Source organism: Uloborus diversus, chromosome 5 (assembly GCF_026930045.1).
Source record: "Uloborus diversus isolate 005 chromosome 5, Udiv.v.3.1, whole genome shotgun sequence".
Classification (NCBI taxonomy): Eukaryota; Metazoa; Arthropoda; class Arachnida; order Araneae; family Uloboridae; genus Uloborus; species Uloborus diversus.
The window spans coordinates 118,644,476-118,716,564 of NC_072735.1; the positions used below are offsets into that span (position 1 = coordinate 118,644,476).

At 34.0% G+C, this 72,089-nt stretch overlaps 1 protein-coding gene across 1 annotated transcript; it reads right to left on the bottom strand.

Moving 5' to 3' along the window:
• Positions 1-14,122: 14,122 nt before the first annotated feature.
• On the bottom strand, positions 14,123-58,191 carry LOC129223096 (uncharacterized). The gene is made up of 12 exons (XM_054857663.1): positions 57,843-58,191; positions 48,286-48,616; positions 46,978-47,174; positions 45,093-45,356; positions 41,004-41,180; positions 39,007-39,124; positions 31,532-31,941; positions 28,427-28,757; positions 26,846-27,042; positions 24,996-25,259; positions 17,810-17,986; positions 14,123-14,433 (listed from the first exon to the last, which is right to left on the bottom strand). The coding sequence occupies exons 1-12, from the start codon at positions 58,189-58,191 to the stop codon at positions 14,303-14,305; spliced, it is 2,946 nt and encodes a 981-aa protein (XP_054713638.1). The 3' UTR covers positions 14,123-14,302.
• Between the last annotated feature and the right edge of the window lie 13,898 nt (positions 58,192-72,089).

Consider the following 72,089-nt stretch of genomic DNA (forward strand, 5'->3'; position numbering starts at 1 on the left):
CAAAATGATATTCTGATCACAAGATGGTGTGATGAATTGGATTCTCGTGCACCGAGTTTTTTTTTTTTTTTAATTCCACTTTCTTAATAACTCACTTTTCCTTTTCTAAAAGTTACTTGCAAGTAAAGGAACAAATGTAATTACGTATTGTGAATAATTTATTTTTACTATCAATTGCCATTTCTAGATTGCTTTGCCCAAACACTTTTTTTAGGGAAAATATTATGTTTTATTTGTAAAATATTTCATCGATGTATCTTTTATACTAATAAAACAATAAATCCAGGGCCGGATCAAGGATTCTGAGGCCAATAGGCATTAGAATTGATGGGGCCCCCTAGAGTGGACATGTTTTTATTGTGTACAAACAGGGAAGGAGTCCCCACTTTTTTTTTTGAGGAAAATATAACTTTTTTTTTTTGTATTTTCAACTTTGATATTTCTCCGGGGTCCCTCAGAACCTCGGGGCCCCTAGGCTACTGCCTATATTGCCTATTTAGTAATCCGGCGCTGAATAAATCCAAGAATTTCTAACAATATCCTCAAAACCCAAGGTCTCTATTAAAAACCTAAGCTCCGGCATCACTGACTACAAGTATTTTTATATCCCAATTTAGGGTAAGTAACTCTACTAACGTTGTAATAGGAAAGAAAAACTCTGTACTTACTTTCTAAATTCTACTTAGAAAATAACTAGTAAGTTAAATACTACTAGTTAGAAAGCAAGTCATTTCATTATTGTTAAAGTTCAAATAAGAAGTATTTTTCATTATTGAAATATAAATGTTCCAGTCATTAAAAATTTTGGAAAAATTACTGTAATTTGAAATAATCGCTAGATTTGAAAAAAAAAAGTTAAAAACTGATTGGTAGAATCGTTTAAAAAAACTATTGCTCTAAAAAAACTTCTCCCTTCGTCCCTGCCCAGGGGGAGATTCAGTTCTAAACCCGCACATAATAGTGAGATCGAAGAATAACCAAACTTTTTTCATGACAAAATAAAATAAGCTTGGAAATATGTTATACAGCTGATATTTATTCAAAATTGATCCATTTAACTCAATACAACGTTTTGAACGGTCAGCCAACTTATCCAAAGACCTTTTTTTATTTGGTTTGGGAATGTTATTTAGCTGTTTGAATGACTGAAACATCATCGTAAAAAAGCTCCTTTCATTTCAGCCTTCATTTCGGGATCAGAAAATAGTCACAAGGTGATAGATCAGGCGAATACAGAAAATGATCTAGGACACAAATCGATTTTCTGTTCCCGAAACTGAAAACAGAAATGAAAGGTCATTTTTTACAATGATGTTCTAATCACTCAAGCAGCGTGATTCTACCACTTTCCACAAATTGTAACCACATAGTGTATAGTTATGTTATCTACTCTGAACTCTCCGCAAAAGCAGAAGATTTCTGTTCTACTATCCTATCGGGTTCATATCCCTTTCGATTGGAAGCAAATCATCTGAATCATCATCATCATCAAACAATTGAGACTCACCCAATGTGAGCTGATGTCAAATACTCAACAAGTAAACGCTATTACCCTTCACCGCCATGTCAGACATGAATGCATTATAATTGGCATAGCACTCCAAAAATAAGTACAAACATGAACGTATAGCTAAAAGTATCTATTTAATAGCTATAGTGAATGAATTAATGTTTGAAAATAAGAATGTACACTTATCTACTAATAAGATGTTGTAGAATTTTATAACAAAACAACTGCCAAGTAATTACGTAGAGACACAATAAACCTTCCTTCCCTGACATGAACTATATCCTTACAAAATATTTACAATGATGTTACCTGTATGGGAGTACCAATACCCAGTTTTTAATTCTATTTAGAGATGTTTGGGTGAGTGCGAGTGCCCGCTTAGCGTCATTACCCTACTTTCCCCACCCCAAAATAGTTCTCACGTTTATTCCGATTTGGTTCGGCAACTTTTCAGGCAGGGATTTTAGTGCTAATGCATCAAATGTGGTGAAATAAAAGTAAATGCCCCCCCCCCCCCAAAAAAAAGGATTTTTGGTCATTTAAGGCAATTTTTAACGGCTTTAAAATATCTAGTATGGGCATCTGCGGGCAAAACTCTCAAGAATTTCACACAAATAAGTGATAATGCTTAATAAAACAGTTTGCGCATAAGCATTAAACAATGATGAACTACAAAATAACTAAATACAATTATTTCCCACAGAAAGAATAAAAGAGAAAAAAACGCAAGGGAACACTATATAGCATTGCAAGTCCTTCCAAAAAAAAGCTAGTAATGCTTTTTTCTTTTTTTTTTAAACCTGTTTAAATCTTCTACTGTTATTTTCATTTGAAAGTTTCATGACAAAAAAAAAAGGGGGGGGGGGAGCTGCGTAAAAGAGAGGAAACTTAAGTATAGTACGCATCGCGAGAAAATAAAAGCTTCATGTGTCATTATATTTTCGTTAAGTCGATTTTTATTTACTCATTCGCACGTCCCGTGGCTAAACATAAAAAGGAAATGCTTATTCTTCATTCTCATTTCTTTCCCAAAATTCTAAAAAATAGTATCTGAGTTTTTTGAAATCTGTAATAACCAAGTTGTTTAGACACATTCTGACTAAAAAATGCTCTTTTGTATCACCGAGTTTCTTCAACACGAAGTGCTTCCTTAGTTATGTTCCAGTTGACAAAAAAGTTGAATCCTCCTGAGGATGTTTATTTTGCAAGTAGTGGGAAAATTGCTTCTGGAAATAATAGTTTCTGAGAAAGAATTTCGTTACAGCCACATTCGTTGTTATTTCGCTGGAATATGTGTTTATTCGAAAATAATGATACAGTCACATATTTTTGGCGGCAGATAATTCTGTATCATTATACGATGTTTATTCGGCATTTTACAACTTTTTTTTAATAAGACATGTTTTGAATTCCGAAAAATTGCTAAGTGTAAAAGGAAGAAACACTTTTCAGTGTAAAAAACGAGGGCTACGGAGTCTGAGTTGTGGATTTGGACTAATTTTCAGGTAAAGGAGTCGACTTCGGAGTTGAGAGTCGAAGGTTTGAAATTCTAATAGTCGGAACCGATGTCCATCATTTTCCCTCCAAGTCTGCAACTCTGCTAGTGCTTGCGGAGTCGGAGTCGAAGGCTCTAAAATTCCCGAAGTTGGAGTCGGAGTCGGTCATTTTCCCTCCAACACCGCAGCCTTGTATAAAACATTTACATCTTCGGTCGATTTAATGCATAGGAATTTTTTGTTCATTTCGGACTACAGTATGACAACCAATATAATGTAAAAAAAAAAAAAAAAAGAAAAATTAATTTGAATTTTGACATCTTGAATTCAAATTATGTTTTTCGCAATCACGAGTGTGTGTATGTAGGCGTGTGTGTTTGTGTGTGGGGGGTATGTGTGTTTGTGTGTAGGGGTTCGTGTATGTGTGTGTAGGCATATATGTTTGTGTCTGTGTGCAGGCATGAATGTGTGGGTAGCTGTGTGTGTGTTTTTTTGTTTGTGTGTATGTGTACGTGTCTGTATGTATGCGTGTGTGTATGTGTTTGTGTGTGTATGTATAGGTGTATGTGTTTGTGTGTGTTTGTGTGTGTTTGTGTGTGCGTGCGTGTTTGTGTAGTTGTGTATGTATGCGCGTGTGTGTAGGATATGGATGCAACCTGGAGACGGCTTTCGCCATAGGAGCAGCATCGTGAGGAGCCGGTCGACGGTGATGCTGCAGAGGGTGGCGGTGGGAAAATAAAATCAAAGGACGCCAAAAACAGTCAAATGAAAGCAATAAGCAATCGTGATTGCTCAATAATAATAACAACGTCAAAAAGCACAAATTGCAGATTACTGCAGACAAGTGTTTCGGCGTCACAATGAACGCCTTTTCCAATGCAAAAGAAATAAGCTTATGGATGAAAAGACATAAGCTTATATCGTTTTCATTGAGAAAGGCGTTCCTTGTGATGCTGAAACACGTGCCTGCAGGAATCTGCAATTTGTGCTTTTTGACGTTATTTCTTACTTTACTTTTTATGCACAATGGTATTTGTTTAACTTATTTAATATAACTGTATCAAGAAAGAAAAAAAGTTACTTGCAACGACAACAGTCGGGGCCCACTCAAATTTTGCAGGGTTCCTTGACTGGTCAAAAAGGAATGTACCCCGACTGTTGATCCTTCTATTTTGCTTTTGAATTTATGATTTGTCTTATTTGTGTATCGATTATAAAACTATTTCAATGGAGTAGTTATTCAGTAATACTTAGTAAAATTCTAATACTACTTGGCTTATATTTTTTCTTTTTAGTTTTTTTTTATGCAGTCGAGTTTTTTGTTTTTATTAAATAATTTTTTTTAAAAAACTTTATTTAAGTGACAGCAATTGTCAGCAAAATTTTTGTTGCCTAACATTTCCCAAGTAATCATTTTCAAATAAAAATAATAATATATTTTTACATCGGGATCTCAGTTATAAAATACTACAAGGAATGTATGAACCGCTTGAGAAAGTCGGGAAACTTCTGAGGGAAGTAAATTCAAATAAATGTTGGTTTAGTCCGAAAGCGCAAATCCAAAACATCCGATAAAATATAAATGTTTTTTTTTTTTTAAATCTAAAGACTTTAGCTAAGAAAGTTTGGTTATCACTTAAAAGTTCAAAATAAATTCAGTACATGATTTCTTGATTACAACGCTCAATAATTGTAGGTAATCCTAAAATCTTCTTATTAAGGTAAAATCTAAAACAGATAATAAAAATAAAATTAAAAATTGAGCCAAGAAATGCAGCTATAGTAAAAGCTATTCGTACAAAGCTGTATACCGCCGCATTTTGGGTAAAAATTTCCCCAGACGTACATGTACACGACCTCTCCCCGCAATCTAGTGCAATATTTTCGTTGAAACTTTTAAGATGAAATTTAAGATTTAGGGGGATATTATTGGAGAAATTTTTCAGAATTAAAGTATTTCAATTTTTATGATCTCTGAGATTAAGTTGAGGTGGTGCCCACCAGATGGATGTCACCCGGGAGGGGGGAGGACCGCCCCCTGTCGATAAAAGTTTTTTTGATTAAGCAAAAAGAAAAAAAAAATCCTTAAAGTTACGGCTTTAAAAAATTGAAAGAGCACAGGATTTGATCAACATCTGTTAGTTAAACATTAAATGGAAGAAAATTAATCTTATTATTTTTTCATAGAGATTTTTAAGTAATCTCACTTTAGAAATTGCAACTACTTAATAATTTGATTTTCAAATTGAATTTCTAACGTTAGTTGACATCTTAGGTTTACAATAAAATACATCGCGAAAATTTCATAAAAAGGAATTAATATTTCAATCTCTGGCTAGGGGTTTTCCCCCTTCCCATGAGGAAGGGGGATTTGAGGAAAAAAATAAATAATAAAAAAGCCGGAGTCGGACGTTTCAAAATCCAGGAGTCGAAGTTGGAATCGGAAATTTTCTCTGGACTCCGCAGAACTGGTTATAACCATTAATACTCAGCTCAATTATGTTATTCAGCAACCTTTAAGTTTATTTTTACAAAAAAAAAAAAAAAAAAACACCCGTATTTTTTATTCTGGCAATGAGATATGTATGAAAAATCTTTTACATCTATATGTTTAAAAATGGCTGTGCATGTGTGTTCTTTATACAAGTCCACAGTTTATGTAGTATTTTTTCCAAATTTGACTTAGAAGTCATTTGATGCTCAAAAATTCACATAGGGCGGGACGAGGGGTGAGGGGGGGATTCCTTATACAAATCCATAGTTTAGTCGGATCTTTGACAAATTGGGCACAGAGATTCGTTGATGCACAGGAATTTACATAGGGTTTCTTTCTGCATCTCTATGGGCAAAAAAAAAAAAAAAAAAAAAAACTCTAATGAAAAGGGGCCGAATTAACTCCCAATTTAAGGAGGGTTGAAAACGCCTATTAATGACAATGAATGAGCTTTAGGAATTTTTCAAAAAATGTAGAGGTCTAAATTGAAATTTTGAGTCACAAAATTGCTCTTTTCTACTCGTTGACTGCACTGTCAAAAATGAAACGCTCAATTTTGACGATTTGGCAATCCTCGAGCACTATTTCGTTATTTTCGACGATCCTTTCGTCACCAAATCACGTGATATTTGACAAAACCAGAAATCTCAACTTTTTGACGAAATTATTTCGTCCCGATTTCGTCATATTGCAGTGCATTCTGGGAGTTTTCGTTTCAGTCTTGTACTTGCTCGTTAAATTATCCTAAAGGATTCATAAAAAAGAGGTTAGTATTTATTAAAATTTGTATGTGCAATGTGCTTTTTCTTTTATTTATTGTTACATTTTTGTTTAGTGTTGTGTTTATAGTTGTGTTCAAAACACATTAAAATTGAAAACGAACCGTTCGATTTGGTTTAGAACTCTGTGTTTTTTGAACTAACTTTGAGTCACCTCCACGTTAGGCTTAACTAGCATTGTTTTTTTATTTGCAAAAGGAAATGTTGCTTGATTGACATTATTTTCCAAAAACGTACTTCCTTTATTTCGTTAAAAAAATGTCAAACATGACCACAGAATTTGTACAAATTTAAACTTACAAAAAAGATTCCACCGTAGCTAAAATAACGCAGATGATAAATATAGCGCTTTTATAAAAGGCATAGAACTTTGAAGCTTTTAATTTCACCGTTGAATATATTGCATGGTTATGTGTTTTCATTCTTCTCCATGAATTTTACAAAAATAATTCTGTAAAACAAAGTGTATTTTTTAGTTTAATAGTTCAAATTTTTTTTCACTGTGCGTTTTTATTTTCTTAAACAAATATGTACCCATTCCCCAATAAGTATTGATATTTTTTCTTCTGCCACTCTACATGTAATGTTTTATTCAATGTTATAATTTATACAGTTGCTCCCAAAAGTGTTCGTACACTTATCATTTTCAATGAAATATTGCTCTACCCATTAGTGAAATTAATATTTTGGAATAGGCAAACAATATTACGAAACTACATGAAATATTTTAATAGCAAAATAAAATATGATTTTGAAGAAATTAATAATCAAAAAGTATCAAGAACTTTATAACACAAAAGTGTTTGTAGAAAATATTTTAAAATTGTTTAGCAATCTTTGAATAAAACCGATGAAACTCGAGGAAAAAAAAAGCGCTTGACGCAATAAAAAATAAATGCAAATCGCTTGTATCAGCTTTTGGATCCGAAATGATACCCTCTTTTTTTTATGCTCGTAGACACCCCATGTTGTTTATATAATCTCTTTCCCTACGGCAGATGTTTCTAGCAATAAGTGCTTATGTTCATTATTTGTGGAGCCTTTTTTTTACTTGCATAAAACGTGAAGTAAAGTAAATATCAATTTAATACAAATCATTTTAAGTTAGAGAAGATATTAATTTCCGTAAAGAACTCTATCTTAGTGCTTGATATTTCAGCAGAATATTTTCAATATTTTTTTCAAATTTTCCGCAAATTAAATAAATTAATGAAAATAGAGTTTTAATGTTTAACCTCGATTTAAAAAAAAAATACATATATAGAACCATGTTTGAAAAAATAATGATAAGCATTTTTTGTTGTTTATTTCCACACTTAATAAACTAAATTTATAAGTTTTTCTATGTTAATTTGTATTGCATGATTTTTGATAATTATGAGTTTTTCTATTATACATAGTTTCTACGGCTAAAATTAATGCAGCATTAATTTTATTGCCATATTTCACGTTTCAAGGTATTGTCAACAAAAAATGAGAAATCCGGATCTACATGAAACCAGATTAAGAAGCATTTTATAGATGAACTATCAATCAATCCAAATGTAAATTGCAGTTGTGATTTTTGCTGGATGCAAAGTAAAATATCTGAAATTTTAACCGAACAGCTATACTTTCATTGAAAAATTGAAAGGATAATAATAATAAAAAAAAGAAAATCTATCGATATTTGTAAATTAGTTCTCAAGACACAAACAAAGAAAAGCACTATGTTATTGGGTTTCCCTGTCTTTCGCAACTCTTCTCCCTTGGCGTGTTTTTTATTTACTGCGTGAAAATTACATATTTTAGAAATCAAATATGCTTGGGGAAAAGGTAATACTTCCTTGGTAATACTCCCTCCGTCTCAAACTAGTCGAGCGACGTTTGAATATTTTTGTACCAGTGATTAATTCTGACGCTTTTATGATTTTGTTTGAATATTTTTTAAAGATTTCAAGGTACTATACTATCAATTAATCGAGTGTTGGAGCCCTTGGTTTTTGACTCTAATTTGGTAGTGGTTTAAGGAGGTAAGGCTTGGTAAGTAAATATTACTTATTGATAACATAACACAATAAAATTTCTGAAAAAAGTTAAAATAAATCGTAATCATCAGTTTCAGTACTACCTAATTTGTTAGTATCTTAATAGAACTAATTTGTGGTGGAGGGAGTTTTTCAGAAAACATTCGTCAAGAAAACTACAAATCTAAAAACGAAAATCGGGAGAAAACGGTGTATTTTGGCTGTCGGCTGAAATAAAAAATAAATTTAAAATCACAGATCAACAATTGTCGCACCCTTGTTTTTTTTTTATAGCTCAAAAAAAAAAAAAAAAAAAAAGAATTACGACTTGATATGCAAAGGAATTAACTAGTTTAATGGCTAAGTAATGCTGATTGTCGATAAATTGAAGAAACTCTAATTCCAAAACGCTATTCAAAAATTAATTTCAGATACCAACTTAGAGAAATCATTGTCTGTCTGCCTAAATAAAAATTTTGCCCATCCGCTGTAAAAATAACTCACTCTTGCAATCTGCTTGAAAAAATAGCTGTCACCGTCGAAATAATCATATTTTGAAAAATATGAAAATGAAATCAGATGCTCCTTAAAGTCTTATGAGAATCGTAGTTTTTTAACTAAAGGGGAACAATTTTGAAAGAAATTGTGGAAAAATGCTTTATTTCAGAAATAAGCTGCTGCATTTAATCGTAAAACTTGCATCGAAATAGAAAAAAGATCAATGTGCATGAGGGCATACACCCATGGACTTACACATTTACTTATTATACATATATTTTCTTTTTAAAACTCTTTAGGATGGATCCAACACCATGGAGATAATCAGAACCAAGACAGACGAAGATTTTTTCCATAATTATAACAATATTCAGAGTGTTCATATATTATACATTGATTTCGTGTTACACATGTTTGGAAATAATAATAAAAACTTAGAGGTAAAAAGCAGAGGTATATTTTATAATTATTTATCAAGCATTACACTAAATTTGTTTTACCAAAAGATTTATTTCACATCTGCATTTTTTTAAAATTCATATTTTCAAATACCTTTTGCAATTTTGGCAGAGAATTGTTTTCAAAGTATGAAGTATGAAATGCATGCAATAATGAAGTTCCTGTATTAAACATAAATTTTGCCAAATAAACATTCTACATACAAGCAAAATTAATAAAACAAATAACTGATTGGAAAAAGAAAAAGGTTAGCTTTTCTTAATATATAATCTAATTTCACTTTCTGTGTGTAATTTTAGAACAAAGATATTACTAATTTAAAGTTGTCCATTTTATTCTACTTTTTCTTTGCAATTTGTGGTATAAGTTGGATAAAATCTTTTTTTTTTCTGCAATTTTTTCATGCAATGCAATGAAGAAGAAAATCCCCAGCAAATTTCTCCCGCAGCATATATCGATGTAACTGTGCCATAAAAAGGTGGCACATGACTTATTTTTCAGAACCCAATGTCTGCTGAGGAGAGTAGCACTTTTATATTCCCAGTAGGACAGGGCGATATAGGAATTTCTACATCGTGACGCATCACGATCCTTACATCGCGATGTAGCGATTGCATCGCCATGTAGTCCAAACAGTTTGAAATATTCTTCCCGCTTTAGGGGCAAACCCCCCTTCTTCATTAGGGGGAGTTTTCCGTACAAAAATCCAGGCTTTTGTCAGATCTTTTTTCTAATTTGGCACATAGGTCCTTTAATCACATGGGGGTAGTACTCCATATGAATACTACCCCATGGGAAACTATCCTATGTGGATTTCCAGCATCAAAGACATCTGGGCCGAATCTGGAAAAGATTCGACGAAAACTGGATTTTTATAAGGAAAACTCCCGTGGAGTTTGGCACGCATAGCGGGACGAAAACTACAATATGGGAATTCCCAAGCATCAAAAGACAACTGTACCAAATTTGGAACAGATCAGGACGAAAACTGGGTTCTTATAAGATCCCCCCCCCCCCCCCGACACACACATGGTTTCCCACTCCATAGCGGGACGAAAACGCGAATTCCCGAGCGTCAAAGGACATCTGTGACAATTTTGGAAAAGTCCTGATAAAACTGGTTTTTTATAAGAAAACCCCCATTTTGTGATTGTCTCCCATAGCGGCGCGAAAACTACTTTATGAGAATTCCTGAGCATCAATGAACGAACCTCTATGCCAAATTTTGGAAAGATCCGACAAAAAATGAATTTTTTTTTCAAGGAAAACCCCTATTGGGGTTGCCCCCCCCCCCAATAGAGTGACGAAAGCTAACCTCCGTGAATTCCTTAACATCAAAGAACCTCTATGGCAAATTTTAGAAAAGATCGGACAAAAACTTTTTTTATATAAGGAGAACCCCCGATGCGGGGTTGCTCCCCCCCCCCCCCATCATAGAGGGTAGAAAACTACACATGTGTGAATTTCCGAGCATCAGAGGACCTCTGTTCCAAATTTGGAAAATATATGATAAAAACTGTTTTTTCGTAAGAACCTTCCCCCGTATGGGGGTTGCCCCCCATAGTGAAACGAAAACCACCCTATGAGAATTCCTGAGCATCAAATAACGAAACTGTGCCAAATTCGGAAAGATCCAACAAAAACTGGATTTGTTCTGTAGGAAAACTACCATAGGGGTTGCCCCCCCCCCCAAAAAAAAAGGGACGAAAACTACCCTGCGTGAATCCCCAGGCATCAAAGAACCTCTGTGCCAAATTTTGGAAAAATCCGACAAAAACTAGATTTTTTTCAAGGACCCCCCCCCCTCCCCCTTATAAAGTGATGAAAACTACCCTGCGTGATTCTTGAGCATCTAAAAACCTCTGTGGCAAATTTAAAAAAGATCGGACAAAAACTTTTTTTTAATACGAACAACCCTCAATGCGGGATTGTCTGTCCCCCCCCCCCCCCCACATAGAGAGACATAAACGACCTTGTGTGAATTCCCGAGCCTCCAATAACGAACCTCTGTGCCAAATTTGGAAAATATCCGACAAAAATTAGATTTTTTGAAAGAAAACCCCCATTATGGGGGTTTAATTAGATACCATGTGGAGTTTAATGTGCAATGATTTGTTTTACCTTTTTTAAGAAGTTGTTTGTTTGCATTTTTACATAAATAAAAATTTGCTCGACATATTTTATGTGCCTCTTTTTTCAACAATTACTTGTCTTTTTTTTTGATGGGGGGGGGGGGGACTGCAGGCCCGTTATTTCAATTTTTTCCCAAACATGGCAAAGAGTCTGTACTTAATAAAAATTTTACAGAAAACCAAGCAAAACGACGGCCAGTCATGTGTAAAAAACATGAATGTTCAAAAATCAAGACGGGAAGGGGGGGGGCGTCAATTGATCCCCTGACCCCATAAATGACGGGCCTGTGAAAGTGACCATACGCATTAAAATGGGAAACTACGGTGGTAAGCTTCTGAAGTTACAATTTGATCACACGCACACGAATCTTATAAAATACAGTCGAACCTCGTTATAACGAACTTAAGTGGGCCATTAAAATCGATTAAAAATGTGGTTCGCTTTTTTCCGAAAACCAATAAACAATAAGACAAGGATTGCAAAAAAGTTCATTTCAGCAGTTATTTATTTTAAGCGTGTTCAAATTAACGAGGTTCGACTGTATTCTGAAAAATATAAAAAAAAAAACTAATGTGCTCCAAGATAAAAAAAAAAGGAAATAAATTTTCTTAAAAAATTTACGAAATTAACGTCCTCATATATGACGAAATTAATTTGACGAAACTAATGCTCTCAAAACTACGAAAATGATTGTTAATTTGACGAAACTAGAATGAAGAAATATTTTGTTACATTTGACGAAATTCGCAATCCTCAAACCACTAACAAAAAGCAGTTTTCTTCAATTTGACGAAATGTTCGCTCGGAGCATATCCCTGGAAGTGGGTTTCGTCAAAAACGAAGAAAATTTCGTCCAAATTTGAAAGTCCCATTTTTGAGAGTGTGCTGTTTATTTAAATATTTTTAAAAAACTATTTTAAACTATTAGCCCAAAATTTGGTAATCGGAAACAACTTTGTGTTTTATCAAGATAACGATAAGAAGCACACGTTTGCGTTTGGTGCCTCAAAAAGTGTCCTTAAGCTAAGAAATATCTCCTCAATCGCCAGATTTAAACTTAATGGAACATATTTGGAGATATCTGGTAGCTAGATTACGAAAATACACCATTGAAACGAAAAGCGAACTAGAAACAGCAAGACTCGAAGTGCGGCTGAACACTTACTCAGAAATTGCACAAAAAAAAGAAAGAAAGAACTATGAAATCTATTCCCAGACGTTTAAAATCTGTTGTTGATACTGCATGATATTCTACTTAATAATAACTTTATAAAAAGTTAAATTATTTACTAATTTTTTGACATTTTTTCAAAGTGTACGAAGACTTTTGTGAGGTAAAATTTCCGGCAATTTTTGGTTTTTGATTTTTTAAAAATTATGTTTTAATGTTTTATTAAAAATTTTCATGTAGTTTTATTAAAAATAGATCATAGATCTTATAATAAAATACCTATTTCGAAATATTATTTCTAACTAATGGATAATGACCTATTTCATTGAAAGTCGAACACTTTTGGGAGCCACTGTATATTAAATATTTTATTGAAAATAAAAATAAATCATATTAATTTTGAAAACGTACTAAAAGTGTGGTTTAAATGATTTGCGGTTTTTTTCTTTATTTATTGTTATCCCGATACTTTTCCCGTTCTTTGAACTTGCAATTATCGTAAAATAAAACACGATAGATTACCAATACCCCATATTATCAAATTTAAATATGAAACATGAGATTAGAACAGAAAAAGAACAATATCGAATTTTCGAAGAAACGCTTTAAGCTCATCCAGACATCCAAACTTTCTATTTTATTATTTGTAAAGATTCTTTCTTATGACAATATTACAATAATTATGTTTTTTACAATATAATCAAATTTCAACTTACGATTTTGAGCAACAGTTTAAAAAAAATAAAAATTAAGAAAAAAAGAGTAACTGGCATATCGCTTTTGAAGAATTCGCCTGAAAAATAACAACAAAAATTAATAGAACTATTCTACTGCTACATTTTTTTAAAATCGTTTGCTAAATGTTGCTTGCGTTTGAACATCAGTTTTAAATAATAATTTTGAGTAAGAACGGCTAAAAAATTGATTATGGTCATATTTGCCTATAACTGAAATAGTTACTTCTACTTGACCAGTTATGTGAGCATTAGCTTGAAAGGATCTTAAGTACTTAATGGCAATGAAATACCTATATGATAAAAAAAAGCTAGTGAATGTGTACGTACGAATAATTCTGCAATCTGATAAAAAAAAAGCAATGCCAAGTCCTTAAGAAACCCGTAGAAAACGCAAATGCAAAGAAAATTCACTTGTGGTGACTGAGAAGCATTAAAATAATAAATTACTCTGAAGACTTTTGTGTTGATCTGACTTGGGTGTTTGGAAAAGAAAACGTAGTGGAGTTTTTCTTGAAAGTTGCTACATTGAGAATCCACTAATGGTACTCCTAGAATATCGATTGCATACTTGAGATTAGCAATACGAGATAATCCTGCCGATTACTTGTTAGGTGCCCATAACTAGCAATTTGCCCCAATTACGTTAGTTGAATTCATTACGCATCATTTTGTGTCTGTACAATTCTCAAAACAAGTGAAAGGATTACAGCAGGAATGGACAATGCTTGCCCATAACCAAATGAACATAAAATTCTTCAACATATTTTTCTTTTCTATTTATTAGTTCTTCAATGTATTAACATAAATAAACAAATAAAAGTCATAATTTCGTGCGTTTTTTGTTTGCATTACAAGCGATTTTTTTTTTCTTTTTGTCAAAAAGTAGATGAATTGGAGTTAACATTGGAATTGGCATGAACTTGCATAGACCCTTCAATAGTAAAGATTTTTTTTTATTCTTAAATATATACACCAAAAAAAAAAAAAAAAGAAAGAAAAAGAAAAAAGCAATTCAATAACTATTCTCTCGGCAGCAACTTTAGTGTTCCTTCACGATCGCCTGGTGCTAGCTTGAACGACTGCAGTATTGAAGCAATAAAAATGAAAACTTCCATTTGAGCTAGAGATTCACCCATGCAAGATCGTTTACCTGTAAACAAGAACGTTAAATATAATAAACCATTTGTCTTTGTTTTCATACAAAATGTGAGAAGGCAAAGTTGTGGAAGCACAAAATCTCAAAATGTATGTTGTATGCACGTATTTTGGAGTTGACAAATAACTTTTACTTTTAATGTTTAGATGTTTTAAAAGAGGTTCTTTTACTTCGGCTACTGCTTTCAACTCAAAGCTCAAAACCGTTTGCCATTAAAAAAGGGATTCCTTGTAACTCCAAAACATGGGCATGCGATATATTTCGTTATGTTGTAAGTCACAACATTATTATTTCATGCTCATTTAATGCTGTGAGAATTGAGGAGAGTAGAAAAAATAAATAAAAGGATCTTTAAAAGTTATGTTCTGCACTTTTCGTAGTCATGTTTGCGTACTTTACGGCTCATCTTCCAACAATCAGTCATAGCCCTGATGAATTTTTCACCGACTAAGTCAAGCACATGATACGGTGCTTTCGTCCCTCTTGTTAAAGGATAGACTTATAATGACTTAACACTCATAGCAATGTCTTTTTACCCGACTGCGCGTGCGCGACGCAAAGGAGGGTAATGTGTCTAATGTACGTATATTTGTTCCTATGGTGTCGTTGTAGAGGCTAAAAGCCTTGGCCAATTTTGGTAATTCTTACGTCAATCGATTTGTCTTAACCTTGGGAGTGTCACTAAACACATGACAGTAATCAAAATTCACCATATCAACAACCAGTTGCCATTTTGTCAGTTCGGGATCGTGTCGCACGCTACCTGCGTGCGATACAGCATGCGACAAACGCAGGTAGATTTCGCTGCCTGAATTTTTTGTTTTCTAAGTCTACTAGTTTAGCCATAGTGGCAGAGTAGACTAAACGATTGTTTCTCACACTTGAGGCGGTGGGTTCGACTCCCATTCTCGCTCCGGATGTACTTTCCCCTCTTTCTGATGTAAATTTTTTCATGTGTTATTAATATGTATTAGGTACTGTAATAAAAAATATATCATGCGTACGACGAGAGACAAGACATTCAGATTGCAGTCCTCATCAAAATAAAACTGTGCAATTAGCACCAAAAGAAAGAAAGTCTACTAATTCAATTTTCATCTCTAGCATGTTGCATTTGTTTTTGTCGTGGTTCAGGGAACTGAGTTTCACGACGTGTACTTTCTTGACGGGCTTTTTTAGTTTCGCAAGAAAGATATGACTGATGACGTTTCCTAGCTCGCGTCATCATGAGTAATACAGGCTGTTTATATAGCTGTGCTGTGGTTGACTTAAGTTCGCGCATTTTTGCTGAAGGTCAAGCACATGTAGCTTTAAGCCGAGTTAGGTCCCTAGAGGGACTAATTATCAGTAGTTTAAACCACTGAGAATTACTTAATAAACCTCACGATACAAACTCTCTCAATGAAATGACAAGATTGCGAAATGTACCGTCTTATAATCAAAATAACTAAATCAATGTAAATTAACTAAAAAGTGTAAAATAAAAAATTATTAAATAAAAACAAAAAACCCGATTGCGTAAAAACCAAAAAAAAAAGAAAAAGAAAAATGAATAAGCCCAGTAGCCCATTCAAATTTTACGGGTTTCCTTGATTCAGAAAGGAATGCGCCCTGACTGTTGATCCTTCCATTCTGCCTTTGAATTTATGATTTGTGTTATCTGTGTACGATTATAAAACTATTTCATTAGTGTAGTTATTCAATAGTGCTTAATAACATTCTAAACTACTGAGCTTATACATTTTTCTTTTTAGTTCTTTTGGTTTTTACGCAGTCGGGTTTTTTGTTTTTATTTAATAATTTTTTTGTTCCAAGTGTAACCAAGTGTTTCAATAGCGTAATCAACCAATCACGGTCTTTGCGAAAATGGATTTTGATGGAGTAAAGGACACTCAACCAATAAACGTAAACTAATATATTGTTACAGATTTAGTAAACAGCTATTTTTATGCTTTTTAATGCTTAATTTGTTGTAATCTGCTAAATTTAGCATGTATTGCACGAATCCTCCTCACACAAAACTACATTACTTCTTCGCCGTAGTTAACCTTAGTTCAGTGGGCATTGTTTTTGGTCCCGACGTTGACGAGAAATCACCAAACGCGTTGCTGAATTTGGCGACATTTTAAACTTGCATACAGCCAAATTATTTCAAACCTAACAGATAACTCCAGTAACCTCTAGAATTTACTGTAATATTGCACAATATTGTTCCAAACCTTAATAAATAATAGTTTTGTTTATATCATTTAGTCTAATAATCAGTGGTGTGCTAAATTTGTTTTAGCTATAAGCTTGTTGGCACTCTCAGCTTCAATGAGATGACATCAGCCTCCAACTCAGTTACTGATGTTCCAAACTGATGAGACCATAACAAGGATGAAACTGTAGTCTCTAGATGTCATAACCGGGTTGTCGGTATACTGCATGTCATTTAGTATAGTTTTCGCTTGACTGTGTGTTTAGAACTGTACTGCTCGAGCTATGGTTTTGTTAGTCAATTTTTTATTGTATTCCGAATTGAATGCTTGCGTACTGTCGTGTCTACGGTATTTTATGCGATTTGCTTAACTGCTGCATATATTTTAGGTATCATTAACGGCTTGTAAATATTCGCAAATACATTTTCTGTGTTTTTAAAAGAAGTGAGTCGTATATTTTTCTAGTATACATCAAGTAAAGGCGGACACACTTTAATACATGGAATGACTTACGCCGAAAGTCTACGACAGAAAGGGCACTGTTTTCGTAATCGCAGGAAACCAGCATTACTGGTTACTGTTGTGTTAGAAATAAAAATTTTGTTAATTTTAAGTATATTTTTGCATAGATTCACCAAAATGAAACTAAAGAGGCCCTATGTTTCCTTTTCTTGTTAAATTTGTACTTTTGTTTTTTAAATCTTTGCATCGTTTTGTTTAAGCATTTTTACCCCATGCAGGGCATAATTTGGATTAGAGCTCACGGGAGTTTAGTTCCTGTAAAACTGCTTTTCATTTTAATGTGAATTTTCCATATTTCTCGAAAATCAGGCTATTTAAGTGTATTCTGCTTCACGGGCTTATATTTTTTAATTAATCGGGGCAAATGACACGGCGGGAAGAATGGACAGAGCTGCATTTATGCCGCAATAAAGTTTTAAAATATTTTATATTGTCCAGTGGGTATAGCAGCTTTAGACTCTTGTTGTCACATCAACTACCCAAGCTCAAAATAATTTTTCACATTTTATTTCGGAGTAAAAGCAGCGCTGTCCCACTCCTTCCGACTCTTTCCTAAATTACTTTATTTTTAAGAAATCCACTTGTTTCAAAACGGGCAATCCATTGAAATAATTTTGAGTTATTGATTCTACATGAATTGTTCTTACCCACACCAAATGGATACGGTCCATCCCGTTTAATTCTCTTCCCGTCCGGTGTTACAAACCTCTCGTAGTCAAATTTCTCCGGATTTGGGAATATTTCTGGATCCCTGTTAATACTCCAGAGATTTGCCACGATTGTACTCCGACGAGGAATCCTGTAGTTCAAAATACTTGTCTCTTCTAAAAAATTAACAATTATGTATGCTTTGAAGTTAAAATATATTAATAATTAGAAAAGTACATTTTTCGAAAATTTCTTTTCTTATTTTTTGCCTGTGCGCTTAATAATTCTAAGTTAAAGAAGGCAGCAAATCAGTTCAATTGTCTAAAGCTCAAATAGGAGAAAATATGCGTTGCGTGGAAATATAGTGATAGCAGTAAATTTGAATAGGAGTAAATAAAAGTATTTAAAGAATACATAAAAGTTACTTTAAGCGTCTGCTTTCTTTTTATTGGTATTTTCTCCAACTCACCCTTATTGACAAATTTGTTGCAAATTTAAAACGTAAATAATTAAAATCGCTCACGTCAATAAATTACATGGAACTACACTGGTGGACAATTGCTAATAGTAGGGGAGATAGCGACAGTTTTTAATACATTATTTATATAAGGCCAGAATTTTTTTAAATATTAGATTAGTTTACTTAAAAGAAGAAAACGCGAGTCTACCAAAACGTTATCGTTGCAATAATTAATAAAAAATTTTGCAATATGTTGCAAAAACTTGTGAAATTGTCTTATATATATATAAGGCTGAAACTCGGTAATATTATTGATTACGTATAAACATAACGAAAAATATATGTCTACCGCGTCCGAAGCGTTGCCGTGCCGTGTCTACCACCCACGCAAGGTGCGAAAAAATCAGTCAATTTTGACTTAAATATATAAGCCTAAAATTTTTTTTAGTAACTGTATACAATGTATAAAATATAAAAACAAAAGTCTACCAGTTGTGTTATGTTGCAAAGGCATGATAGACGTCACGGAATGTCGACCTCGTACCTCTATGTACCGTTTATCGGGCCGCTAGCGCTCACTCGAAAAAGTTTGCTTGTCGTCGCGAAATTTCAATAAATAAAGCTGATTTATTTTTTAATAAATAGTTTAAATCCTGTTTTTATTAAAATTTTTAGTCTACCGTGACTAAGAGGTTGCTTAGTCTTTGGTAGACGTTGCTTAAATTATAAAGTAGTTGGAAAAGTATGAATGATTTAAGCATATTAAAAAAAATAATTTTAACATTGAAACGAAATTTAAAAATATTTTATTAAAATTAAAATTATGTACAAAATTATAGTGAAGTTCATTTTTCATTAATAATGTCTTGACCTCTTAAATTATGCTTCTTTTATTTATTTATTTTTTATGATCAAGTACTTATGAAATAAATTTTTTTGCATCGATCTTACATAATAAATAATTAAAAATAATCAAATAAACAGTTCTTTACATATTAATTATTCTTTACTAATAATAAAGCTGAAAGTCTCTCTGTCTGGATGTCCGGAGGATGTCTGGATCTCTGTGGCGCGCATAGTGCCTAGACCGTTCGGCCGATTTTCATGAAATTTGGCACAAAGTTAGTTCGTAGCATGGGAGAGTGCACCTCGAAGCGATGTTTCGAAAATTCTACGTGGGAGGCAGAAGGCTATGCTTCGAATGTAACATCTTTTATTGCTTGCGGTAATTGTTTTCAGTAAACCATTTAAAAACTTTTCAGTTGTCCTCAACTTTCCACCCACAATCAAGAGGTGATAAACTTGTCAGATTTTTAAAATGAAAATTTGTCCAAATTTGCGAAATGCAAGGTGTTCTGAGGAAATGTTCACGAAGTTCAGACTAACATAGGGTTAAGGATGACGGATCAAAACTCTTCACGTTTTCGAGAATTACTTTATCTTTTTTTCAAAATTTTTATACTCTTCTAAAAACGTCATGGTTCATCATTAATTCTTTCCATTTTATTTTGTCTGTACATTCGGCGCACAACTCTTCCAAAATTTCGAGTTGTATTCGAATTTGCGACATGCATTTTACATTGTGCGATGGCTTACTCAAATTTGTTAACGTTCCTGTGTATTCTTCCGACTTTGTAAATAGAACGTAAGGTCGAACTTTTCCTTTTCGGAAAAAGCCGGATTTTGATCGCAACCAGTCATTGCGAGTAAAGCAACCAAGGCGGAACAAACGGTTTCTCCTAAATTCTTGTTAAGTTCAGAGACATTGATACCTCTTAATGATTTTCCAACGCCAACTTCCATCCAGACCTTTATTTAAGAATTCAAAAACTTCATGTTAGCCGATATTATAACTAATACATCAGTACCTGAACATCGTAGGTGGACGTCATATGGAGGCTGCAGCTCTCCAAAAATTAAAGATGGTAAATCATTTTTGTGTCGGATTTTTCGCGGTCTGGGGCACGATTGAGTATGATCGACTATTTTTACAACTTTTCTGTTGATGGTTTCAAATCTATAACACTGTTTGTAGTTAATATACACAAATTTATCTTCAAAATAAATCGCTTTGCTATCTCGTTCCCAGTTTGTTAGTAAATATTCTAGCAAATCTTCTTTAAAAGTAATATTTTTTAATTGATTCAAAAGTCAGAGGGACGTGTTGCAGAGTCTCCTATCTGAATTTTTAGACCTCTGTGAATTCCGCTTAATATATCGTCGCCGCAGAACAACAGTAAGATATCTTAGTGTTATTTCTGGAATTAGATATCTTACTGTTGTTCTGAGGCGACGATATGTTCGTTATCTTTTATGGAAGGAAACGGGGTACGTGTCGAAAACAATTACTACGAATACTGGTGAACATACTTAATAATTTTCTCAATATCATTAGATGATGGAATTTCTTTCATTAAATATAATAAAAAGAATCCATCATAGATGAGATATTTTGGTTGTTCAGAATTGATGTTTTTTAAGCACTTTTATTACACTTGGCCTGATTGTCATGGAGTAATCTGAGGCGTACTTTTGCTTATATTTCAACAACTAGATTACTAAGAGACTTCTGGATTTTACTAAATGATTTGCCTAATCTTAAGGTACAACTTAAGGCTGAAAATTTAAAATTCTGAAGTAACATCATTATTTCTGTTAGGATGGAAAATAGCAAATTTGATGTAATTTCCCCATTAAATGTTTAAATATAAAATCCCTTGTTACAAATTTTGTTGCCTTGCAAATGTAATGTTAATAGTAATCATAATGAAAATTTTGAATCAAGTCCTCTCTGGAGCAAGAATGAAATTTATTCACTGACGTTGCTTTCTTAGGGTTTTTATCCTCATCTATGCATCTATGCCAATAATCGATAATGGGGCTAAGTAAAAAGACGTATTAGGGTCTTTATCCCAAGTTACTTATATGTTGTGAACCATTCTTTTGCGTATACTCAGCAACTAGACCACTTACAGACTTCAGAATTTTATTAAATGATTTGTTTAACCTTAAGGTACAACGTAACGCTAAAAAATCAAATTCTAAAGTAAAATTTTGTTTGAAAACGAAAATGTTTAAAATAACAGATTTTTTAAAAAAAAAATAACAAACACTTTTCATAATGCACTCAAAAGGACAAAATAACTTTTCTGGGTCAGAAAGGACAATTTAAGGGTTCCTGTAGTTTTTAATTCTTTGAAGAAAAATATTTCACAAACGAAGAAAAGTGCGCTCAAGTCATTTTAAACCAAACTTTCCCATTAAGGAAAAAAAAATGCGTATTTCAACACTCAAATTTATGATTGAAAGCTAGATAATGGTAAAACATTCTCTACATGACTAGAACCGCACTTTTCTTCGTTTGTGGTGTCATTTTCTTGGAAATTTTTGAAAACTACAGGAATTCTTAAATTGTCTTTTCTGACCCAGAAAAGTCATTTTGTACTTTTGAGTGCATTATGAAAAGTGCTTATTATTTTTTTAAAAAATCTGTTATTTTCCAGTAAATGCAGTAAGACAGATTTTTCAGTTCTGCAGATGGCTATTATCTGTTGACCCAATTTAACATATGCTAAAGAAATATAAACATCAGCAGCAATGCTATCGCCGCGAAGCACTGGATCAAGTTTGCTCCAAAATGGCGGATGCGTCGGCTCCTCCACTATAGGGGGCTTACTCAGGCCCAGGCCCCAGACCCAAGGTTATTAAAGGCGTGTCCTTCCCTTCTCCTTTCTTCGCAGTAGATGAATAAACAGCTTTACTTCCTCATTTACGAAATGTATTTGAAAAGGTGATGATTCAAAATATTTTTGAAGAAGTTAAAATATATATATATATGAATAAGTAACAAAAGTATGAATATCAATTTAAATATGATAGAAAATTGTAATCGTGAAAAAAAAAATAATAATTGAAAAATTTCCATTTATAAAGAATGAAAAGATAAAATAATCATACTTTTCCAACTACTTTATAATTTAAGCAACGTCTACCAAAGACTAAGCAACCTCTTAGTCACGGTAGACTAAAAATTTTAATAAAAACAGGATTTAAACTATTTATTAAAAAATAAATCAGCTTTATTTATTGAAATTTCGCGACGACAAGCAAACTTTTTCGAGCGAGCGCTAGCGGCCCGATAAACGGTACATAGAGGTACGAGGTCGACATTCCGTGACGTCTATCAAGCCTTTGCAACATAACACAACTGGTAGACTTTTGTTTTTATATTTTATACATTGTAAACAGTTACTAAAAAAAATTTTAGGCTTATATATTTAAGTCAAAATTGACTGATTTTTTCGCACCTTGCGTGGGTGGTAGACACGGCACGGCAACGCTTCGGACGCGGTAGACATATATTTTTCGTTATGTTTATACGTAATCAATAATATTACCGAGTTTCAGCCTTATATATATATATAAGACAATTTCACAAGTTTTTGCAACATATTGCAAAATTTTTTATTAATTATTGCAACGATAACTTTTTGGTAGACTCGCGTTTTCTTCTTTTAAGTAAACTAATCTAATATTTAAAAAAATTCTGGCCTTATATATATTGTCGTAAAATTTCGGTCGCTATCTCCCCTACTATAAGGACAGAATCCAATGGGCTATGTGGCGCGTAAAAAAGTAAGTGTAATTCGATGCCAAGCGAAATAAACTAACGCCAAAACTCTAGAACATTGCAATGACGATAATTTATTGTGTTCTGAAATCCAGAAGGCGTTAAAAAGTGTTTAAAGGACGAAACGATCATTTTGGCCTGAATACGTAAAAGTGAATAAATGTAATTACCGCCCATAGGCGTACTGGCGTAAGATGTCTATGGGATATGGCTACCATGGAGAGCAATGCAAGCTTCAACAAACATTATCCAGCAGCTAATGGGGTAATTTATCCCATTCTTCTGTCAATCACGGATAAGGGTGTTCTTGCTTATTGGAGAGCATTGTCGACCAGCAACTGCTCCCCAAGGCATCCCAAACATTTTCAATATGATTCAGATCTATAGAACGTGCTGACCATTCGATGGGTGGAATATTTTGAATGAGCTAGACACTCCTGGACGGAAATTGTTAATGACATGTGTTACGTTGCCATCTATGAAAACGAATTTATCGCCCACTGCACGTAACACGTGCAGAACACGTAAACAAGATGCAGTAGAACAACATTAATGTATCACTAGGCGTCATAGTCTTGTTTGGAAGCACCCAAGCGACGTACAGTCATTGATCATAATCGTATCCATACCATGACACAACTTGTAGGATACTAGCTCTTTTCTTTTATTTTTGCCGGCTTGTATGCTGTACCACTCTCGTGCCAGGTTAGTTGTCGTCCACAATTAGACGACAGACTGAACCTGCGATCATCTGAGAACAGTACACAAGCGAGGTCGACTTCTCTCCAAATGCGATGCTGAAAACATCATTACAAACGAGCAAAACGCTGACTTATAGAGAATGGGATGTACAAAACAAGATGACGAGCATATAGTCTTACTGCATTCAAACATCTGGCTACAGTTTTTCGGGATATTTACTTGCTAGTAGCAGCAGGAAACTGCTTTGCTACCTCAGTAGCTGTGTTGCGCTGGTTCCTTTTTTTTTTGCTAGCACTAAGTACCAATGTTCTGCTGACGTCGTATTGCGTACACGACCTCCCTCCATGGCATTTGCTACACATTCCATTTATTTGAAATGATTTCCAAACTCTAGAAACAACCCTGTGGCTGACGTCGAACTACCTGCCAACATCTAATTTTTTCTGCCCTGCTTCGATGTTGAAAACCACACTACCACCTATAAAATCATTTAAAGGATGGTGGAAAGGCAATGCTCATCACGCACCCAATCCTTTATATTGCTTATCAGCACTATCACGTGACCAGCAACGTCGTTGAGTCTAAAATTTGCATATCACAACACGTCTTACTATGTCCCGAACTTACACTAATTTCCATATTTCGTTGCTTTCCATTTTGTGGTGGCTAACGCTGCTATTGCCATCCGTCCTTAGCAATTGTCCACTTGTGTGTAACACCTCATAAAATTTTAATTGGCAACTTATGTAGTAATATTGTAAAAAATGCATATATTACTCAATTTATTATATCAAGTAAAGCGGTTTTATACTTGCCAAACAAACGATTTTTTTTAAAATTTTTTGTCGATGTAATGTATTGATTTTAATAAGCTTATTATTTATTTTTCTTTTTTGAAAGCGATTAAAGATTTTTTTTAGTGGGAAAAAATATAAAAGCTCCTTTTTTAAAAAAATGTCACTACTTTTTTTTGTTCGTTTATTTTTAGGCACTTTTTTTTTTTTTTGAATGAACAAGGAATATTTTTTTCTAAAATCAACTTAAAATGTTAAAAAGGCAAGTTTGACATAATTTGCAATAAAGTTGACATAATCAGCTAATTTTTAAAAACATTGATTAGATACTAGAAAGTCGATGTTGATATACGAAAGAGTAAGTTCGTTTAGTTCTGGATGGAACTTCTTGTTAATACTTCCACTGCACATATCTCGTATCAGAACTAAATTTTTATGTCAGATTAACAAGCCAAACTACTAGCTTTTTCATTGGTTATCTTCCGAAGTTCACGCACATACGTACACTTAAATAGTACGTAGTGAAAATGCATATGTTTCAAATACTGCAAAACGTATTAATAATCACAATAAATCAATTAAAAAGATTTTCTACTTGCCGAAATTACTGTACTGTGTCGACACAAAAAATGGCGATGCACATCGGTATGCTTCTTGAAGAACTGCGTCAAAGAAAGGCAAATTTTGGCGATCCATCCATGATGGTAATCTCTCACGACCAACTACATTGTCTAGTTCTTTCTGGGAAACTTCTTGAGCACGTGGGCATTTGCTTAGTTCAAGCATCAAGCTCCAAATGGCACTGCTGATAGACTCGGTTCCCTCCAGGAACAGTGCCATTGCATTTCCGCGTAATTCTTCCACTGAAATAAATTATATTTAATATAAAATCCAGTGATAGTATTTATCATGGCTAAATGTTTGGTTAAAACAGGACACTGAAAAAAAAATCAATGCTTTTTGTAGGTTTGTTCGATAAGCGGTATCCTCCTTCCCTCATGGTAAAGTGAAACGAATGCTAGAGCCCACTATAAACTTATATAATAAATTGACGTGAACTCTGACTTTTACTCTCTATTTTATCCCAGCAATTGACAAAAAAAAGTTTTTTTTTTACGTAGTTCTCAAATAAAAACAAAAAGAGTTACTTATTATTATTTTTTTAAAAACAAGATAGCAGTTTCGTTCCTGTATTCTTTAGTTTGGTACCAAAAAAAGGGCTTATAATGTTGTCTTTCTCATTGCTCTAAATTAGTAATTTGTAGCTTTGCTCATCCTAAATGTGCACAGTAAATAATATGTGTAAACATTGTACGTTTAAAAAAAAAAAACAAATGTAAAAATTTGAAAAGTGAAATCAGAAGTTTTAAGACGACATAACAAAGTTCAATTTTTAAGTACTTATGTTAAATATAGATGCTATATTGTCACTCAAACAAGGACTTTGCTTTCTCAGCTATTGCAGCTAATCTTCAGTGACATTAGGGGAAGGGACGGAGCACAGGGGTTCGGCATTGAGCTTCAAAAATGCAAGTTTGGATGATCTTCGATGACATAATGTATCAGAGGCTCTCCTCCGGGATTGTTTCGGAATTGAAGTCTTAAAAACACAGTCGTAGTCCACCTCTGATAAAAGGAAACGAGGTTGGGATTAGGACATTTCTATCAGTTTTTTTTTATTTAATTAAAGGTCCAAAAACGTAACTTCATTCGATCCTCTATGATATTGGGGCGAAAGGACACCCTTCCTCGGAAATTTTCCGAAGGAAAATTGAAAATTCCTTTTTCGTCTGAAAAAACACATTGTATACCTACTATCTTTGAAAATGCTAACGGTACAGATGGCATTGGAACAATTGGCGTATGATGGAAGTTGGTGCTTAGCACGTTCACACACAAGAAATGTTCTCTCGACACTGCTTTTTAAACGTTTTTCCACAAGTAATGTTTTGCACTTAGGGCACTATGATTGGTACTTCTACTACTCTCCAACCATGTGAACTATGTAAAGTTAGTCCAAGTTTATCTTCTCTCGTTTTAGTCTTAGTCTTTTATAATGATCTTCCTTACAAATGCACTGGCAGTTTTCGTCATTCACCAGCATTCGCTATTTGTGATTTTTTAATCTGACAATCAATTCACGTAAGAAAAAAGTGGGTACTGCCATTCGAAACTTTTGAATTTATCTCGCTGTAATCGTAACCGTGAGCACTGCATAGTTTCAAGTCCTTACAACCTCAAGCGTATACCTTCAAAGAGCCATGTCTGAAATTTTGGTTCGATGCGTTCAGTAGATACGTCACTAGTGTTTCCTAAGTACGAGAAAAAATTTTTTTGCACCACCCTGTACTTTTAGAGATTGATATCATTGTATTTAAGAGCAGTTTGGGGGTCAAATTTGCTGTAGAAATAGTAAATGAATGAAACAAAATATATCAAATATGCTTACTTGAAAACGTGCTTTTGTCCAGTTTCCCATTCTTACGTAGATCATCCATGTGCTTTATGTATTCGTCGACATAATCTTTTCGATTTTGCTCGTCATATTCTTTTACATGCTCATACACAAGTCTGTCGGTAGCATTGTGGACAACATCTCGTCCCTGCTTGACTTTCTTCAGCTCGGGTAGAAACAGAAGTGCAAAACTGTACCAGAAAGAAGATGATCATTGATCTGAAGCGGAAGAAAGACTAAACATGTTACTAAAATGACATTTCAAAGTTTAAATTTGTAGAGGGGAAAGCACAATTTCGAATAAGGATTATTTAAAGAAACAATGTCATTAATGATACTTTCACGTAAGATTCGATGAGCAGCATCAGCTAAGCGTACTACTAACCCTTTGGTCGGACTTATTGAAGTATGAGTACATTTTTTTTTAAATTGTACAACGGTAGTGTTGAACCACAGCTCACAGATTTGTGCATAATTGCGCTGTGTTAATGAAAAAAGACCTCATTTTAAAGTACACTTTTAAGAAAATTAATTGTTGGAGTCTTTTTACTTCCTTTTACAAAAAAGGAAGCATTGTATTCGCGAAAAAAATTTCACTCAAAAATCGCCTTAATTTCTATTTTTCTCACCCCCGAATGAATGATGAGTTTTTCTTTTCGACCCGACCACAGATGGGTATATGTCCTGGAACGTACAGACACCCGAAATATCCATTTTGACGCGACCCCCGAGTTAATTACAATGAATTTTCTCGTGACGTTCGTATGTACGTATGTATGTGCGTATGTATCTCGCATAGCTCAAAAACTGTATGTCCTAGAAAGTTGAAATTTGCTACGTAGATTCCTAATGGGGTCGAGTTGTGCACCTTCCCTTTTGGTTGCATTCGGATGTTCCTAAGGGGGTCTTTTGCCCATTTTTGGGGGGAATCATTGTTAATTTCGATGTAAACTCAAGTGGTGTTATAATTTGTCGGACACTTGGCGACAAATTTGGCGATTTTTTAAAATTTGGTTTCAATTTGGCCACTGTCGGTGATATTTAGAGAGTAACCAATTGAATCACATTAAAATTGCCAATAATGGGGAAATGATATTAAATTGGAATAAAAGGAAGTCATGTGATGCACCCATCACCTCGTTTTTTTTTCACTTTCAAACATTTGTTCAGGCTATATACAATGCAGCAGAAAATTCTATCCTACTAAGACAACCTGGGATTCAATAATCAAGTTCAACATTAGTTTATTTCTATTTTATACATTATAGCAAAAAAAATCGCCGGGCAGGGAACGCTTTTTCTCTCCTGTTCTTTCTTTGTGTGAATGATTGCCTATGCTGTAAACGGGCATGTGTGTACTGTGGAAGTCGCACTTCACACATCAACGAGGGAAAGATCTTATTCGTGTATATGACCTTATTTTGCATACCCACCTTAAATATATATTGATGCCATGGACACTTCACGGCACCCCTCGTATCTTCCTACGGCGCTCAGTTTGAGAACCCCTGCTTTAGTATTTAAACGATCTCAACATTTACTAACAGTTTGTCAACAAATGCAAAATATACTCACTCATATGCCTTTCCAAGCAGGAAATATTTCTTCGTTACAAAAACGTCTACAATCTGCTCTAGACCTTTGACGATTCCTTTAAAAGCCGAGTCTTCCTTCTTGAATTTCTTATTAAACAAAATGTGCGAGATGATAGGGCTAGCGGCAGAAGCAATAGAGTATTTTGCATCGACAGATTTCCCTTCCATTTCTCGTAATTCTTTCAGCAATTCTCGGACTTCTTCTTGAATTCGACTTTCTAACTCTATTTTGCCGAAACCAAAATTTTTTGCGATCTGTAGAAAGAAACGCCTTTGATCTTTCCAGGTCTCTCCTTCCGAAGGGGTGACGCCTGATTACGTTTTAATGAAACTATTTTAATAGTTAATAGTAATAAAAAGTTTGAGTACATTGACATATAAATATAATTTGAAAATTTTCTCCGTTGACGAAGCAGTTTACAACCCACTCTTTACTTTTTTTTCTTTTTGCTGTTCAATATTTGTCTTTTCTATGTTGTTAAATGTTAGTTTATTTTTTATTGTTATTTAAGTGTACACTTACTTTAATGCAAACATGTTCGTGAAACATTTACAAAAAAAAGAACATATTTAGAAATCATTTTCGGCAGTGAGAAACAAACGGATGTAACTGGATATTTTCAAGTTTTGGGTAAAACGTATTTAAATATAACATCCTAGGTAAGCTTTCATTGAAATTTTTTTCTAACTCATGCTGTATAGCAGAAACTACCAGGGCTACTAGTGTCATCTCTAACCCCAAGACAGAAGAGAGGTTCACCTACCATGTGTACTGGTTATCTCCAAATTTTCAATTTCGCTACTTACATCGCTTTGCTTCTCGCTGCCTCATTTAATGTTTTAGCTGCATTTTGCGCTGGTTAAAGTGTATAACATTTTATTTTTCATCTTTCCTAATCATAGATAACTAATATATTATGTTTAATTATAACATTTAATTAATGAAGCAATTCGGTTTTTTGGTTTTTTAAACATCTTTGAAGTTTGTAATTTTTGAGCACTTGTCATTCTATAGAGAATAACTCTAGGCAATTCAAAATCCTTTGGATTTCAATTAATGAAGGACAGTTTTTAACGAACAAACAAAGTAGAAAACACGCACTTAAAAACCTCAAATAATTCTGAACATAAAACCAGATGGTTCAACTTTTCCTTAAACAATCCAAAAAGTGGGAAAATTGCAGTTGTATTGATAATAGAAACTATTTTTTTTTAATTCGATTTTTTTCCTTTGATATTATTTTTGAAAAAGAAAATAAAAGTATTAAATGATGAGATTAATAGTTTGTTTCATATTCTAGTCATAGAACGCATTTATGGGGAAAAACCATAAATTTAGAATTTTATACATAAGAATTTTCAATTTTCATGTTTTTACTGTTTTTCTTAAATTAAAAAAAAAAAAAACAAAGCAACTGACTTACTTTTATGGCAACTTTTATTCATATTATGGTTTTAAATGAACTTATTCGAACAAAACTTTTACTTCTATTCAGGATTTTTTACTTTCGATTTGATACTCTTTTCTGGTTTCACTTATGATAGTTGCCCATTGACACATTGTTCATGACTGGTCCAAGTTGCCTATTGTTTGAATTACATTACTTCTTTTGTAAAATTTATGTGTTATTCTGAATTTAGATCAACTTCGCCAATTGCTCATCTTTACTTTAACATAATAACATTATACCGAGTTCAGTTGTCACTAAAACAAAATAAAAATCATTCGAGTTTATAATGTTGTTTTGCCGTGTATTTAATATTGGTCATTAATTCTGAAAAATAAAGCAACAAACGATCACTAATGGCAACACTAGTGATCATGTTTGGGCTTCAAATTAGCTTATTAGAAAGGCATTTTTCTGTTGTCTAGAGTTTTTTTTACCTTTCAGTTTATGCTTTTCTAGATTTCACGTAGATCAAATAATAAAGTTGCATTTTAGAAAGGTTATTCTAAATCTAAATTTATGATTTATACTGAATTTAGAACTTGTTTTCCAATTATTTATTCTTATTCCAACGGAAACAAGTAAAACTGAGTTATGATTAAAACAAAATAAAAGAACTGGAGTCCATAATTTTAACTACCAGTGTAGTAAGTTTATTTTTATTTATTTATTTCTTTCTTTGTGTTAGTATCGTTTTTTATGTTTGCGATTTCACTACAAAAGTGAAGACGTGGTGACCATACAAAATGTTAGATTTCGTATATTTTAACGAGGTAATGGTGATTCACTGTTCCCTCACTGCAAAACATTAAATCAATAGCTGCCATTCTCAGAAAAAGAAAAATTAACAACATCATTCTGTTGTTAAAATGATCATTAGTTTATAAACTAATGTAAGATTAATAACACCAGTCTGAAAAAAATATCTACCAGTTTAAAAACAGTGCGACAACAATGAAGATATTATACTTAAACTGGCACTCTTGGCTTCCTTAAGAGGTTTTCCATCTCCAGCTCAGTCACTTTCCTATGCCGGGATAATGAGTGCTAATAAGCACGAAACTGTAGTCCTCGGCTGGAAATGAATGAACTGGCGGTGTATTTCATGTATTTCTGCTTTAGTCCTGGCTATTGGGCCCCGGTAATTTACTGAATATAAGATACCTTGCCTTCAATCCTCGAGTTGAACTGAACCATTGCTTCGGTCACTCGTCTGGTCGGCGCTAATTCTATATTAGCTACCAGTTTATTTGGCACTCTTGGCTTCCTTAAGAGGTTTTCCATCTCCAGCTCAATAACTTTCCTATGCCGGGCTGATGAGTGCTAATAAGCACGAAACTGCAGTCGTCAGCTGGAAATGACTGAGCTGGCGGTGTATTTCATGTATAATGACGTAGTTATTTTTCTAACATGATACTAGAAATCAATGTTTTTTCTGTAATTGTTTCACAGTAAGCCGATTTTTCAAAAGTTTTACCAAGCTCGAAATATCCAAACAGAAAATAAATTACTGTTGTCTCACTATACCCATTCTTCCCTTACCTTTCGATATTTTATGCAGTCATAAATACACCTTGTAAATAAAGAATATTAACTATGTTTACGAATATCACAAAATATTTAATACATGAACTCACCATGTCCTCTAGTTTTCCAATGTATTAAATTATTGGGTGAAGGCCGACCAATAAACTCTGCTGATCTGCTAATCAGAACTTCCTTGATGAGTTTTGTTCCATTTAATACAACTACTAAATTTCCTCCGGTTGTTCTAAAACTGAAAATATTTCCGTACTTTTTTGCTAATTCTGAAAAATGTAAGTGCGTTGAGGATGAAATGAATGGATAATAACCGACAATTGGCAAACCCCATGGCCCTGGTGGCAAATTACGGTTTCTTTTTACCAAGTAAAATATTAACCATGTTAAAGTTAAAACACTCGCTCCAATTGCAAGTGCCACGGACGTATAATTTTCCCTATCCATGATTAGAAGGAAAAAAAGAAACACATACATACAGTGACAAGACTTAGACTTTTTGAAAATTCTAATCAGTTGCGTTTTTGTTTTTAGATATTATCTCGATGAAATCTTTTTATCTATAAGAACAAAGAACATCCAGAACATTCATTCCAATCAGTATTTTTGTTATACATACGCAATATTCTAAAATAGGTGTAATTGTATTTAAAATAGTTATGAACAGTAGAAACATTAATTTTTAGTTCATCAGACAAACCTTGGAGATTTTTTATCGAATTGCTGCAGAGACTTTCACTATATTTTTTCTTGTAGTAATATATGTGTGTGTGTGTGTGTGTGTGTTGGAATTTACAGGTTCTCTCAGTCAAACGATTCAGAACTCCTAAGAGGGTTGGTGCATACTGACGACTTTAATTCATATAGCTATTCGGGGTCGCAAATGCTTTCCTAAATCGGGAATGCATACAGAAGCACCATAAAGAAAATGGTCCGAAAAATCTTTTTAATAATGTACGTAGAAATGCAAAGATACATGGGTTCAAGTGTTCTTAAAATTCGAGCCAACCATTTCGTGGAAATAAATACTGCCGTCTCCCTCTGTTATCCAATAAGAAAAGAAAAAAAAAATCTGGAAGAGCTGAGGGAGGTTAGCGAGTGAGAGAAATATTGAGAGTTTTGATTTTATAAACTAGAATGTATATTCAAATTTCCACACATGAACATGGGTAACAAGTAGTAAAAGAACAGTAGTAAAAGTATATGCTCGTTAGAAATGATATCAAATGACAAAAGACCATGCCGAACTGGTGAAAAATCATGAGAAACATTGAATAGTTTAGACATTACTAGAATAGATAGATATACAAATCTTTAAAATGCAAGAATAATTCCTTTTTACCATATTTACAAATTCGTGTGAATATTTTGCCAACAATTGGAAGTAAATGAAGTCGGTTTCCAAAAACTACTTCGGTGTGAACTTCTCCATGTTCTAAACAAATTCTGTACAAAATTTAATATCAGTCAAATGGCCTCCTTTGGCTTACCCCATTTTATTAGAGAAGAAATAAATATATAAGCATGAAACGTAAAATGGATTTGACAGAGAACATTATTGTTAGAATTTTAAATTTGATTCTTAAATAATCTCTTGCTTTCGTATTCTTCGTCACCTTTTTTTACTGGTTTATTTCTTGTCATGATTTCTTGAACAAATCGCTCCAGAACCACGCAAACAAAAATCTGTAGGCATTCATAAATAAGTTTTCTCCGATTTCTCAGTAAGACAGAGTGCAGAGTCCCGTTGAAAATGCAATTTCCATCCCTTTTAAATGAACCAGCAATAGGGTTACGTTTGGAATTCACAACTGAAACAGTGAGTGCGTCCGTTTGTACTAAGATTCTGGAGGAGGGTTTAAAGTTAGCTATATTCAGCATTATTGAGAGACGCGGAAGAAAGATGTATTTTTCATTATAATCACAGATGAAACACATTACGCTGAATTCTCCCGGACGTACCCCGAAATTGGTATGCACAATCCGATTTATCCATAAAGAGTTTTGTTGCCCAATTCACAAGTTTTCATTTAAACAATATTACAGATGCTGGAAGAGTAATTTTATCCCTATTTTCGCCTTCAGGTGCATTTTTACTTGAAACATCTGACATTAACGTTTCAGACAGGACTGGAAGTAACCCTGAATTGAAATTTAGGGGAATATAAAGGGTAAAAAATTGCTACTAAGAAGCCTGTTGCCAAGATAATTTTGCAGTAAGTTCTTGTTTTAGACTCTTTCTATGAAATTGTCAGGAGTTGATATCTTCTACGCGAGACCGATGCAAAGCTCTCCTCACAGCTTGTGGAGGATCTGCTAAATATTGAAGTATTCGTTTTGAACATATCGTCGCCTCAGAGCAACACTAAGACATCTAATGCCAAGAATAACACTAAGATGTCCTACTGTTGCTCTGAGGCGACGATATACCCTTCTTTGTATATGTAATAGGATCACAGTAATGTACAATTCACACCGGCAGCAGATGTATACAGTAGATACTCCTGTATCTACTGCTTTGTTCAGCATGTTCTTAAATATTGCATTTTTCATCTTTTCCTCCCTTTTTAGCCTACTTTCCCAGTAAAAGTCAGAAAAAGAAGAAAAAAGCATGAAAGAATGCTTAATGCATCTTAAAAATATCGCGAAAAACAAAAAAAAAGTCAAAAATAAATAAAATAATTAAATAAATATCGAAAAATTAAAAATTGGAAAGTAGGGTATTGAGATGGGGAAAAATGTCTGTCGGTCTGTCTGTCTGTCTGTCCCCCCCCCCCCCTAATAACTTCTGAATGAATAGTCCGATTGGAACAAACTTTTTTTTTTCGAAAGATCTCGGCGAGGACACCTCATTCCCATCTTTCACTTTTTGATTTGAACTATTTTTTGTTCAATTTTGAACAGTCTAAAAAAAACTTAACATTAACGCCTACGGGGAAATTCAAGGCAATTCCGAACTGTGAGGCGAATTTGCGTCAAACAAACTTCGTAGAAAAAAGCTTTTGATGAAAAACTTGCATACAAAATATCTTTTTGATTTGAACAATTTTTCGTTCAATTTTGAACAGTTCAAACCCCTTAACATTAGCGCCTACGGGGAAACAAAGTCAATGTAGATTCCGTACTTGAAGGCGGATTTACTTCAAACAAATTTTGCTGGAAATAGCTCTTGACGCCAAACTCCAGACTCCGACTCTGAGAATTTAGGGGCACCAGACTCCGACTCCTGTGCCCGACAATTAATCGGACACTGACTCCCCGACTTCGACTCTGACTTCGTAGCTTTGGCAAAAATTTATACACGGAGGACAAATGACTGACTCCGATTCTTGGATATTCGACTCCGACTCCTTTATCTCAAAATGCGATTGACTCTGACTCCGACTCCGCAGCTGTGGTTTTAAATGTGAAGTAATTATTGTTGATATGACTTGTTTTTATTTTCACGCTAAAGTTTTAATTTAGGTGTTCAGTTTTCGACGAATAAACTCGAAGTCATTTATATTTCTACATAAAAATATGCGCAGACGACTTTTTTTTTTTTTTTTTTGACGATGAAAATTATTTCTTTAAGTTGACATTTTTATTGTTTTTTTTATTTATTTTGGTAAGTGCATTAACTCATTTTAAAAATTATTTTTGGCAACAGGGGGAAAAGTAAACGATTTTTTTTTGATATGATGTTTTTATTTTAATCAGCTTATTAATTTTAATTTTAATTTTTTCGTTTTAAAAGTTGTTAAAGAATTTTTTTTAATGGAAAAGGGTATTAGCTGCTTTTTTAAAAGGTGCTGCTATTTTATTTGTTCGTTTTTTTTTTTTTTTTTAGATATGTAAAATATATTTTATTCCTAGAAATCAGCTTAAAATATTTAAAAATAATGTTTGAAATAATTTGCGATTTTAGCTATTTTTGAGAATATTGATCAGATACTAGAAAGTAGTATGGGTATTCGGGAAAGTAGGCTCGTTTAGTTCTAGACGGAACTTCTTGTACTTCATTTTACAAAAATGGAAATATTGTATTCGCGAAAAACTTTTCACTCAAAAATCGGTCTTAATTTCCATTTTGCTCACCCACGAATGAATGTTGAGTTTTTTTTTCGACCCGACCACATGTGGATATATGCCTAGAAACGTACAGACACTCGAAATATCCATTTGGACGATCCCCGAGTTAATTACAACCTATTTTCTCGTGACGTCCGTATGTACGTATGTATGTGCGTATTAGGGTGGGTCGATTTTGACTTTTTTTTTGAAATCGAAAACGCCATTAATTGGAAAATTTGTGTATTGGCATCAAATGCTAGCATAAAAAGTTTTTTGGAAATCAAAATATATTTAGATCCCCCGCCAGCCCCTTAAAATTTGGCCAAATATGTAAAAATGGCATTATTTATTTATTTTTTTAAATAATATGTATAATATTTTTTGACATCTAATGCTCATATAATTTTTTTTTTTTTTTTTGGTAATCAAAATATATTTAGATCCCTCACCAGTCCCTTGAAATTTCACCAAATATCGAAAAATTGACATTTATTTGTTATTTTTTAAATTTCTCACGTTTGATTTTTTTAATCACCCGTAGTGAAAATGATTGCCTAGTAAGATTCTTCACTCATAAGTAATAATAATAATAATATTCAAGCTCCGCTCAACCGGTGAAATTTGGAATATTTTCATAATTTTTAAAATCTTGACGTTTTAAAGCAAAAATTTTATCCAACACTTTTTTTTAATTTAAGCATTTTTTCATTTAAGCATTAAACTTTATTTTTCTATAAGAACACTATAGAATTCTTTAGGATTAATACATAAGTATAAAAGATTAAAGTAGCAGAAATCCGTCTTCGCAGTTTTACAGCAGCTCTTCGCCCTTTTTCTCGAAGTATTAGGGGAAAATGATTAAGAATTCACCTCGGAGGTTTTGTAATAAAGAAGTTTTACCCCTTATACATTGCCTTGTTCTCAATTTTTGGCGTTAATTTTCGGGAAGCCAATGTTGTACGTATAAAGCCATCATAGTGTGTTGCTCCGCAAACAGATAAAGATGCTTCTGTCACCAACCTCACTGCTCTTTCTACCGCTTGTGTATGACATGGTAAATTCCACAACTCACTTTCAATAACGTCACCCGTTTCAGTTACTTTTCCAAGTTCCGCATTGGGTATATGTTTGGTGAGTGGAGGATCTGTAAGGACACAATTTTGCCAATTTATCAATTCTGTATAGTCTTTTGCTTGAAAGTTTAGAGGTGGATTGACAAAATCACGAACAGTTTAATTAGTAAGAGCTCGGGCCTTCAGGATTGTTCTGTAGCCTAATTTCCTTACTGAGGATCGCATGCCGTTGATCATGGCTATCAGCAGGTTTTCTGGATGACCAAAAACACCATTTCTTTGTATAACAGGGTCAACTACTGATTTCAGATCATCGCTAAGATATCTTGAGTAGTGGATAACTTCCCAAAGATGCTGTGCACCGGCTGTGCATGAAGGCTCAGTTTTAATCAAAAACCAAACTTTTGCATACACTTTTATAATGTATTCTACAATAGTCCCTATTTCCAGCGATGACTCTTTTGTACCAACATACAAACGAAATACTCTGTTTGCTGTTGTAAGCCACCTAGCTTGAGATAGCGTTCCTAGTGATTTGGTGGACAGTGATGTTGAACAATTTCCTGAACATATTGTTTGACATATTTGATACAAGTATTTTTGGTCAGTCCAAGTCCGTCTGTATCAACTGTTGACAAATCAAAAGCGATTTTCTTAAAGTTGACAATTGGTAGCTATTACATGTGCCAAGAAGCTTCCCTATAGGACCATTATATGTAAAAGGACCTGTAGTGCTTCCATCAAGGTGCCGTAACAGATAGCGTAAAGGTAGCTCAGTGGCGTGCAATTGACATATAAGCCACTGCAACGGCTTTTTAAATGCAGCTCAAACAGTCTTATTACACCACCTTTCATACCAGTATTGACTGCTGTTCTATCTGATCCTACTACAATTAAATCCACAGTTGATACTTGGGTTGTTTTTAAATAGTCTAATATGCTTGATAGAATTTAATTCGCTGTACCAATTCTTCTGCTCTGAGTTTTTCGTTACGATTTCTATTTGGTTCATATATGCTTGGCTAAGTGCCAAGAACAGGCCGATTTGTCAGAGTGGGGGTGAGTGATATAAATAGTTTCATTATATCACAGAGAAGAAAAATAAATATTCGGAGGAATCACACCATCTGTCTCTTTGACAGTTAAAACTAAGCAGAAGGAGCAAAGAAAAAAGGCAAAACGCGCAATTTCAGATTCCCGGCAGGGGTGGTATGTGTAATATGATATGATAATTATTTTGTTCACAAAAAAAGGGTCTTACTATTTACACCACAAGAGATTAAAAAATATACATAAAAAATGAAAAAAAAAAAGTTTTTAAAAAAATCAATTTTTACATATTTAGCGAAACTTTAGGGACCTGGCAGAAGGTATAAATATATTTTAATTACCAAAAATTTTTTTAACAAACATTAGATGTTAATACACAACTTTTCCCACCACAAGCGATTAAAAATATTATACATAAGATTTTTAAAAAAAAAATTAAAAAATGTCAATTTTTACATATTTGGCCAAACTTTAAGGGGCTGGCGGGAATCTAAATATATTTTGATTTCCGAAAAAATTTTTATGCGAACATTTGATGCCAATACACAACTTTTCCCACCACAGGCGTTTTCGATTTAAAAAAAAAAGTCAAAATCGACCCACCCTAGTGCGTATGTGTGTATGTATCTCGCATAACTCAAAAATGGTATGTCCTAGAAAGTTGAAATTTGGTACGTAGACTCCTAGTGGGGTCTAGTTGTGCACCTTCCCTTTTGGTTGCATTCGGATGTTCTTAAGGGGCTCTATTGCACCTTTTTTGGGGAAAACATTGTTAATTTCGATGTAAACTCAAGTTGTGTTATAAAATGTCGGACACTTGGCGATATATCGCCAGTCTTTTGGTCGTCAAGTTTTTGTCACCAACTTCGCGACAAATTTGGCGATTTTTTAAAAAAATTGGTTTTAATTTGGCCACTGTTGGTGATATTTAGAGAGTAAACAATTGAATCACATTAAAATTGCCAGTAATGGGGAAATGACATTAAATTGGAGTAAAAGGAAGTCATGTGATGCACACACCAGCTCGTTTTTTTTTTTTTTTTTGAAATAATTAAAAGTAAATAACTTATCAATCCTGACGAAATGTGCTTGAGATATCCCTTTTAATCAATCCCTTATTTCAATTCATTTAACTGTGTTTTATTCAAGGAATATCATCAACTTACGTATGAGAAACATTATCTGCTCACTTTTCTACATTTTCACAAGTGATGGAGTAATTTTGACCACCGCAGTATATTTTAAAATTTTAAAACAGTAATAGACACTAAAAAAATCAATTTCTGTATATTTACAATTTTAGTTAAAAAATTAGGGCATCAAAAGCTTCGATAGTAAAGAATTTATTCGTAGAAACATACACCATGACAAAACAATGCAATAATTATTCTCTAGGCAGCAGCTTTAGTGTTCCTTCACGGTCGCCCGGTGCTAGCTTAAATGACTGCAGTATTGAAGCAATAAAAATGAAAACTTCCATTTGAGCAAGAGATTCACCAACGCAAGCTCGTTTACCTAAAAACAAGGATATCAAATGGTATAGTAAACAGTTAACTTTTGTATGCAACAAAATGTGAGAAAACAAAGTTGTAAACTCACAAAATTTCGAAACATACAATTATATTGCTTAAATGAACTTCCTAGTTGAAAATAACTCTTTTTTTTCCCTTCAATTATTAGAAATTTTGGATAGTGGATCTCTACATTCACTCCTCCTTTCAACTAGAAACTCAAACTCCAAAACATGTGTATGCTATATAGTTTGGTATTTTTTAGCTGTTCTTTCATACTCATTAATTAGTGTGTTTACTAATGGGAGCAAAAAAAAAAATCTTACTTTCGAAATTCATTGTTTTGCAATTTTCAAATTGCAGTTAAAAAAAAAAGAAGCATTCCTTTCTATCTATTAATAAATAACGAAACCCAAAGAAATCTTTGTCATAGTTTTTATTGCATAGCTCTAATTTAAACAATTTTTAATAATAATTAATGAAATAAAAAACTTTAATGTACCATGTTTTAAAAATGAACTAACAAGAATGAAATAATTTCGCTGAGCTTTAAGTAGAATTAAATCCCCATAGTTTGAGAATGTCTTATGGATTGTCTGGAAAATTTGTAATTGTGAGTTTTTAATAGCTATCATCATTTGATTGAAAATTTAATTAATTATCTAGACCACACAGTGCAAAAACCTATCATACCTGTAGCATTGCTGCTTTCTCCACTTCTAAGAAAACCCAAAATACGTTGTTGCCGTGCCTCATGCTGTAGGATGGAGTACTGCAATGGCTTTACACCTATTACGATATTGATCTCTACCACACTAAGTGCAAAATTCAATCAGAAGATTGCTGCTTTTTCAACTACTGAGCAAACACAAATACGTTATTGCCGTCCCTCTTTTTCCTATGGATTTACACCAATAGGAACATATTTTCTTTCCAAAAGACTATTTCCATAGCGTAATCAACCAATCATGGTCTTATTGAAAGTAATTTTTAATGATGGAGTAAAAACAGTCAACCAATAAACTTTGGCACCACGAGGGTACTTTAGCTAAAACTTGCAGAATCAATGACTTGCGTAAAAAGTTAGACAAAAATGTCCTCGTTGTCATGATCTGTAGAAACCAGCATAGAATTAAGTTTTGTTGAAAATAGATTTTAAGCTTACTTTTGCATAGCTTCACCGAGGCTCTCCAAATTTTATTTAATTGGTATAACTTTGAGTCGTTTTGGCTATGCATTTTCCACCCACGCTGAGCTTGATTTGGATGAAAGCCCGCGGTAGTTCAGTTTCTACTCCACTATTCATTTTTATGTGAATTTTACATATTAGACGGAAATCAGGCTATTTAAGTATGCGGTGACTTAAAGCAAGTGAGCGATGCGTGTTGAGTCCTTGGTGAAGATCAAGTCTCAGTGGGTTTTGATCTTCGGATCTTTGGTATGCTAACCCAGTACTTTGCCACTGAAATAAAAGGGCCTCAAGGACCGGTGGAAGCTGGTAGACAAATGGTCTCAATGGGTTTGATCCACAGATCTTTGGCATGTTAACCCAGTACTTAAGCACTGAGTCAAAGCGACCTCAAGGACCGGTAAAAGCTCGTGGACATAAGGTCTGGGTGGACTTTTATCCATGGATCTTTGGTGTACTAACCCAGTTCTTTACCACTAAGCCAAAAGGAACCTCGAATACCGGGGGCAAAGTTGTTGGATCATATGCTCTTTGCCACAAATATACTCCGTTTCGCGGGCCTGCATTCTTTTTTGATTTTTCTTCTTCGAACGAACATACATATTTTTTTATTTTCATTAAGATTTTATAGTTTTGAAAACGGATACTCTATTAATTTGTTTTTTAGTTATTGATTCCACAATAATTGTCTTACCTAAACCATATGGATACGGTCCTTCTCGCTTAATTCTCTTCCCGTCTGGTGTTACAAACCTCTCATAGTCAAATTTCTCCGGATTTGGGAATATTTCTGGATCGCTGTTAATACTCCAGAGATTTGCCACGATTGTACTCCGACGAGGAATCCTGTAGTTCAAAATACTTGTCTCTTCTAAATAAATAAATAAATATGAGTAAAAAAATATTGAAATTTCAAAAAGTTCAAATTTTCAAAATTTTTTGTTTTTAATTCTTTTTTTTTTTATTAAGAATTTTTTTTTTTTTTTTTTTTTTTGTAATTTTAAGCATCAGGGACTTTATACATTTTTTTTTTTTTAGTATTTCAAATTCGACCCTCAATAATTATAACTTAAAGAGGGTAGCAAACCAATTCAGTTGGCCAATATTCGAATAAAATAAAATAAGCGCTGTTTGAAAACTCAAGTCATTGCATTAAATTTGGAAAGAATCGAAGTAAAGTGTTTAATAAATTTAAATAAAAGTAACTTCAATATATGTTTTCATTTTATTCACATATAGTTTTGACTCTTCCTTACGACAAATAAGCTAAAAATTCAAAGAAAAATAAGTAAAAATGCTTACCTAAATAAATTACACGAAACTAACTCCTCACAAAGTTTCAATTTGTAATGTATGTAACAATATTGATTAAACAAAATTATCGATTACACAGATACAAAAATTTGTTACAGGGGTTCATCATAAGTTTTACAATAAATTACTTGCTTATTTCTTTAGCAAAGCATTGTTTACTTTAGAAACCTACCATTTAAAATACAGGTCATCGTATTCTACCGTTTTATAAAACCATTTTTCAGTCATTTCTTCAATACCATGCTATGATAATAACATTTTTTATTGTAATTATTTTACTATATGTATAGATTATTATGATTAGTGATTGCAATTAAGGTATACCGGTATACCGAATACCGGTATGTCAAGCGGTTTTGCAATTTCGTAATACCGGTATTTGCTGAGGTAAAATATCGGTATTAGCTGAAAATAACAAATAGTTTTTATTAAAGAGATTTCACTTTAACTTAATAAATATCTGCTTATATTTTAAATGTACATACCTTTTTCCATGATACAGAACCCAAATCAATCTATAGATGCAAAAATTCGACTTCATTAGCACAAACTAATCCATCCACTATAATATTAAAATCTGTTCGCGTCCGTCTGTCTGTTTGTCTGTCTGTCTGAAGATCGATCTTCTCGAGAACCACTGCGAATCGGGAGTCAAACGAGATACCGATCAATTCGAAATTTTCCAAAGAAAACAATAGGACCAATCTCATAATTGTACGACTTTAATTAGCGGAGATATTAATTAAAACGTTAATTAACATAACGCTATTCAGGAATTTTTATTTCTTTCCTGTTGCCATTTTGCATATGGGTGAGCAAATAAAATTCTAATAATTGTGTCAAAAGAGATTTTTTTGGCTGCTGTCCAAATCTTAAAACAACGTTTCCATCTAGAATTTCATTTTTAATTAGTTTAAAATTGGTTGCTCTATTCGGACATTTATCGTCTGTCCTTTCTTATTTTTTCACATTCAACGTTCTTAACTCTTTTCAGCATATGAAAAATGTTTCTTTAGTAATGTTTATTGATTGAAGTGTAAGTTTATCATTCACCGGCCTCATATTTGGGTACATTTAGGATGTGCGACTAATTATGTTTATTTTGTTGGACTTTTTTCCGTCACATGGGTGAGTTTTCGAATTGTAATAAATCTCTTTTTCCTTCCTGTTTCGATTTTTGCAATACAGTTTGTATCGTTAAAAGAACACGTTAAATTAAGATTGTTTGGATTTCTTTAAGTGAAACAGAGTTGAACAAAAAAGATTGTTTTTAAGGATTTTAACTAAAGCTTAATTGGAATCTGATGGCTTGATATTAAATTAATGCTTATTGGTATTTAATAAGTCTTGGTGCTTTAGTTTCACGTAATCAACAAAAAAGTGTGTGTCATTTTATGTAAAAAGCTGATTGTAATTGTGCATAAATATTTCAGATATATTCTATCAGATTTAATTCAGTATAAAGTGAGCACATATTATAGTTGAAATTGCATATATTTTCATCTTTTGTGCTAATTGAAAATACTCATAACTTGTATTATTGATAAATATGATTAACGTTAAAGAGGTTTTTGCCAAAAATATGCTCTACTGGTGTTTTGCAAACCTTGCATTACGCATAATTATTTACTCCTTAGCGCTTTAGAAACTGATGTCAGAATAATACAAAAACATCAGTTGGACATCTCCTTCATTTTTTAAGTAGCCCGTGCAACGCCGGGCACGCAGGCTAGTCCACTATAATATTAAAATCTGTTCGCGTCCGTCTGTCTGTCTGTCTGTCTGTCTGAAGATCGATCTTCTCGAGAATCACTGCGAATCGAGAGTCAAACGAGATACCGATCAATTTGGAATTTTCCAAAGAAAACAATAGGACCAATCTTGTAATTGTCAGACTTTAATTAGCGGAGATATTAATTAAAACGTTAATTAACATAACGCTATTCAGGAATTTTTACTTCTTTCCTGTTGCCATTTTGCATATGCGTGAGCGAGTAAAATTCTACTAATTGTTTTAAAAGAGATTTTTTTGGCTGCTGTCCAAATCTTAAAACAACGTTTCCATTTAGAATTTCATTTTAAATTAGTTTAAAATTGGTTGCCCTATTCGGACAACCTTTTATTTTATCGTCTGTCCTTTTTTTATTTTTTACATTCAACGTTCTTAACTCTTTTCAGCATATGAAAGTTGTTTCTTTAGCTATGTTTATTGATTGTAGTGTAAGTTTATCATTCACCGGCCTCATATTTTGGTACACTTAGGATGTGCGACTAATTATGTTTATTTTGTTGGACTTTTTCCCGTCACATGGGTGAGTTTTCGAATTGTAATAACTCTCTTTTTCCTTCCTGTTTCTATTTTTAAAATACAGTTTATATCGTTAAAAGAACATGCTAAATTAAGATTGTTTGGATTTTTTTGTGAAACTGATTTGAACAAAAAAGATTGTTTTTAAGGATTTTAACCAAAGCTAAATTGGAATCTGATGACTTGGTATTAAATTAATGCTTATTGGTAGTTATTTAGTCTTGGTGCTTTAGTATCACGTTATCAACCAAAAAGTGTGTGTCATTTTATGTAAAAGGCTGATTGTAATTGCACATAAATATTTCAGATATAGTCTATCAGATGTAATTCATTTTAACGTGAGCACAGATTATAGTTGATAATGCATATATTTTCATCTTTTGTGCTAATTGAAAATACTCATAACTTGTATCATTGATAACTATGATTAACGTTAAAGAGATTTTTGCCAAAAATATGCTCTACTGGTGTTTTGCAAACCTTGCATTACGTGTATTTATTTACTCTTTAGCGCTTTAGAAACTGATGTCAGAGTAAAACAAAAACATCAATTGGACATTTCCTTCATTTTTTAAGTAGCCCGTGCAACGCCGGGCACGCAGCTAGTAGAATATTATTAAACAAAAGTAGCGGAAAGATGGTAAAATGTTATTTTCATTACTAGATGGTGAGATGAATCGCATTTTCGTGCACTTTTGCGCCCCATGTTTTTATTTTTTCTATTTCCCTGATCACTCACTTTCCCTGTGGTGAAAGTTAATTTCGAGTGTAATTTTAAATGCATTTGTCCTATGAACAATTGATTCCAACCATCAATTGCAGTAATGTTTTATATTTCTTTTTTAATTATTTTTCTCAACTGTACTAAATGTTGGAAAAAAAATAATTTGGAGATAGCCAATACAAATGATAGGAGAATCTCTCCTCTGCTTTGGGGCAAGAAATAGTACTAGTAGCCGTAGTAGGTTCTGCTGTACAACATGATTTAGAAAAAAAATTTTATGAAAGCCTGCCTAGGATCTGAACTTTAAACGAGATTTACTCGAAACTAACTAGTCTACTTACATCCCTTTGCTTCTCACGGCCTCATACAAGTATGTCAAATATAGCAAAACTTATTAATCACCACGATAAATCACTTAAAAAAGATTTTCTACTTACCAAAATTACTGTACTGTGTCGTGACTAAAAATGGCGACGCACATCGGTATGTTTCTTGAAGAACTGCGTCATAGAAGGGTAAGTTCTGGCGATCCATCCATGATGGCAATCTCTCACGGCCAACCACATTGTCTAGTTCTTTCTGGGAAACTTCTTGAGCATGTGGATGTTTGCTTAGTTCAAGCAACCAGCCCCAAATGGCACTGCTGATAGATTCGGTTCCCTCCAGAAACAGTGCCATTGCGTTTCCGCGTAATTCTTCCACTGAAAAGCATTTTATTTAATTTAAAAACAAATCAACGTCTCTGTGAGGGATACAATTTTGACTATAACGTAACACTACAATGATAATAATAATAATAACAATTATATGTAATAAAACAATTATCTTAATTGGTTTTGTTCGATAAGCGATGTTTTCCTTCCTTGATGGTGAAGCGAAACCGAAGTTAGTATCCACTATAAAGAATGATTTTCTATGAAATTATGTACAGTGTACTTTGACTTTTAAAGGTTACTTTAGACGAATACTTGACAGAAAAATATTTCTATATATTTCTCAAATAAAAATAAAAAGAGATACTTAGGTTTTCATGTAAGATAAAGTTTCGTTCCATTCCTCTTAAATTTGATGGCAAAAAAAGGAGGGACAGCTGTTGATGTCGACGTAATGACATAATGTAGTACATGGGAATTGATTGGGCACCCTATTCTCCAGATTAAAAACCCCGGCGATTAATTTTTGTGGGGATATATCAAAGACAAAGTTTACGCTGGAAACCCCAAGAGCATCGAAGACTTACAAAGACAGTTATTGAAAGCATTGAAACTTCGACCCTTCAGAGAGTGATGCAGAATTTCGCATTTCGTTTGCGTCATATTTTAGTTTGTGTTGGAAGACACTCCGAACATATGTCAAACGAATTCCTATTTACTGTACTCAGCGGCGTCGATGAGGGGATGGCGGGGGGGGTTCCCCCCCCCGGGATTCACCCGTCTGTGGGGTAACACCCGAAGTGGAATTGCAAGTTTTTGAAAAAATAAAACTAAAATGCATTTTTAAGGATACAAATTTGAAAATTTTCCGGGGGGAGGGGAGGACCCTCCTCAGCCTACACGATATCATGGAGTGAATATTATAAGTTCATATCGTCAAAACTTAGACCTGGTTGTGACTTCCTTTTAAAGCAAAATAACTGAAACCCATTCTTTTCCCCTGTGTTAGAGACACGTTTGAAATAATGGGCCATCAATTTCATATACTCCGTTACTTTTTAGAACTCTCAACGGTTTTGCACATATGCGTCTAGGGCAAGTTATGTAAAAAGCGTTCTTTGTTTTCATTTGTCTTTTGTATGTTAACCCACTTAAATTTTCGTACTAACATAAACGTAGTTGTTTCTGAAAATTATATGCATTTCATGTTTTCGTAGAACATATTTTTTTTTCTTTTTTGCGTTTGTGCGGAGGGAAGGGGTGACACCACAAATTACCGTTCCATGTGTCACCTATGCTAGGTACAACACTGCTGTACCTTGTTTTTGAATTTAAATAGAATTTTTTGAATCATTAGTTTTCGAGAAATTAATTTTTAACATCATGGCGTTAATTACTGGTCACCCTATGTGCAAACCGCATCGTTTTATTTTAAAAAGATCAATAATTATAAGGTTTTGAAATGGCTATTATCTTTTGGATCATCCTGTACAATGAAGCTTTAACTTGAGAAATGTTGGACTTACTTCAGAACTCATGATTTGATTGCTAAACAGTAACAATGCTTCCGGAGTTTGATATCACTGCATTTCAGTTCAGTTTCGGGGGCAAAATTTCCCATTGGAATAAACAAAAGAAATAAAATACGAGTTATATAAAATATGCTTACTTGAAAATGTGCTCTTTTCCAGTTTCCCATTCTTACGAAGGTCATCCATGTGTTTTATGTATTCGTCAACATAATCTTTTCGATTTTGCTCGTCATACGCTTTTACATGGTCATTTACAATTTTGTCGGTAGCTTTCTGAACAAAATCTCTTCCCTTCCTGGCTATCTTTAGCTCCGGTAGAAACAGGAGGGCGAAACTGTATCAGAAAATAGATGATCAGAAGAGGACGAAAAACTATATAAATAATATAACATGGACTGTTGAGGAAAATCAAAATTTCGAGTACGATTTTTAAAAAATAACTACAGTAACGATATTTTTATGTGAGATTCAAAGAACATCCATAAGCTTTACGTGGTGCTTGCCTTTTGAATGAAGAAGTTAGATTTTTTTTTTCTGTAAGTAGTGAACAACAGTGTGTTGTCATATCCCACATTTGTGTGTGTGTCAGGTAGAAAACTCAAAATTATTAGCACTACTCAAAAAAATTATATGAAGTTAGGTTTTAACAAAATTGCACCCGATTAAAACGCACGGTCCCACTGGACCATGGACCCGACACCATGTTTATAGGAACTCCAAAATGGTAAATTTCTCTCCCCCCCCCTTTTGTACAGATTATAATATTTAATAATTTCATAATACATAAATGCTTTTTTTCCCTTGAATTTTGATTGTTTCTTTAGCAGTGTGAAAGTTGAGAGGGCGCGGGGGGGGGGGGGGGGGGGCAAAATTCGTTTCAAACTCTGGTGAACTCGGACGACCGATGGAAGATTACGGGAGGTCACTGCACCTCCCACAAATTTTCTGTGTTTGACATATTTCGGACATACAGGTAGTATTGCAATATTGCTTCGTTTTTAATGCCCCTCAATTTTTTTTCGCATTGAATGTAAGACTGTGTGCACTGCGCATGCTTGTATTTTATGGTTCGGCAACACTCGGAGTTCCGGTAAACTGAGAATATTTCCCCACCAAAAAACTTCATTTCGGAATCCCTGTTAATGAGTTCCCCCAAGCACAAGGTCAGCACCCCAAAACATTTTTTCCAAGGACAGAACTGTTTTCTATTAGTACGACTGGTTTTCAAAAACAATATAATTTCCATGTGAAGCTTTCTGTGGGAGGGGGGGAGGGGGGATAAAGAAAGAAGCGCCAATTTGTACTAGGATTACCGTACAAGAATATGTTTGATTGACTTACTGATGCACAACAACACTAACTTTTTTGTAAGAGCACATCATTTAACAGATCCTGAGTGCCACATTAGCCTGATCGAACCCCGAGCAAATGCAAAATATACTTACTCGTATGCAAGTCCAAGAAGGAAGAATTTCTTTGCGACAAAAATGTCTACAATCTGCTCTAGAGCTTTGGCGATTCCTTTAAAAGTCGAGTCTTCCCTCTTGAATTTCTTATTAAACAAAATGTGCGAGATGATAGGGCTAACAGCACAAGTGATGGCGTATTTTGCATCGACAGATTTCCCTTCCGTTTCTCGTAATTCCTTTAGCAAATCTCGGACTTCCTCTTGAATGCGACTTTCTATTTCCATCTTGCCAAAGCCAAAATTTTTTGCAATCTGTAGAAAGAACCGCCGTTGATCTCTCCAAGTTTCTCCTTCCGAAGGAGTGACACCTGGTTGCGATTTAATAAAAAAAAAAAAAAAAGAAGAAGAAATTTAATGATCATTAATGTACACTGAGGTGACAAACCCATGGGATACCAATATGCAAATCTACAGATGGCAGTATTATCGCTTACAAAATGCATACTAGGGGCGTACAACGACATTGTTTTCATTTGTTTTCAAGTGTTTCGTGTGAAAATATTTTTGACATGATTATGATCGCATGACGGCGATTAACAGAGTTAGAAAACTGAATGGTAATTGATGCGCATGGTATCATTCCGTTTCAGAAATTGTTGAGGAATTCAACTATCCGAGATCCTCAGTGTGACAAGAATGCACCGAGAATAAATTGTTTCAACCAAAACCTTCCACTTTGGACAATGCTGTTTTTACATGGCACAAACTGGGTCCTCTGGTCCAACTATATCAAAAGACTTACAATAGGTATTTTCAACTAAGATACTGCTTGCAGCCATTGATTATGGGGCATAATCAAGAAGTCAGTTGGCGTACTTACTCATGCGTCGGCAACGTTCGCACAATTATGGACGTCTATATTGTCGTGGGCAGGTAAAGAGCTATAACTGCAAATTGTTTTCTTTTTTTTTTTTCGAGCAATCACAATTGCTTATTGTTCTCATTTGACAATCCTTTGCGTTGTAGTTCCTTTTTCAGCTATGACCAGGGCTATAGCACCACCGCACACCAGCTTTTCTGGTTCTGAGCACTGTCCCCCGAATTCCGCTTCTCCTGGTCGGTGACGTCCAAGTCCTACAAAATTTATTTCGGCAGATACTGCCGTTTACCTGCCCACGGCAGTATAATGGTAATACGGCTCAGTATTTCTGTTGGGGACTTCCAAAGACGTGTTGAGTCCATCCGACGACGAGTGATGATGTATTTCGGCAGGTTCAAGGAAGTCCAACATTATATTAGAAAGTATCCCATGTTTTTATGTCACCTCAGTGTATTACGCATAATTATATATCATCACCTCAGAGCAACAGTAAGACATCTAATCCCAAAAACAAGAGTAAGATACCCTACTATTGCTCTGAAGCAACGATATGTTACTGATCTTAAAACTTCTTCGATTCACGGAACATGCAGAACTAGTCAAAGTCACTACCGTCCCACTCTCAGAAAAACACAGCTCAAAATAATGCTTATAGTGTCTGATGTTTGAATAAGACACTAAAAATAGGTTATCAAACAGTTAATCACAACATTTTCCAACCAATCAATCGATGTTTCAGGTGTCTGACTGCAGATCAACCGTTACCGTCGTATTTGGACGGTAACGGTTCAACTCAACTGTCGAATATGGCAGAAAAACAAATTTCGCGCGAAACTGCTCTACCGAAAACTCTTTTAGACATACCCTCCAACTGCCATAGAATTTCCGTAGTTGCTACGTAAATTAGTCTAATTAAAATTCAAAATAAATAACTTTAAAATAAGTTCAAAAAATAGACACTGATATTATTTGAAACTAGAAAATCGCCCGTCAATATATGTTGGGTGAAAATTGCTTCTACACCTGAACGACGCAATTACCTGTTTGGTGATATTTTGATAGTTGAAATTTAAATCTTGCTCCAGTGGATTAACCCTAAACTTCAGTAGATAGCGTTCATTGTTGACCACGTTTTCGTTTCTTCATTTCCCTGAAGTGACAGTCTTACCAGTAAAAAAGTTAAGTTACCGGATCGAGTTCAGCCTTGTCACAATAAAGCCTTTCCCTGCATGTAAAACATTACCAAAACATATTATCAAATTATCATGAAATGGGGCGAGTTTCAATGTTAATGACGTCAGGAGCGTTACACCATCAGTGGCTATAACATACATGAAGATGTTACGACGTCCATGTATGTAAAAGGCTCTGTTTAAGATGTTCGTCATGGTTTACACTATGTCAATCATAGTGCGGTACTAGTGATTGCAATACCGGTACACCGGTATACCGAATACCGGTATTTCGAGCAATTTTGCAATTTCGAAATACCGGTATTGCTTAGGTAATACCGATATTTTCGGTATTATCTGAAAATAATAGTTTCAATTAAAGAATGTTCAATTTATCTTATTAAATATCTACTTATATTTTTAAGTGTACATTTCTTTTTCCATGCTACAGATCCAAACCTAATCTAATAATATAAAAATTTGGCTTCAAAAGCACGAACTAATAGAATAAATAACATTAAATCAAAGTAGCGAAAGATTGCAAAATGATATTGTCATTACTATATGGTGAGGATGAATCGCATTTTCGTGCTCTTTTGTGCACCATGTTTTTATCTTTTACAATTCCCTGATCACTCACTTTCCCTATTGTGAAAGTTAATTTCGAGTGTAATTTTGAATGCATTTGTTCTCAATGTCCTATGAGCAATTTATTTGAACCATCAGTTGTAGTGATATTTTATGATTTCTTTTTTAATTATTTATCTCAACCGTACTAAATTTTGAGAAAAACTTTCTTCTTATTAGCATAGCAAATGATAATTTGTTGTCAACAGCATTGATTTGTTGTCTTGTCTCGCTATTTGGCTTTATACTTGGCAATATAATATTTAGAAATTATAAAGTGCCTTGAAAATTTGCATAGAGGTAAGCATAATCGATTGAAACATATTTTCAGATATTTACATAATTATAAATACAAAGAATTTTGAAAAGAAAGCGAAAACGAATAAAAGAAACTAACAAGATCAGATTTAGTCAAGTTGACTGTAGATTTCAAACCAAAGAGTTAATAACAAGCAAACACTCTCTCCTACTCAAGAGAAGATGATGTTAATATTGGAATATTCAGTATATTTAGTATCATCTCTCGGAAAAAATTTACAATTAGCTATAAATTTAAAAAAAATAATAGTAATGCACACAATACAAAAGAATCATACACACAAAACAGGGTTTATCTAAAAATAACACTCAAGAGTCCGAATTACTTGAAGATGAAGGACTTCTAGACAATTAGAGGAGGCACACAACGAACTGTTAACAATGCCATCGACCTGCGTGAATTCAGAAACAGTATTGCCAACTGTAGGAAAGTTGAGCACTAAAATGAGTTTCATGCTTAGAGATAATTCAATAGATGCACTATATTTTTTACTATTATTGATTTTTTATTATGACATTTGCCCCTTCATTTTATATTTGTTTACAATAGACTGGTGTGCAAAAATTAAGGACGAAGTCGAAAAATTAGCATATCAGCTGAACGAAGAGGCAGAGCGGACAGAAAGACCAATCAGGAGATTAAGTAAGGTGATGTACGGTAGCACATGCGCAGATATGCAGGCAGACGTAATGGGGGAGTGTCTGAGTAGTATAAAGCATGTTGTCGGTGTAAGATCAGTATTTCTGGCAAAGAGATTGCACGCCGTATAGCAGTTAAAATCACACCGAGTTGCTGCCTCAGCGAAAAATGGCAAACAATCTGTTAGACGACATCTGGATGCTTTTACCCGAGGTCGAATCATTGGGAAGTTGGAGGAAGGCCGCAGCGTGACAAGTATGGCTGCAGAGTTCGGAATTGCTCACAGCATCGTTTCACGACTTTGGAGACAATTTCAAACTACAGGAACAGCTATCCGGGGGTTCAGTAGTGGCCGTTCACGAGGAACCACACCCGCAGATGACCGGTATATTGTTTTACAGGCTAGAAGAAACAGGCGGCAGACCGTGGGAGAAATTGCTAGACACACGACACCAGGTGACTGAACGACCGATATCGCGTTTTTACCGTGGCCAGAAGACTGCACGGTGGTGGTCTGTTTGCACGACGCCCTATACGGTGTGTACCTCTAACGCCTGCCCATCAGAGAAGGCGTTCTCTGTGGTGCCGGGAACACTGGAATTGGAGAGACAATGAATGGGGACGAGTACTCTTTACAGATGAGAGCAGATTCAGTCTCAGTAGCGATTCTCATCGCATACTCATCTGGAGAGAGCGGGGAAGCCGCAATCATCCCTCGAACATCATTGAAAGGGACAGGTATGGAGGTCGCGGTGTTTTCGTTTGGGGGTGCATCATGCTTGGTAGTCGTACAGACTTTCACATCTTCGACGCAGGTTCAGTCAACGGGACCTGTTATTGTAACGAGATTCTTCTTCCATATGGGCGTCTTTTTAGAGGCGCTATGGGTCCGCAGTTCCTTTTCATGGACGACAATACACTATGTCATCGCACAGTAGCTGCCAAACAGCTCTTAGAGAGTGAGGATATTGAACGTATGGATTGGCCGACACGATCTCCGGATCTCAATCCCATCGAGCATGTAGGTGATTTTCTAGGCAGACGCTTGGCAGCTCGTACCTTACCACCACACTGTAAAAAAAATCCGGAAACGTTTCTGAGTATATCGTGCAGCTGTGGTTCATGAAAGTTTCAAAAACGTTTCTGAGTATTTCGGAATCCTCTTTCCGTAATTTCCAGAAATGTTTCTGAGTATTCTGTGCAGCTGTGGTTCATGAAAGTTTCGAAAACGTTTCCGAGTATTTCGGAATTCTCCAAACAATTTTCAAAAACGTTTCCGAGAATTTCGGAATCCTTTTTCCGTGATTTTTTCTAAAACATAATTCTTTATTATAGTATTGCATACCATATCAGTTTCAATTCTTTCATATCTAAGAGCAATAATACAAGCAATTTTAGAATTATTCGTGGATTTTTTTTTTTTTTTTTTTGGAATTTCTAATGACAAATAGCATGGTTAACAGCATAACATATGCACAGTTATAAATTTTTGAAAAATTATGAAATAATCTAGTAGTTTCATTCCTAATCACAAAATCGTCGGGGAATTGGAGTGGGGGTACCTTCTGAAAAGTGGGGATTGTTTGTTAAACAATCTTAAACTTCAGTTTTTCTCTCAATATTTTCAAGACAAAACTATCAACATATTGTATTTTTAATGCAGAACTTAAAAACATATCTTGTATCAAACTTGATAGCTTTTATCTTCGGATAAAATTTGACAGGACTTACCTACCCTTCGCGTTCCGGAATTCGTTCACCTCAAGTCAATTTCTCTGACGAACAAAGTGTACCGAAAAGTACCAACAGAGAAATTGATGAATTTAAATATGACACCAAGTCCCCCTGCTGGAACCATTCGGGTTGATTCTTCTGTTCTTGCCCTTTTCCAGCTCATCACAAATATAAATACTTATTCAAAATAGGTTACTGATTTTATTTTTACAGTGTGCGCAAAATGCATTATATATTTTATTTATTAAAACATTGAACTCTATTACATGATTATTCCATTTCATATATACGAGAATAACCCCTCCCCCACCATAAAAGTGATGGTGCACCCATAAAATGCTATGAAGCGCCCCCCCCCCCTTGAAAAAGCAACATCATATACATTATAAATCAAAGTATCACATACATTATAAATCAAAGTATCATATAAATTATAAGTCAAATACTTTAATATGGTGTAAAAATACAAAATTATTTTATTGTCTTTTTTTTTCTTTTTTTTTTTTTTTTCTTTTTTTTTTTTTTTTTTTTGCTTTTGGTAAAATTGAGGCTCGTAAAACGAAAAAAATGAAGACACTTTTAAATACATATATGTATCTATTTGTTAAATAAATTAATACACATTTAACTAATTTAAAGCGTTTCGCTAATGCAAATATTTAAAGAGATATCGTCATTTAGATAATACTGAAGCACTATGTTCCTAATTACAAGAGATAGTTTTTTTTTTTTTTACTTCATACAATCTAGCTACACTGTTTACAAGAGAATGAAAACATGCAACCTTAAAGACGAACTATCAAACCTGACAATTTGCATATTATAACATTTAATTCATAATGCTTGATACATAGCCAAATATTAACTGAGATTGACACATAAAAACAAAGTACACAATAACACATATTTAAATTTTTTTATAATCTTCAATTCATAAATTTTACAGAATAAAACTAGACACACTTGCACTTTAAATATGTGTTCTATGTAATGTAAAATATTTTCAAATTGCAATAGTTCACAACGAAAAAATAATACTGAAGAAAATAGTTTTTTTTAAACGAGATTTATATGAACTAAATCTCTTGAAAGTAATAGAGTTGCAAAGCGACTTACCTATTCGTCGGTGGTGGTCTTTTGCAGGCTTTGGTCACCAAAAAGGTGATTTTTATGACAGAATAAAATTCTGCCAACAAAAATTACCCATTTGGTAGAAAGAAGAAAAGTATCCAAGAAAAAAGTAAATTACCTACACAAGTTATGCGACGCAATGAATTTACATGGCGTCCTCTCGGTAGTTATTTGGTTTTCAATTTCAGTTTGTATTCCTTCCGCGAGCATGCGTCGAGAATTTGCACTTCGTACTTAAAAATAAGTGACATAGCTTCAAATTCAATCTTATGACGATACATATGCAAGAAAATATAAGACTTTAGAATTATCTTCAGTGAATTCATGCGAGGAACAAAACTTCTACTAATCCCCTTGAGTGTTACTTCGCATACATGAGTCAGCACTTGTTTTCATTGCGTGCTTTCGAAAGTTTCAGTTTAGATTTGCTGCTGGACTATAAAATTGTGAGCTGCGCATGCGTCGACTCATACTTTCTTGCTATACGGGAAACGTTTTTGATTATAGCAGAAAACTGCGGAGGGCGTACGAATCTGTGTATTACGGAAAACTTTTTTATATATTCAGAGAGTTTTCCGAGATTTTTTACAGTGCAGTAACGATTCGGGAACTTCGATTGGCGCTGCAAGACGAATGGGCAGCAATGCCTCAACAACTCATTGACACCCTCATTCTCAGCATGGGCAGACGCTGTGAAACCTGCCTAGCAGTCGGGGGAGATCATATCCCCTACTAAAGACCGGATGTTTCTTGCTGGACACCCATCACAGGGATGTTTCGGCCTTCAGTCGCATTGCGTTCCATGCTACTTTTTCAATAAAGCTTCTTTTTATCCCTCTGATTTCTCTTTTAGTAAGTGTTGCTTACATTACACATCTCTTTACGGATTGGGGATCTTACGGTATTAAATGTGTTGATTTGGAAAGCTTTTGTACAAAGTTATATTGAAAAAACCGTCTCGTCCTTAATTTTTGCACACCAGTGTACGTTTTCATAAATAATGCAATTCTTGTACAAAATTTTGAAATGTGGCAACGAAACGAAATGTTTTGAAGCATCTTTTGAGAAATTTTAAACACCGGTATTAATACCAGTATTCCGGTATCACGTTTTAAAAATACCGAATACCGGTATTGAAATTTTGGTCCGGTATTGAAATCCCTTATGGTACGTACTACAGATGATTGGGCGGCTAATGTTGGAGGGTTGCTAGGGAGACGTCACTCGGTGCAATCAAATCAAAAATAGTTCTTCGATACTCAGCTATCACGGAAAGTATGTAACACGCTATCACCTCCCCCTCCCCAAATAATTTTATTTCTTTTCCTCAAGCGATGATGTTATAAAACAAGTTTTTTATTTCATCACAGAAGAAGTTATACTAAATTTTATAATATTTTATATGCATACATGCTCTCACACACTCACGCGTGTGTGTGTGTGTGTGTGTGTGTGTGTGTGTGTGTGTGTGTGTGTGTGTGTGTGTGTGTAAATTGATGCGTACAACATTACATTGATACGCATGAATACAACATTAATTTGTCTAAATTTTTAAGCAGTGTGATGAAAAAAAAAAACATAAGCAATAAATAAATAGGAGCTAGTTTTTTAAAAGAGTAAGTGTCTATATTTTATGCAGACATTAATTATTTTGATAGCAATAAAAAAAAAATTAGTACCATGTTATAATTAGTGATATGCCGGATCGTTAAAAAGGTTAATCCGCGGATACGGATACGGATCCGGATCATTAGTGTCAAGATCCGCAGATACGGATACGGATCTCTCTCTCTCTCTCTTTTTTCCACCCAATTCAACTATCCAAGTGCAAAATTTCTTACGGAAGGTATTCCCGTCAGAATAATGGCAGTTTCTTCAAAAAATGTCAACTGCGGCAAAAATATAATCTAGACTATGATTTACTCTTTAAAGAAATCGCCGTTAAAATTGAGAGAGAGTTGGAAGGAATGGGTCAGCTCTACATTAATGCTTAGATGGAATGTGAAAAATTATTTCTAGCTTACTCGGTAGATGTAGGATACAGGAGCAAGAGTGTAAAGCTGCTACTGGATAGGCTAGAAATAATTTTTTCCATTTTATTTCAGCATAAATGCAGCGCTGACCCATTCCACCGAACTTCTCCGACCGACGAAATACAGAGTCGGGAACACCTTTACAAACAGTAAATAGAGAATTTAGTCTCACTTTTTTTAAAGGATGCCGAGAAAAACAAAAATGAAGAATAACAGAAACTCCAAATCAATAACAAAAACTAATATTAAATTAAAGATTTAAAAACCAAAACATGTCCCAGAGTGCCGACCTCATATTAAGATGAATTTCGCGGGTCAGAACACACATTTGTTAACAAATATGAACTGACAGCAGGTAAAAATTTTAAATCATTGAGCTTTTTCTCCTTATCTTCCGACTATGAAATCGCTACCAATCACGCGTATAAAGGTTTAGAATTGCATTTAAAATTTACTTAACAAGATTATAGCTCCTACTGTATATAAGTTGAAAGTTTCAAATAAATATCAAATGCAGAAAACTTCGTTCTTTCAATTAGGACCAACATTTTTAACGTACGGGTCAATTTTTACTACTATAATTGTGAAAAACGTTAAATCGGTTTTTAATTAATATCTCCGGTAATTAAAGTTCTACAAAAACGAGGCCAAGCTAAGAACACTTTCGATCAAGTCACCTTTTGAACGAAAAATGAACTATCAAAATCGGTTCATCTGTTTAGGAGCTACGGTGCCACAAAAAGATACACTAATACACTTTTCAAACCTGGGGGGGGGGGTACAAATTGGCTTCTGAAATTTCTTATAATTTAAATAGGGAATAAAACCTAATTTAAACGGAATTTAAGTCTTTTATTCAAATATTTAAAAAATTTTAGAATAGAAATGATCCGTTTAAGATCCGTCAAAAAAGTAACGGATACGGATATGGATACAGATATTTATTTTTCCCTCGGATATCCGCGGATACGGATACGGATATCCGGAACATCACTAGTTATACTAAAGAATACTAAACATGTTTGCGAATATTACACAATATTGAATGCAAGAACTTACCGTGTCCTTTAGTTATCCAATATATTAAATTATTGGGTGCGGGCCGACCAATAAACTCAGCTGATCTGCTAATCAGAACTTCCTTGATGAGGTTTTTTCCATTTAACACAACTACTAAATTTCCTCCGGTTGTTCTAAAACTGAAAACATTTCCGTACTTTTTTGCTAATTCTGAAAAATGTAAGTGCGTTGAGGATGAAATGAATGGATAATAACCGACAATTGGCAAACCCCATGGCCCTGGGGGTAAATTACGGTTGCTCTTTATCAAGTAAAATATTAACCATGTTAAAGTTAGAATAGTCGCTCCAATAGCAAGTGTTGCAGGAGTGTACTTTTCTATATCCATCACGAGATAGAAAAAAACAAGAAAAAAACATTCAGTGGCTTTTTGACAATTCTAATCAGCTGAATTTTTATTTTAGATATTATGTTAATGAAAATCTTTATCTGTAAGAACAAAGAACAGTGAGATAAAATAAAAAGTCTCAGAATTTTGCATTCATGCCAGCCAGTATTCGTGTTGCTAACGATTCTTCGTAGCAAAATATGTGTCATTTTATTGGATATGGAAATATTGATATTTTATTCATAAAGAAAAGAAAGAGAAGACAATCTAATGCTTCAAAAAGAAACATATACCAACAGATTTTACGAAAACATTTTTTTTTTAACTTATACCGTGAAAACTAAATATCTGTTTCTGAACTAAAATGAAATGCAATGGGGTTGTTTCCTTCAGTCAAAAGTAGTACTTTTTGTCACTGAAATTGATAGAATAAGCAAAAAAAATAACATGGACTCAGAAAATACTTTCATTTTCCTAACAGTTATTTTTAAATTAATTATTTTAAAATGTCCGATTCTTCAAACAAGGCGTGGTCTTTATGACGTCACAAATGATGCACTATCGCGCATCTTTCTACCGCATTTCCACGTTATGATAATCTATTCTATTCTATTCAAGAGTCACAACTGACTTCAACTGCATTTATGTCGAGGACTGCATACTATGTGCCTTGCCTCCATTTTTTTATATACCGATAGATGGCAGCACCATCACCGGATCGAGCAGTTAGTGAGAATTTAGAACTAGTCCAAGAGCTAATAGCTACCTGGTACTAGCACCCCCCAGAGGTATCGTTTCACTTGGAGGACATTGAGGACCACGAGCATATTTAACGTCGCCCAGTCCCCTTTAATGACGACGGTGGGTCTTCGACCAGCAAGGATCGAACCCGAGGCCCTCCGGCCCCGAGTCCTATGATAATCAAACAGCGAATTACAATTGCGCTCTACGCTTGCTATCAGCCATATCGTTGCCAATACACGTGAGTAAAGATGCGAGTTAAATATTTTGGACCGTGAATGGCAACACTGAATGGCATTTCATCATTTGTGATGTCATCGGTAGAAGCGTTAAACGATGAAAGAGCACCGATTTAAGTATTTTTTTTAAAATAATATTAAACTTAAAGAAATTAGTTAAAAAATGGTCAGATTCTATGTTTTTAAACATGCTCTTTCAGAAAAAAATACTTTTAAAATTTTGGAAACGACCCCATTGCGGCATTTACTTTTAACTGCTAAGTCACTTAATTTTATTAATACGAAACAAAAGTGTTATCATTTATTTTGTGTAGCTGAAAAATTAAACCATTTTATGATTATTAAGTTTTGATGTTGTCTTGTTCCAGCTAGGCTGGCGATTTGGAGTGCGCTGCTTCACCAACTGTACCGCTATTTGGTCGAAGTCCGATTTCCTCAGTACACACATGTCCTAAGGACCCGTTTATGGGGTAAAGGGTAGGTGACCTTTCACAACACAACAACTTTGTGTACAACACATTCACACATAGGAAGTACAATAACAGGAAAGTACATCCATTCTCGAACTGGGATTCAAACCAGGGACCTCCTCATCGCACTCAAATTTCTCTGACCACTAGTCAAGGCTGGAGGCATTATTATTAAGTGTGACTAGTAATCATAAAATGCGTCAACGTTGCACAAATTAGGTGCCAGGAACACCTAAATGTTAGGTAGTTAATCTTTGCAGCGATTAAGATATATGCTAGCAGCATCGCCCGGCTTTGCACAGTCTACCTCGAAAATAAAAGTCATGTCAAGTGACGCGTGTTCAACAATCAGACTTGAACAAAAGAAATCAGTAAAATTTTGAGGCAGATTGCGGAAAAATAACCAGAAAGGAATCATTTTAAATCTCCCGATTATAGGAAATGCCTCAAAACTAAAGTCAAAATTTTATTTGTTCATATTCGAGAAAAAAAGTGGCAAACATATCTTTTTTTCTCAATGATTTTCTTCACGCTACAAATTTTAATAAAAGCATTGTTACGGAAAATTGCAAGGAAGCACTGAATAATAATTTGAATGGAGGAAAGCCTTTGAAAAATAGGGATTATATGTCGAAATCTAAGTGTCATAATTAATAGTCTTTAATTGATATCTCCGCTAATTATTATCGGAGAATTATGTTAAATATCCAAACATAAAGACGGGAAATTTACGAATCCAAAGATACCAGGTTCGATGGTCAGTTCATTGGGCGTCCGGGAGAAGTAACTTCGACATACATACATAGATACATACGTTCAGTTTTTAATTATATAAGATACTATTCGATTTGTTTTAAATGAAATATATTTCATATCACTGGTATACTTTTTACAGATCTTATTTTGCGATGGCGCATTGAAATTCACTGTTTTTTGCTGATGTGACATTCGCAAACATGAGCATCAAAATAATTGTTCTTCACTGTTAAAACCGGAGGAGCCAGATAGGTGCGATTTTTCGCCTTAGTGTGCAAAGACGGAGCCATAGAGAGTCACAGAGGCTAGGAAATATTGTTCCGATATCTTTTAGCACCTCAGTGGATGAAAGAAGGTAATGAAGGGTCATCAGCTCACGCAGTAGCCAATAGCGACTCTTTTCCTCCGCAAAGGTGCCTCGCTCGCACATGCGCTGTGCACTCCGGGATAAGTTCAGTTCAGCCACTTTAATGGCGGACGACGATGCTGCAAAGTAGTTGTTGATACATTAAATTTTCACATTGAATTGACAACTAAACTGGATTAAAATTCAACATTTCTGGGACAAACCTTCAAAACCTTGCGTAAGTACAGTCATTTAATCATGGTATAACATTTAAGGCTTTCCAACAGGCTTTTAGTGTTTTTAGAGTCGAGTTTCAACAAAGTAAATTGAGTACTACTTCTTGTTTATAGTTAACTGTTTTAACATAGTGATGTATGGCTTTTTATATCATGTGTACTAATATATGCTGTTACTTGCTTGTCGCGTCAGCGGTCTCACGGATTTTCCCCGAAATGTTTATTGTTAGCAATACGAAATAATTAATAAGTAACCGTTATTAGTCCAGTCAATAGGTAGAAAAAAAAAGGGCTTGCCTTACAAAAAATGGGGTCAAAGATTTTATTTTTTAAATTTGTGTATACTAGTGCCAATATGAAAAAACCAAGTTATCCAACACGAAAGACTTCGGGAGAACTTTTGGGGGCCGAAAACCCCCAAAAATTTGTGATTTTTTGTAGTATTTTCAGAATATCTCAAAAATGGTTAAAATCACAAAAAAACGTGAAATGCAAATGTTAAAGAGGATTAAATTTCCTTCAACTTTTGTCATTACAACATTTTTGTAGCATGAAAAGCAAGCGAGTTACAGCTTCTTGAAAGTCACACTTTTTCTGAACCCCTTCAGCGAATTGTGTGAAAGCGCATCGGATAACGGAGGAAAAAAGGAGAAACGCCGGCAGTCTGACCTTGGAAATCATTTGTCTTTCACAGCTGAGGGTAAATTCCTCCGTTCCCTTTAATTTAAACAAAACACCCCCATTCCATCCCCCCCCCCCTTTTTTTTTCTCCAAATGAGATGAATCGACTCAATAGCTACTCATGTTGGTCACTTCAGGGTTTGAGCGAGAGTATGTTTTATCAATTTGTGTGTTCTGAATTACAATTTTTTCCCTAGAAATGATTACGCCTGATCAAGGTGTTTTTTTTTTTTTATTATTATCATTATTATTTGCGAAATCAGTTTGCATGAATGCGAAATAAAGATTGTGAAGGAGAAGGGAACAGAAAATCTTCAAAGATGCAGCGCAAAACGGCAAAATGAAGAACATCAGCGTTTTTTGAAGTTCTTAAAAGAAGTGACAATTCACACTGCCTGTCACAAATGCTATCTCAATGAGCAATCAATCTCTTCCCTTGAAGTAATGGTTGAACCTAACATGTTAACTAAATTCCTTAAGAAAGATTTCTGGCAAATTATAACAAAAAGAATTGTCTTATTCTACTTCTTGAGACATATTTCGAAGAGTGTGGCATTGAAGTTAGGCAGACTCAAGATGATGCCGACTCACTCACTTACTGCTCTTTCAAAGGCAAAAGAAATTGAAAAGGTTGTTATAGTGAGCGAGAGTACTGATGACAGCTTTAGGACAGCCTTTCAGCAACTTGTTCTTTTTAAAACCTGGAAGAGGGAATGCTTGTGATTTGTTTTTTTCCCCAATAAATCTTTTAAGTTTGACCCCAGCAATATTATTTTCATCCATGCGTCTAGTGGGTGTGATACGACTTCGGCGATCTTGGCCAAGGCAAAATTAAGTTGTACAAAATAGTCAAAAAAAAGAAAAAAAACTCCTGAAATTAAGGAAGCTATTGAAGTATTTATGGACCCAATCTGTCATCATGATGTCTTCCTTAGCTGCAGCTGGAGAAAACATTTTGCAAATATTATACACAGGTGACGTAAAGTATTTGAACCTATCTTTGGATACTTTGCAATTTAATCTTTTTATAAAACTAGCATACAGGGCTAAGATAAATCTTGCAGGGGTACCTCCAACGTGCGGGGAGGGAGGGGGGGGGGCATGCTGGACGTTATTACTCATATCGGTTCTACCACCAAATTCAAAGTTGGTTGGGCAACATAATTGATCCAGAGAAATGGGGTTGGGAACGCAGGACGCAAGGTCTAATTTGTTGACACGAAAAGAGATTCAGTTACTCAGAATCTTTTGAAGATTGTACCTTGTACCTGCAAGAAAAACTGTACTGGAGCCTGTTCTTGTCACAAGGCAGGTTTAAAATGCTTCAGCAAGTGCAAACACTGCGTGGCACAAATTGTGAAAATGTTGCAGAAATTTCATCTTTGGATGAGACTGCTGAAGAAGATAATTTGTTCCAGGAGCTTTTGGAATTACCGCAACAAGGAGATGAACAATTAAAGGATCACAGCTTGTTTCTACCCCCTACAGATTCTGAACTGGGAGAACCTGGACCTTCAAAAGGCTTCGAAGAAGATAAACAGCGTATTTTGTTGTTATTTCTCTATTTTCTTTAAGGTCGAATGAATCTCTCTGTAATTTAGATGTAGGTATTAATTTTCTACAGTTGGATTTTCATTTCGTAAGGGTTTTTCATGCCTCAAAAAAACAGTTTCTGCAGAATTTTTTCAAAGTGTTCATTACGTATTACTATTGTACCTTTATTTATTCACTTTTTTTTTTTTGTATATTGTTTGCTTATTATCACCCTAATATTTATTCATTCACATTTATATTCGAATATTGCATTTTCGCTTGTAATAGAATAGATGGTACGAATTATGTGCTTTAAATGAATGAGAAGATTTTGTAATTCAATTACAAACTGCAATATAAATCATATGTTATTGGAGTCTGACTGAAGACTACCTCTGTCAGGCTAGAAATATTAGTTCGTGAGCGGTGGGGGAGGGTTTATTATTATTATTGTGACAGAGCATAGGATGCATGACTGTGTTGATTGTTTGCTTATTAGCTGCCTAATATTCATTCCTTCACATTAATATTTAAAAATCACATCTTTGTTTGCAATAATTAGACAAGAATGTACGAATAATATCCCTCAAATGAATGTATATATTGTGTAATCCAGTTACAAACAACAATATATCATCTATTATTGGAGTCTGATGAAGACTACCTCTGTCAGATCAGAAAAGTTAGTTCGTGAGCAGTGGGGAAGGTTTTTTTTTAAATTATTATTGCATCGTTGTATGTGCTTTAAATGAATGCGTATATATGTATTTCAGTTTCATAATACATCGTTAGTTTTTGGAGTCTAGTGGGAACTAATCTGTCAGCCAGAATTGCTACTGTGTCCAGCGGGGGGGGGGGGAGGTGAGCAAGAAACTCAAACTACTCTAACTGTCGATAAACTCTCTGAAACTAAAGTTTCTATTAAAGTTCTAATAATTATGACGCCTTGCTTTCAGTGTGAAAGATATTTTTTTTCGGAGTGGAGGAAAACTGCCTATTTTCAAAGAGCTATAGCAAGCTTGTTATTTGTGCTACAAAAAAGTTGTAAATACAAAAGTTGTAGGAAATTTTATGTTCTTTAAACTTTACATTTAAAACTTTTTTCTAAGTTGAACCATTTCGGAGATATTTTGGAAAAAACAAAAAAAGTCATAAATTTTTGTGGTTTTTCGGCCCCCAAAAGTTCTCCCGGGGTCTTTCGTGTTGGATAACTTGGTTTTTCCATGTCGGCACCAATATGTACAAATTAAAAAAATAAAATCTTTGACCCCATTTTTTGCAAGGTAAAATGTATCTATTGACTGGACTAATGAAAATTTAACGATGTAACTTAACTGCTACAGCAGATACACTAAATGTCTTTATCTTCTCAATAAAATAGTTGCGTAGACGAAGCAAAGGAAAAAAAAAAAAAAAAAGACGCTTAGAAAAGAAATCTCTATGTGTGTTTCATGCCATGACTCATTACATAAAAATATTTCGTTGGTGTTATTTCAAAAAAAAAAAAAAAACCGAATGCATTGTCTAGACGCGTTTATTATTATTATTTTTTTTTCTGATTTCTGTTTCCAATGCTTTTTTATTATGTGGGCTGTCAAAAATTTGTTTTGATTTTAATGTCAAAAAAGTTCCTATTTAAAAAAGAAAAAAAAGTGCTTTTTAGATTACTTATGTTCAAATAGGATATTCAAATGTCGAACCATATATGTATACGTATCAATATGTTACTCTTGATTAAAATATTTTGAACGTTTATAAAACGCCTGCAATTTATGAAACGATTTGATTTTTCCGTGATTGTAATATAACTGAAAAATGTTGAATGTGTCCGTAAATTATCCATAGATGCCTACATTCTTAATTTTTGGTATTATGCTGTAGTAAATGTCAATATCCATTTAAAACTACAGAGCAATCCAAGGGTTTATATGAGAGTTAGCACTCGGATAGAGGAATTGAAGTCATGAACGCTTCTAAATTATGTTGGAAAGTCTGAAATGTGATCAAATGCCTTAAATGACAAATTTTAACCCAAAATCAATTCAATGTGAAAAACGTACCAAGACTTTGTATATCATAAGCACAAACAATAAACACAATAATATTAAAAAATGCACACAATACGGGGGAGGGGAGGAAGAGGATCTACTGTAGAAATCAGTAACGGTGCCATTTATCTCTCTGAAGGTTCCTTCTTTTCACCGCCGCGCCGCTGTCTGTCTTTTAAAAGGTGCCCGTTTTTCACCCTAATTAGAGGTGCGATTTCGGCTCCGTATTGGGTGTCGCTGGTGAACAAGCGTTTCACCCCTGAAAGGTGCCAAACGCAACCTGTAGTTTTAACAGTGTTGACAGAGGTTTCCGCCAGTTAAATTCTGTTCATCGTTGAAAATGATCTTTTACCTGATGCATCTGATCCAATAATGAGAAAAGTATGCTCAATAACTTCAGGACAAATTTTGTCTCAGGATAAATGTGTTACAGGGCAATAACAGATTAACTATTACAATAACTTTTAATGTTGCATTCATATAATGTTAGTCGAGTAACATAACAGCATTAATACTGTAGTAAAATTCGACCTGTTTCCTGAAAATGAATGCTGAAATCAAAGTAAACTTTGAACCAATGTAATCTAAAAATTATTCTTTTTCAAGTTTATTCTGGAAAAATTAACATATTAGATCCTTTTATCCACAAAATTACGTATTTGCGTGTAGGGAATAAAAGATTATGTCTCCTGTTTTTTTTCTCTAAAACGATAACACAATTTAACTATTATCATATTTAAAGCAAAATTTAGCAAGATGGGTTTATGTTAGAGAGAACAGTTATTTACTTATTTATTTTATTTATATATTTCTTTTTTAGCCTACTTTCCCAGTAAAAGTCAGAGAAAGACGAAAAAAGCATGAAAGAAGGCTTAATGCATCTTGAAAATATTACAAAAAGCAAAAAAAAAAAAAAAAAGTAAAAAAAAAAATAAATATTGAAAAATTAAAAATTGGAAAGTAGGGTATTGAGATGGGGAAAAATGTCTATCGGTCTGTCTGTCTGTCCCCCCGCTAACAACTTTTGAGTGAATAGTCCGATTCGAACAAATTTCTTTTTCACAGTAAAAGTTACCGCCCTATAGCCAGGACTAAGGCATAAATACGTGAAATACACCGCCAGCTCAGTCATTTCCAGCCGAGGACTGCAGTTTCGTGCTTATTAGCACTCATCAGCCCGGCATAGGAAAGTGACTGAGCTGGAGATGGAAAACCTTCCATCTCCAGCTCAGTCACTTTCCTATGCCGGGCTGATGAGTGCTAATAAGCACGAAACTGCAGTCCTCGGCTGGAAATGACTGAGCTGGCGGTGTATTTCACGAAATTTCTTTTTGTTCGAAAGATTTCGGCGAGGGCACTTCATTCCTATACTTTATTTTTTGATTTGAACTATTTTTTGTTCATTTTTAAACAGTTCAAAAAAACTTAACATTAGGGCCTACGGGGAAATTCAAGGCAATTCCGAACTGTGAGGCAAATTTGCTTCAAACTTTGTAGGAAAAAGCTTTTGATGAAAAATTTGTAAATAAAATATCTTTTTGATTTGAACAATTTTCCGTTCAATTTGGAATGGTTCAAATCCCTTAACATTAGCGCCTACGGTAAACTGAAAGTCAATGAAGATTCCGTACTTGAAGGCGGATTTACTTCAAACAAATTTTGTTGGAAATAGCTCTTGACGACAAACTCCAGACTCCGACTCCGATAATTTAGAGGCACCTGACTCCGACTCCTGTGCCCGACAATTAGTCGGACTCCGACTCCCTGACTTCGACTCTGACTTCGTAGCTTTGGCAAAAATTTATACACGGAGGACAAATGACTGGCTCCGATTCTTGGATATTCGACTCCGACTCCTTTATCTCGAAATGAGATTGACTCCGACTCCGACTTCGCAGCTATGGTTTTAACTGTGAAATAATTATTGTTAATATGACCTGTTTTTATTTTCACGCTAAAGTTTTAATTTAGGTATTCAATTTTCGGCGGATAAACTCAAAGTCATTTATGTCAGTCATTTCTACATAAAGCTATGCGCAGACAATTTTTTTTTTTTTTTTTTTTTGACAGTGAAAATTATTTCTTTAAGTTGACATTTCATTCTTTTTATTTATTTTGTAAGTGCATTAATTCATTCAAAAAATTATTTTTGGCAACAGGGGAAAAAGTTTGATATGATGTATTTATTTTAATGAGCTTATTAATTTTAATTATTATTTTTTCGTTTCGAAAGCTGTTGAAGAATTTTTTTTTAATGGATAAAAGTGTATTAACTGCTTTGTTTAAAAGGTGCTGCTGTTTTATTTGTTTGTTTGTTTATTTATTTTTTTTACGCATCTAATATTTTAGATGAGTAAGGAATATTATTCCTAGAAATCAGCTTAAAATATCTTAAAAATATGCTTGAAACAATTTGCGATTTTAGCTATTTTTGAGAATATTGATCAGGTACTAGAAAGTAGTATGGGTATACGGGAAAGTAGACTCGTTTAGTTCTAGACGGAACTTCTTGTTTATTAATATGAATTTTTGCATCGTCTGTAGGTGGCTCCAGCAATTTGGCTCCTGTTGCGACAGTTTTTTTTTATGATTTCCAGATCCTGATATTTCAAGATTTCTCTTGTGTAAATAAAGCACGTAAAGAACATTTTGTAAGTTTTAAAAAAGTTTGGTTACTTTGAAATGTCATACTTAAAAACCCCTTCATTGAACAATAAATAAACTGTTTCAAAAATAAACAAAGTAATAAGGAGAAACAACTAAAAACTTACCACGACCTTTAGTTACCCAGTGTACTTGATTATTCGGGATTGGGCGTCCAATAAATTCAGCTGACCTGTTGACTAGAACTTCCTTGATAATTTTTGCACCATTTAAAACAATTATTAAATGCCCTCCAATTGTTCGAAAGCAAAAGACATTTCCGTACTTTTTTGCCAGTTCAGAGAAATGTAAATGCACTGTGTTTGAAAGGAACGGGTAATAACCGACAATTGGTAAACCCCATGGCCCTGGGGGTAAATTACGGTTCCTCTTTATCAAATAAAATATTAACCATGTCAACGTTAAAACACATGCTCCAATGAGAAGGGACACGGGCGTATATTTTTCTATGTCCATAGTTTGAAGAGAGAAAAAAAATAATAATAAGCGGAGGAAAAAGTTTGACTGAAAGTCCTTTCAGGAGCTGCAATCAGACGCAATCATTCGCTGCTCTATTTTGCGATAGCTGCTAATAAAATCATCTTATCTTTAAAAGCAGAGAATGACGAGAAAAACTCGAAGATTTGAAATGCTTGTGTGTAAATATTTGTGTACAGATGATGTTTTAAAAGTTCATTCTTGGAAAGAAAGAAGGAAAGAAAGTTTTAAAAAAGTGAGGGTTACACTCTATTTATTTGTATATTATATACAAATATGAATTGTGTCGATCTCTTAGGTGTAATCTACAGCATGTATCATATCTTAAACTTTGCAAACAAATGGTCTTCACATTAAAATTAGTATTAGCTCTAAAATTTCAAAAGGCAATCACTCTCTTTTTTTATGTATTACAGATTCATGATTAGTATTAGCGGTTAACTTTAAGTTCCAATTTTCGTGTGTTTTGGCTCATGTGTTGCTTGACAACTAGATTAAGAAAAAATTAACAAAATGTTAACATGTTTTTGATAACTTTGAGCCTAAACGGTGTTGTTGTGGCAATTAGTAACCAACCAAACAGCAAAATCATGTTCTACGTGATTGTAAACATTGATTTTAAACCTGCTATGAGTTATGAAAATTATCAGTTAGAAGAAAAAAAAAATCGTCTGAACAATATTATATTTTAATGAAAAATTAGGAAGCTCTTATTTTGGAATAGTGATGCTTGTGGTGGAAATTCGATCAACTGTTCTTAGAATCTTTGCCGATTTCTTTACGTTTCAATAATCTATAGCGTTCTAATTTCTAATATGAGCGCGATGATAAAATACGAGACGTGCTCCTATAGTAACTACATCAAAGAGAAAAAACCCAATATCCTTAAAAATAGCAATAATTTTCAAAAAATCGCAATACTGCAATATTATCCTCATTTTTTCCGAACAAGTTAATTTTTTAGAGGAAGGAGGATTCCTGTGACGTTCCTGGGTTCCCCAGGAAAATGTAAGCTGATTAAAATAACTGAAGATGCTAAGAAAAAGTGAAGATAATTTCACACACTAAGTTTAACATTACTACACAAAACTGCATTTTTAATATAGTATTATTAGATCATATAAAATCCAAGAAACAAAGGAATAAATACATATTCTTTTTAGCAATCTAAGGTCTAGTTTAGGTTGACGTGCAACCATCAGCCACTTTCACAATATTAATGAAGGGGGTGAAGTTGTTTTTAACTATTCAAATGTGACCCCAAAGTTGAATGAATTTTTTTGTTTGTCTTACTTTCCATTTCGTCTTTTATACACTCATGTCTCTCTTGAAATTCTACTACCCCCTCCCCTCCACCCCAAGGAGGCACGACCCCTGCTTGACAACCAATGCCGTTGAACATTTAGTCTTAGCTTGATGATCGTAATTTTAAGGCTTAAAATTAGTAACGTAAACGTTATCTGCTTTCGTGAACATTAATTGTTCTATCTGTGCTTTAAATGTATTGGAATTTTTATCTTAGACATTTTTTTTTTCTTGTTATTCATTTTTATGATTTGTTTCCTTCAATATTTGTCGACTCACATGAAAAAAAAAATAATAGAGTTGAAAAAAATTATGCCGTCTCTTCACTCCTAACAAGCAACGATAAAATTAAAAATTTTAAAAAATCCCGACTGAGTTGCAACTGTAGAATCAAGAGGGAAAATTGAAAATCCTTTTAAAAGCCTTATATTATTAAAAATCAATGTCAAGTATTTTATTTGCTATTAAATAGAAACTGGCAACAGATAAAAATTTTAAATCATTGCGTTTTATTTTATTTTCGGCCAACAATGAATTCGGTTATCGATCGCGTGAATTAAGGCTTAGTCGTTATTAAAATCTGCTTTAAAAAAACGTTATAGTTCGAATCCTATGAAACATGGAAGTTCCAAACACATTCTATCAGACGCGGAAAAAAAATATCTTTATTTTGGTATTAAATTTTATTTTTTTAACTATGTTTTCACTGCAAAAATCGCGAAAAACCGTTTAGAGGTTTTTAATAAATATCTTCGGTAATTAATCTCATCCAAAGATGCAACCTAGCTAAGAACACTCTTGATCAACTCTCCTTTCGAACATATTTTTTTTTCCAAATCGGTCCATCCGTTTAGGCGCTAGAGTGCCACAGACAAACACACAGATACACATATAGGTATACAGATACACAGATACACAGACACGTCAAACTTATAACCCCCTTCTTTTGTGTATCGGGGGTTAAAAAGAAAGCATATTTGAAACAGTTTGTAACTTAAGACAATGGAAAAAGACATACACAGTTGCTGTTGTAAAAATGATTTTGACGTAGGGTAGGGCGGGGCTAATTGAGCATAGGGGCTTGTTGAGCAATCGATATATCTGGAAAAGTATTCACCACACGTGTAGGCATTAAACGGCGGAAAGAAAGGGTTATGGGAGGGAAACTCATCGCGCAATCTTCAATTGCTGCTCGACAAATGAGTGAAGTATGCGTGCACATTATTTATTTTGTGACAAAAAAGTAAAAAACTCATTTGCCGCAAGTTTTCGTCTGTATATTCTTCCAGTGTTATTTATTTTCTGTCAGGCAAGTTTTATTCTTTCATAAATTTACTGTACTTTTGATATGTATAGAGGTTCTCGGTATAATTTGTACCGTTTTCCAATAATCTCACTTTTATTTTAAGACTTTGGTTCGGGATTAGTTGAGCAAGTATTGCTCAACTGACCCCCGCGACTTAAAACAAAAGTAGTAATATATTTTTTGCTTTTGTTAAGATGCGGACTAAAAGGAAAACTACACGATGTTTTTACACTACTGACGACTTGAATAATGCTGCAAAGGCTGTCAATTATGAGGAAAAAAGTGAATGCCGCCGCAAAATAATTCGGTATCAAACGGATGACTTTGACAAGTTTTTTAAAGAAATTCAAAGGTGTTGATTCATCCATGGGTTATGCAAAACCGAGTCAAGTTTTTTCCCCAAAAAGAGGACTTTATATAAAAAAAAATACTTGCTGCAAATGGCATCAATATACTATGGATATTTCCCAAAGGACGGTCGTCGCCTTGCCTACGAGTGTGCTGTTTAATTTATTTTTAAATTCCATCCGCCTGGAGTAAAAATATGGTGGTCGGAAAAGATTGGCTTACAAAGTTTTTAAAACAAAATCTGGAACTATCCATCAGAAAACCAGAACCATTTCAATTAATTCGAAAAAAAAAACTTTAAATTTTGTTAATTTGTCACTAAAAGACTATAAATAAAGAGTTGATAGTCAAACATAAATTTTATTTCATCTCTAGTTATCATTTATCCTATGGTTCGGCTAGACATTATAAGATATTATAAGTGATCAACTTGCCCCATACCCTTGCTCAACGTACCCCATAAATGGGGTACGTTGAGCAAGTTTGACTTTTTGCATTCTGACAGCTGTAGCTCTTAAACATGTACTATTAGCTACAAGTTACTATGGACACTTATGAAAAGGGATACATTACTAATCCATCAGGTTGCGTAACAATCGATTGAGACTTATCATTGAGGAGCTATATCCGCTTAGGTGAAAAATTGCTCAACAAGCCCCACCCTACCCTACAGGGAAATAAGTAGGCTCGTTTAATTCAGAAGGAACTTCCAGCTCATTTTACATAATGAAGCCTTTGGGTTATGTAA

Bases quoted from the DNA above. Each gene is read 5' to 3' on its own strand.
- LOC129223096 (XM_054857663.1), bottom strand. From the start codon at position 58,191: ATGGATATAGAAAAGTACACTCCTGCAACACTTGCTATTGGAGCGACT. The intron at 31,942-39,006 runs GCCTAGAGAATA...GCAACTGATTAG, and splicing joins GAAGGAACACTAAAGCTGCT to AATTTTCAAAAAGTCTAAGT. The intron at 27,043-28,426 runs GTGAGTATATTT...TTTCTGGTACAG, and splicing joins CTGCTTGGAAAGGCATATGA to TTTTGCACTTCTGTTTCTAC.